The following is a 60,948-nucleotide window of genomic DNA, read 5'->3' on the forward strand; positions in this document are numbered from 1 at the left end:
CGTTATTCATAATGTGAAACCGGAGCCAAAAGAGCTAGTACTGGAGCAAGTTTCAAATGCATTCCTGAAGGTATTTGTGAGCGCTATCCAAATACGGGAAGGGAACGAACCCACAGGACAAAGCGTTTGCTTACAACAGCCGTATATTACTATTCTTTAGGTACATTAGATCAGCTCCCCTTAACACCCCTGAAGGCGAGCTGATGCATTGCTTACGTGGAGGAACGTGCATTGCGAAAGCTTCGATAATTTCTCGTTCCCGTCTGTTTCATGCCCGGCCTATTACCTTGGTGTATTTTACCAGTGGTGCGCATTTCCAGTCTGCGTTATTACGGGCCATATTCGCGAATTTTGGAAGTTTTATTCATGATCATTCGTGTTCTCTATAGCGTTCCGCTCAGCTGCCAACGAACCTACATAGGGCAAAAGGGCAGGTGCCTTAATAAAAGGCTTAGAGAACACGAAAGAGCATGTGAACAACTTGCAAAATCCAGAAATTTCGCACCTGATTGCGCAAACTGTAAATGCACACCACTGCTAAAATACACCAAGGCAATAGGTCGGGCTGGAAAAAGACGGGAACGAGAAATTATCGAAGATTTCTCAATGCACGTCTCCAAATAAGCAATGCGTCCGCTCGCTTTCGATGACGTTAGGAGAACTGAATTAACCTACCTCAAGAATAGTAATCGTTGGCTGTTGTAGGCAAGCGCTTCGACTTGTGTGTTCGTGTCTTTTCCGTATTTTGACAGCGCGCACCAATACGTTCAAGAAATCTGTGCGCAGCTCATCAGCTGTTTCAGCTTTCCAGTAGATTGAGGCAAAGAATTCGAGCAAGACATGTACGCACATTTACAGATAACTTGTTATTTTTCACACATGTTCCTTCTCCAAGAAACACTCCACTAATAGTTCTTGATTGTCATGAAAGAAGCTTTCTGGACGGAGAAATAGATGGATATATGCTCGACTTGCCGCAGCAATGCCTGGTTCTCAATGACGAGGTGTGCGCAAGTATTTCGCAAGGTTGTCACACCTGTGGGAGCCGTTATTATCGAGAGGAACGGGAAGTTCTCCCGCATAAGTGTTAAGAAATTCTCGGTTGTTTTTATATCTACATTAAAGTCACCATCCACCCTGCCACAGTGGTAGGTGGCAGCGTTTCTGGCAAAACGTTGTCAATACCAAAGCATGCAGCGCACATTTGTCCCTACCACCCCGTTGCTTAAAGCACTATAGAGGTGTCTATTTTTCCAAGAGGGCAGTTATGCGTCTTCCCTCTGGTTCAGGTGTCCACAGAGATGTGTGAGACAGATACTGCGCATTTCCTTTCCCAAAAAACAATTTAGAAATTTTACCCTCTTCTTTTTCGAGCCCCCTCTCTATTGGTTTCGCAGCCGGGGGTGACAGTTTCTGCGCATTTCCTTTCCTCAAACAAATACCGAAGTGGTATCATTAGAAGCGATCCCTGATGAGCAAAGGGTCGCGCAGAATGTGAAAAAGGTCACGATGAGACTTGGAGTGCCGGTCGTGTTTTCTGCTCCACTAAAGCTTGCCCAGCTATGCGCGCGCATTGCGAGCGATGAAAAGAAGAGCTCTTGCAACAAAGAGAATGGTAAGCAGTACGTGAACTGCTGGACATGTGTGGTATAGGAGATACCACTGACCTGAGATACCACGCGCTGCTGAGCATGCATGATCGCTAAAAAATCTAGGAGGTTGACATCTTTCGCATCACTGTGCACAATGCTTCACATGTAATCGAGCGGCAGAACATGGACCGCGGGTAAAAAGATGCAAGGAATGCAAGAAGTGTGAGCCACGGCTTCAGGAGATGAAGATCCTTGGCCGGAGTGGAGATATGAAGGCACCGTCAGATTCGGAAGCATTCCACGTAAAAAAAAACGGTGCAGAGGGTTTTTTATTTATCCATAAAAGGGGACTAACGCTAGCAGTTCGGTAATTAAAGCACCCTTTAAAGTGACCGTATATTTCTTTACCTAGCCTATAAATTTTCTCGCGCCATTCCATCCACTCTATGTATTTAAAGTAATACCATGGACCGAGAACCACCCCCTGATCTCGTGAGTGCTCCTGCCATTGTCCCTTAATGGTAGTCTTCGCAGGACGACGGCGCGGAATATGGTTGTTCACAAAACCGTTAGTTTATTCTGTCAACTATACGGCTCCCGAAAGACATCGCTCACATTCCGAGCACTGTGTGGCGGCCACCTGAAAGGTGACCACCGGCACCCTTGGACAGCCAACAGGTACCGGTACTCTACCGAGTGATGAACTTCTACCGAGGATTATGAACTACTGCCACTCTTCTTCTGTAGCGAGAGCTACACTATGCCGTCCGCTTCGCGAGGTCATCGTGGCTGCGCACTGAGCCGTGGCAGCACGCTCCGGCAGCTGTGTGCATGCGTGGAGTGACGTCAGGGCACGCAGCTGGTGTGCGCGCCTCACCGCGTTGGAAGAAGTCAGTTCCGAGGGTGATATATCTTCTCCCTGTAATACAATGGGTTCCCTGGCGCCGTCGAGGCGCCGAAGCGCAGCTGGTCCGAGCGCGAAGCTGCGTCTCTAGCGGCGTTCGTGATCGGTGGCTGCTGCGTTGCGAGGCTTAGTCCCTCAGCGCAGCGCTGTGAGGAAAAGATGTGAACTTGCATCTTGATGTAGTAGTCCAAAGTAGGAAAGGTTGGTATCAGCAGGTTCTTGGCGAGAAGCGGAGGCTGATAATACTGAATTAGTGAGTGGATACGACGCTTTATGAAAAAGTCTCCAGAAGCAAAGGAAAGAATTCATAAATAACAGATAGCATGCGTGTTTCTAATAGATGCATTTACTAAATTTGCTTTCAGCGACAAAACAAGAAATGCATTTGCAGCTCAGCACACAGTCGCGTCAAAACACATTTCATCTCAATTCACACACAAAAAAAACGAAAAAATATATTTATTCTATCATTGACATAGTTCTCGGAGGCAGAGGCTGTTAAAACGAACACGTAATGGACGGCAACGCTCCAACGGTTGCGACACCAATCATATCATCATCAAGAAGCAAAGACTTCGACGATAGATCGTCGATTTGTTTTACAAATGCACTCATACAGGCTAATTCTAAACTAGGATCCAATATTTCCCTTCGGCCAGTTCGTAAAGCAGATGAAGCTGGTAACACGGAGCAATAGACTCCTACTGCGATAGGTTTCATATTCTGTTGTAGGTGGCAATTGCGCACAAAAGAGACACACAGGAAAAACATATTCCATTCCAAAAACATATTCATATTCCAATAGGCGGCAGCGCGACTGTTCTCGACAGTCATATTCGCGTGTGCAGTTCTTTAAACTTAATGCATCAATGAACAGGAGCAACATTACGCATTTCGGTAGCAAAACTGACGCTATATTCAGAATACAAATATTAACTGAACGTACTTTGGAAATTAATGGAACGAAGAGAAAATATAATGCATCCAATACTTACGAAGATTTTAACGCCTCCTCGAAGTGCTGTGGCTCTACTCAGCTGCTGCTTACGCCGTGCAGTGATCTCAAAAGATGGCTCAGGGTCTGGTCAGCTGCAATTCTTACGGTACAATACAGTCGTTTTTTTTCCCGTGAATGGATCCTTCCCAGCGACCAACAATTTACCTTCAGATAATGCTATGATGATGATAAAGAATGAATGAGGAGGGCTTCGCTCAGCTTCTTGGCAGTTCCTGTATTATTCCTACAGCTCTAAATCAAGACATAAAATACGAGTGTGGCGTAGGCTCGCGGGCTGCCCATCTTTCATGTTTTTTGACACCTGCACTAAATCAGCTTCCCGTGGCTATCGAAAAGAGAAAAACCACAGGTAGAGCGGTAACTCTGGATTCTGACTATTCGAGAAGAAACGTAATAAAAAAGGCATAGTCGTAAAATAGAAAAATATCTTTTGAAAATTTCCGACCGCTGAAATTCAACTATGAACACTGTAATCGAAAAGCCAGCCATGATCCACGGATGGAAGGGAATGGTGGAGAAACCAATCTCTCCTCCTTTCCTGGCAGTAAGAACAAGGCTTTTTTCAGCAGAATCGGAAAAGCCGCCAAGACCGAAATGCGTCCATGATTACCTACTGGAAGGCACTTATCCTAGTTAGAAGAACCTAGACAGAAGCAGGCCCTGACAAAATTAAAATTGACCATGTATTAAACACGCTCGAGGGTGATAATGTTCTCCCATGGAAGTCTCAGCTTCGAACAAACCATGAATCTACTCGAGCTGCACTTGTTTTAAAGCTCGGCATTGGTACCTCCAAAAAAGTTTTGCGCTCAGTCCTGTTGGACTCTGCAGCACGCCTTGGGCTGCCTAACCGATGGAACTGAAGGGTGCACCCTTCCGCCACCACTCACTTCGCCTCGGTCAAGTGGAGCGCTCGTTTTATTAATGCTAAGCATTATATTGTTCATGAGGCGGCAAATCGGGAGTTGTTGTCCACGCCAGGCAGCCGGAAAACGCATGTGACCTCATCGCTCAAGAAATGAAAGTACGTGTTTTAAGAAATAAAACTTCTCCCCAAGTGGTTTCGAACCCAGGGCTGGCTCAAATAGGTCAATTTGACAGGCTACTTGCTCAAACCACTCAACTATCAACGAAGCATTACGTTATCATCATCATCAGCAGCAGCAGCAGAAGCAGCAGGTTGACTACATCCAATGCAGGGCAAAGGCCTCTTCCATCCCTCTCCAGTTTACCCTCTACTTTGCCTGCTGCGGCCACCGTATCTTCGCAAATTTCTTCATTTTTCCCCCTCCACCTAACTTGACGCCGCAACCTGCTACGCTTGGCCTCTCTTGGAATCCAATCCTCAAACCTTAAAGACAACGGGTTATCTTTCCTTCGCATTGCATGTCCTGTCCAAGCCCACTTCTTACTTTTGATTTCGATTGAAATATATTAACCAGCTTTAGCTCCTTTACCGTTTGTGCCCACTTACGGTCCTTTCACGATACACCTGTCGTTTTTCTTTTTATAGCCACCTGCGTTGTCCTTAAAATAATCGGAACCCTTTTCGTTAACTTCCACGGAACCCTTTTCGTTAACTTCCACTCATGTGAGTACCGATAAAAAAACAGATATTGCATAATTTTATCTTGAAGGATATTCGTAAGCTGCCATTCATGATCTCAGTGAACCTCCCATATGTGCTCAATTCAAATGTTATCCCTCTAGTTATTTCCCTCTCATGATCTGGATCAGATACCACTACCTGCCCTAAGTAGGCGTATTCCCTTGCCACTTCCAGCACCTCGCTAGCAATGGTGAACTCCTGTCCTCTTGCGAGCCTGTTGAACATTAGTTTGGATTCTTGCATGTCAGTTTTCATACCTTCCGCTCTGGTATGCCTGTCTAACTGATTGCTGATTAACTCATTGTTTAAAGAGTCAGACTCGAGCTGGATATGGGTATCGCCGTTTGCAACAACTACCGTTCAGGTGGCTTGAACAGATCAGCTTCGCATGCCACTACATTAGAGCAGTACGCTATTGCTGGTGCTCACCACCCGCCTGCATGCTTCCTTATCCATGCAGGTAGGACTCATGAGTGTCCTCCGGATTTATTTATTCACCCACACCGTACAGTGTCTTCTCAGTGGGGGAGGTTATACAAAACGAAAACACGTTACGTAAGCAGTGACAGTCTCATTAAAAATGAGCGTTGGATCCCGAAGCAGTAAAAAAAAGAAAAAGACAAAAATGCTCCGAGCACCCCGAAACTGAAATGGTCAATGTAACATAGAAACGAAAACATCATTGAGGGTATGCAAGATGCGTTTGAAGGCCCTTTATTCCAATAGTTTGTTGCTTCGGGTAAAAAAGTTCATCTTTGTATACCTCAAGATAAGGTTGGTGAAGGAATTACTTCTGGCAGTCTGGAAAGTGCGCGAACGCAATATGGTGAAAATCCTAGGTCATCATTGTGAGTCATCGGCGTGCGGATCCTGCACCCTTCACCTAAGCCTTCCTCTTAGACGGAGTTAAAGCATGCGCGCTACAAAAAAGCAGCAGGGTAATCAAATGCCTGCCTGGTTTTCCTAAAACAGTCCACTGAAACTGATGATCGATTTGTTTTTTTAGGCTATATTCTTGGTTCATATTGCAGTAAAGAAGTACAAACACACAGAGGAAGAACACGCCAAAAACACGGTCGAACGCTGCACTCACAACTGGTTTACTGCGAAAAGATTTCGACCTTAAAAAGGCTCACGCATCTGCGCACCACAGAAAGAAAACCATAACAACCACATGCCAAGGAACATCAGAAACATCTTATCATATTGCGGCAAAAAGGTTGAATTCCGAAGGGTAAAAAAAAATCGAAGCATTAGTAAAGCAACAATCTGCTCTTTTGTTTATGTGAAGGGCCTCCAGGAGTTTACGTGCCGTTTGATACTTGCTGCTGCCTAGGATTCGAACACTATCGAATCGTGGCGAACATGTCAACCATGACTGGCAGTGATTTACCAAGTGCACATTCTCTTTGTTCTTTGGTTCGGAGGAGAGAACCGGAGGGATCTCTCCATGATTTTTTTCTTTTTTTAGATAATCTATTGTCATATCCAAAGCAAATACAATATTGCCACGTATCATTGTAGTGTTCGTTCACGCTCAAGGCTGCAGGAAAGGGTTGTTATCACTTTTGTTGGTGACGCGAGAAGCGACCAGACTAATCTCGATTGATCGCAGCCATGAAAGGCTGCATCTAGGTTTTTCCAGATTACTATAGATGATCTTGTCCTGTATCTGGAAGTTTCCTTGCCGCCTTTAAAGTGAGCGATGCCATGAGCGGCGGACATTCGTAGTTCGACGACCGACGAGCTCGTTTGTTGCTTACGCCGCCGCCGAGTGATTCAGTTATTTTGCGGGCGCAAGTCAGCCCAAATAAAGAGCTTCGTTTGCAAGTATTTCTGGTGTCTTCCTGACCGCTGGACTGCCGCCACTACAACGTGAGATCTGGTGGAGGTGCTGGGTAGCCTTCCATGTTCCGGACACCCCCTACAAGTCGTGACGCCAGCCCTCTGAGTCATCTACCGCAGGACTTGAGTCCAGTCCACCGCGCAAGCCGACGCCTGCAAGGGGACGCACCTGAGTTCGGGATTCTGCCGGACCCTACCAGGAAGCGAAAGCGAGCAGAAACGCCTACCATGAGCTTGCCCCAGGCGACGACTCCAATCATTCTTCAGCAGCCCCGAGTGCCACCAACCTTCGACGCTTCGCCTGGCGCCGACCCCGAAAAATGGCTAGAGCAGTTCGACCGTGTGGCTATCATCAACAACTGGGACGATGCCACGAAACTTAGGTACGTCTTCTTCGCCCTGGAGGGACCAGCAAGAGTCTGGTTCGAGAATGAGGAAGCCAGCCTTGCCAACTGGGAAACCTTCAAGGAACAGCTTCTGAAGACCTTCACAAACGTCGTGCGAAAGGAGAGAGCCCAGCAGCTGCTACAGTCTCGCGTACAACACCCAAACGAGACCGTTGCAGTGTATACTGAGAAGATGAAGCGTCTCTTCCGGCGTGCCGACATGAACATGAAGGAAGAAGAGAAGGGGAAGTTGCTTATGCGAGGAGTCAAAGAGCAACTCTTTGCTGGCCTCGTCCGGAACCCACCGAAAACCGTCGCGGAATTTGTAGAAGAGGCATCGACAATTGAAAAAACTCTTGATGCCCGAGCCCGCCAGTATGACCGCCAGCAGCGCGTTTTCTCAGCAAGCTGCCTGGACACCGCTAACAGCAATGACCTGCGGGAGGTTATACGTGAAGTTGTGCAAGAGGAGCTCCGACGATTACTGCCAACGGGAACGCAGCCGCAACTTTCATCGCTCACTGAAGTCATCCGGGACGAGGTTCAACAGGCCTTGGATGTGACGCCGACACCCACGCAGCCTCTACAGCCCCCAACCATGACTTAAGCCGCAGTTGTGCGCCGTTCTGCACGTCGACGACGGGACCCAAGCCCCTATCGCCCTCAGCCAGCTGCGTTGGACCGCCGCCCTCTCGCCCCAACCCGCCCGTCCTGCGAGCGTCGCGCGCAGCCGAGGAAATGCGACGAGTGGAGAACTCCCGACCAGCGCCGCCCACTATGCTTCAACTGTGGCGAAGCCCGTCACGTCCTCCGGCACTGCCCATACAGAAGACTGGGCATCCGAGGGTTCTCTCACGACACTCCACGACCCCGACCCGGCCAGCGACCAGTCGAAATCGAGGAGTTTTTGCGTCGGGAAGAATGCTCACCGCCCAGCCGCCTATCACGTTCCCCGTCGCCTTCGTCTCCGCGCTTTGTATCTCCTAGCCGAGACTACGTAGTGCGCGGACGCTCCCCCAGCCCCCGAAGGTTAAACTGAATAAAGCAGCCTCTGGAGGTGAGGTTGCTTCCGAGCGCAAGTACAAAGATCCTCCATCGACGAAAACCCAAGTCCATGCCTCAACTACGACGACAACACCGACGACAGCACCGACAACGACGACGACGACGCGGCCAGACTTGAAACTTTTACCGCTGCCAAGTGAAATAACGTCGGAGTACGCCCACCGCAGCCTCACTACTCGACGAAGCCGAGATCGGACACCGAAGACAACCTACAATACGAGAACGCGAACAAGTGACCTTGAAGTTACGGTCGACGGTCACGCGGTTACTGCCTTGGTCGACACTGGAGCTGACTACTCTGTCATGAGTGGCCCACTCGCTCTCCGGCTCAGGAAGGTAACAACAACTTGGGATGGCCCGCTGATCCGCACCGCAGGTGGTAACCTGATTACGCCGTCAGGAAGCTGTACCGCGAAAGTTACTGTAGATGGGAGAACCTATGCGACAACCTTCCTGATACTACAGCAATGCTCGCGAGACGTGATTTTGCGAATGGACTTCCTGAATGAACATCGAGCGATCATCGACCTTCGATCTAAGTCGAACAAGCTTTCCACGGACAAAGCCATACCTGTTGCGACGAGCGCGACTCATAGCGTTGCCTTAAACGTCCTCGACGAAGCATTGAGCGTGCCGCCCCGATCAAGTGTAGTCGCCTACATAGGTACTGGAGACATCGAAAATGCCGAAGGCGTCATCGAGGGGAACACCCAGTTGCTCCTGGATCAAGGATTGGTCGTCGCAAGGGGAGTCGCTGAAATCCGAAATGGCCAAGCCCAGGTGCTGCTAACCAACTTCACCGAAGAATACCGGCATCTGAATAAAGGTACGACGATTTCCTTTCTCGACGAGCTGCCGGACATCAGAGACATATTTGCCCTCCCCGACCAACCCACAGAACCATCTGACCAAGGCCATCAACCCACGTTCAACATCAACCCGGCATTACCCCGGAGCAGACAAGACTAAATACGCAGTCTTCTTCACAGGTACAGCGATTGCTTTTCATCAGCATCGAATGTGCGACAAACCCGGCTTGCCAAGCACCGCATTGCAACAGACGAACACGCCCGACCACTGCGTCAGAGCCCCTCCCGCGTGTCGCCGATAGAACGGCAAGCTATCCGCAAGCAAGTAGAGGAAATGCTACGTGATGACGTCATCCAGCCATCAAGAAGCCCCTGGGCAGCACTAGCTGTCCCAGTGAAAAAGAAAGACGGCACCCTTCGCTTCTGCGTCGATTACCGCCGCCTGAACAGCATTACGAAGAAGGATGTCTACCCCCTCCCCCGCATCGAGGACACATTGGATCGGCTATGCAACGCTAAATACTTCTCATCGATGGACCTGAAGGCGGCTACTGGCAAATTGAAGTCGACGAAAGAGATCGCGAGAAGACTGCGTTCATCACACCAGACGGACTCTTCGAGTTCAAGGTGATGCCATTCGGCCTCTGCTCTGCCCCAGCGACGTTCCAGCGAGTAATGGATACGGTGCTCGCAGGCTTGAAGTGGCCAATTTGTGTAGTCTACTTAGATGACGTTGTTGTCTTCTCCTCAAGCTTTGGAGACCATCTCAGAAGGCTTCAGATAGTGCTGGAAACAATCAAGTCTTCAGGACTAACACTGAAACCAGAGAAGTGCCACTTTGCCTACGAGGAGCTGCTGGTCCTTGGTCACGTCGTAAGCAAGGATGGAGTTCGCCCAGACCCTCAGAAGACGGCTGCGATCGCAGTTTCCACAGCCTAATGACAAGAGAGCTATACGCAGATTCCTTGGATTGTGCGCTTATTACCGGCGATTCGTAAAGCACTTTTCGCGCATCGCTGAACCTTTGACCCAACTTACCAAGGCTGACGTGCCTTTTAAATGGGAAAGGCCGCAAGAGGAAGCTTTCAAAGAGCTGAAGCGCCGCTTACAGTCCCCTCCTGTGCTCGGGCATTTTGATGAAAACGCCGAAACTGAAATCCATACCGATGCAAGCAGTGTGGGCTTAGGAGCGGTCCTCGTTCAGAAAAATGGAAGACAGGAGAAAGTTATCGCGTACGCTGGCCGTTCACTGTCGAAAGCCGAGGCCAACTATTCGACCACCGAAAAAGAATGTCTCGCCATTACTTGGGCCACGTCGAAATTTCGCCCCTACCTGTACGGACGACCATTCAAGGTTGTGAGCGATCACCATGCTCTGTGCTGGCTAGCCAATTTGAAAGATCCCTGCGGCCGCCTTGCTCGTTGTAGCCTGCGCCTTCAAGAATTCGACATAACTGTAGTCTACAAATCTGGCCGCAAGCATTCCGACGCAGACTGCTTGTCGCGAGCCCCCGTCGACGCAGCACCGGAAGAGGAAGACGGCGACGCTTTCTTAGGACCGGTAAACGCCAGCAGTTTCGCGCAGCAGCAGCGCTCGGATCCTGAGTTGCAAAGCCTAGTTGATTACCTGCAAGGCAAGACCGCATCGGCTCCCCGAGGTTTCAAGCGCCAACTGTCGTCCTTCGTCTTTCACAATAATATCCTCCTGAAGAAGGACATCGCGCCCAACATGACTGTGCATCTTCTTGTCATGCCAAAAAATCTCAGGCAAGAAATTATGCAGGCATGTTGAACCGACTATGGGGCACCTCGGGATTGCTCGCACGTTGCACCGCATCCAGGAGAAGTACTATTGGCCGCGGCTAGCTACCGACGTATCCCATTACGTGAAAACGTGCCGTGAGTGTCAGCGACGCAAAACGCCTCCGATTAGACCAGCCGGACTTCTGAACCCCATACCACCGCCAACTAAGCCCTTTCAGCAAATGGAGATGGACCTCCTCGGCCCCTTTCCGACTTCGTCATCAGGTAACAAGTGGATCATCGTGGCCACCGACTACATGACCCGCTACGCCGAAGCAAAAGCGTTGCCTAGTGGTACCGCAAAAGAAGTTGCAAAATTTTATCTCGAACCAATTCTCCTGCGACACGGCGCCCCCGAAGTGCTCATTACAGACACAGGAACGGCATTTACAGCGGAGCTGACGCAAGCCATTTTAAACTACAGGCAGACAAGCCATCGGAGAACAACTGCCTATCATCCACAAACCAACGGACTCACAGAGCGTCTGAACAAGTCCATCGCAGACATGCTCTCCATGTACATCGACGCCGAACACAAGACGTGGAACTCCATTCTGCCCTACGTGATCTTTGCCTATAATACTGCCGCCCAGGAGACAACCAGGTTTACCCTATTCTATCCGGTATACGGCAGGAAGCCCACGACAACACTCGACGCAATGCTCCCGCACGTTTCCGACGAAGACAACCTCGACGTCGCCGCCTACCTTCATCGCGCCGAGGAAGCCCGAAGACTTGCGCGGCTTCGCATTCAAGACCAGCAGCACACCGACGCCCGACGCTACGATCTGCGCCGACGAGACACGCATTACAAGCCAGGTGATCGTGTTTGAATATGGACGCCAGTTCGCCGCCGTGGATTGAGTGAAAAGTTGCTGCGACGCTACATTGGCCCGTACAGGGTTGTCCGTCGCATCAGTGACCTCGACTATGAAGTCATCCCCGACGGCACGACAGCATCTCAGCGACGCCGCACACGCCCGGAAGTCGTACATGTCGTACGCCTGAAGCCATATTATGAACGCTCAAGGACTCGAAGTTTTCATTCTCCGTGTTTATTTTCAGTTTAAAGCATCGAGACGATGCTTCTTTGGAAGGGGGGTAATGCCACGTATCATTGTAGTGTTTGTTCGTTCACGCTCAAGGCTGCAGGAAAGGGTTCTTATCACTTTTGTTCGTGACGCGAGAAGCGACCAGACTAATCTCGATTGATCGCAGCCATGAAAGGCTGCATCTAGGTTTTTCTAGATTGCTGTAGATGATCTTGTCCTGTTATCTGGAAGTTTCCTTGCCGCCTTTGAATTGAGCGATGCCGCGAGCGGCGGCCATTCGTAGTTCGACGACCGACGAGCACGTTTGTTGCTTACGCCGCCGCCGAGTGATTCAGTTATTTTGCGGGTGCAAGTCAGCCCAAATAAAGAGCTTCGTTTCCAAGACTGGCTTGTGCCTTTCTGACCACTGGTGTGCCGTCACTACAACGTGAAAATATGATACTTGCCGATGATTTTAATGTTGATATTGCCACCTAGTCTTTCCAGGTGGCGCATACGAAGTAGGGCGACGACGACGAAGTAGGGTTCGCGCCGTGTGGAGTCTGTCGCTGTTGTTGCCCCAGCTTGCCTGGCCTTCCCTTTCGTGCCTGCTAATAAAGCCCCCCTTCGTCAGCAAGGACGTTACAGTCTGGTGGAGTGTGCCGGGTACCCGTGAGCCCATGCAAGAGACCCCTCCAGGCAGCCGTCGAGCCAGCCCTGTACCGCTTGACACCCCGGTACATCGCTTCAGCCGGAGGATCCAGGGACTGCCATCGTAGGTTGGACCAATAGAGAGCGGCGCCATGGCGACAGCCGCTCTTCCTCCTCTGCAAACCGCTGCTGCCGCGCCATCCCACTACACCTTGCAGACTCCGCGGATTCCCAAGACGTTCCGTGGGGAACTTTTTGAGGATGTGGAGGACTGGCTCCTTCACTTTGAACGCGTAGCTGCGTTTAACCAATGGGACCACGCAGCCAAACTCCGGAACGTTTACTTCAGCCTCAAGGATAGAGCTCGCACCTGGTTTGAGAACCGAGAGGACGTTCGAATCTCGTGGCATGAGTTCCGTCGTCGGCTGCTGGAGGCCTGCACAAGCGCTGATCGTCGCGAACGAGCTGAGCGTGCGCTACAATCCCGCATCCAGCTGCCGAACGAAAGCGTTCAGATGTACGTCGAGGACATGACGCGCCTCTTTAGAAGAGCTGATCCGGCCATGCCAGAAGAAAAGAAAGTCCGGCATTTGATGCGTGGCGTCAAAGAACAGCTCTTTGCAGGCCTCGTGCGCAGCCCGCCATCGACCGTCGCAGCATTCCTGGCCGAGGCCGCGACGATGGAAAAGGTTCTTCAACAACGTTCTGCGACTTACAACCGGCCCGTGCATGCTGCTGCAGTCACCGAATCGTTTGCCACCGCCGGGAGCCACCCTGACGATTTGCGCGAACTGATTCGCACCATCGTGCGTGAAGAGGTCCTCAAGTTTTGCAGCCCTTCGCAGTCTGCACTTGACTCGATTTCTGCTCTTGTTCGCGAGCAGGTGCAACAGGCGTTCAGGGGTCCTACCGTCGAAACACCACCTCTGCCGGGAGACTACAGCCGCCCCACCTATGCCGAAGTTGCGAGACGCCCGGCTGCAGCTTCGCCACCGCCGATTCCAGTAACGCCTCCTGCACCGCTGTCCCCAGTTCCACCAGTCCCGTATTTCGACGATCGCCGAGCGCACTTGCGGAAGGCCGATGTCTGGCGCACATCTGACAACCGGCCACTCTGTTTTCACTGCGGAGAACCAGGCCATCTCTACCGGAATTGCTCTTATCGACGCCTCGGTCTGCAGGGATTTCGAGCCGATTCGCCCAGACCCCGGTTTGGCCACCGGCCTCCAGCCATTGAAGACTTCCTCGCGGAACAGCGACTTTCGGCCCGTGCGCCGCATCAGCCGCGCTCATCTTCTCCGAGACGCTCTTCCCGGAACCCGCACAGCTCCTCGCGAGCAGTACAGGGTCGCTCGCCGAGCCCTCGCCGGGAAAACTGAGACCAGCGACCTTCGGGGGCGAGGTCGCTGGGAGTCGCTGCGCTGAAGACCTCCCGCCGCCGCCGCTACGCTCCGACCGTGAACAGATAGCACCGTCATCTGACCGAGACAGCTGCGTTTCCTTGGACATACCTGTTCTTCTCGACGGTCACACAGTCAGTGCATTAGTGGACACCGGGGCCGACTATTCAATTATGAGTGATAAATTGGCGACTCTTCTAAAAAAAAGTGCTTATGCCTTGTTCTGTAGTGCATCTCCGTACTGCCGGTGGTCATCTCGTTACTCCAAAGGGTATTTGCACGGCTCGCGTTCAGATTCAGGGATCTACGTTCGTCGTCAGTTGTGTAGTTCTGTGCAATTGCTCGCGCGATCTCATTATCGGCATTGACTTTCTGCGGGAGTATGGTGCTGTCATCGACCTCCGCCAACGAATCATCACCTTTTCGACCAGTAAAGCGACCCTCCTCGCCGAAACTTGCCACCGCAGTGCCGCCCTTCGTGTTTCTGCAGACAGTGTCACGTTGCCGCCACGGAGCAGTGTTTTGGTTGAAGTCACTTGCAACGACTTGCATGACCCAGAAGCAGTCGCCGAGGCTAACCGTTTACTCCTGCTTACTCAAGGCATCTGCGCCGCTCGCAGTCTACTGACGCTTCGTGGTGGCCGGTCTGCGGTCCTGGTCACTAATTTTTCTAATGAGTACCGGCACCTTTTTGCAGGTACTGCTATCGCTTCTGCCGAACCTGTTACCGATATTCCCGTTTGTTTTGCGTCCGCGGCAGCCGGCACTGACGAACCTTCCCTTGAAAACGTCGACATAAACTACCACCTGTCTCGGGAGCAACGCCTGGCTTTGGAACAGCTGCTGAAGGAATACAAGTCGTGCTTCGCTTCCTCCTCGAAGGTTCGTCAAACACCCATCACACAGCACTGCATCATCACCTATGACGACGGTCGCCCTATACGACAGCAGCCTTATCGTGTTTCTGCTAAAGAACGGGCGGTTATCCAAACTCAGGTTCAGGAAATGCTTGACGATGGCGTTGTTCAACCTTCCCAAAGCCCGTGGTCTTCACCTGTAGTCCTTGTTAAGAAGAAGGACGGCACTCTCCGGTTTTGTGTCGACTATCGCAAACTGAACAGTGTGACTAAAAAGGACGTCTACCCGTTGCCGCGCATTGACGACTCGCTGGATAGATTACGGCGCGCTAAGTACTTCTAATCCATTGAATTAAAGAGCGGCTATTGGCAAATTGAAGTAGACGAACGGGACCGCGAAAAAACCGCCTTTGTGACTCCAGATGGCCTCTATGAATTTAAAATGCTTCCTTTCGGTTTGTGCTCCGCCCCGGCTACGTTCCAACGGATGATGGACACCGTCCTCATAGGCCTCAAGTGGCAAAGCTGTCTTGTTTACTTGGACGACGTCGTAGTTTTTTCGGAAACATTTGACTAACATCTCCAGCGCCTGCGGGCTGTCCTCGAAGCCCTCCGCTCGGCAGACCTTACCCTGAAGCCCCAGAAGAGTCATTTCGGTTAAGAAGAGCTCAAATTTCTTGGTCACGTTGTGAGCGCTGAGGGAGTGCGGCCGGACCCCGAAAAGACTGCCGCCGTTGCACGTTTTCCCGTTCCGACCGACAAGAAAGCTGTCCAGCGCTTCCTGGGTCTCTGTGCGTATTATCGGCGCTTTATTGCGGACTTTTCCACGATTGCTGAGCCGTTGACGCGCCTCACCAGGAATACCACCTCCTTTGTCTGGACCACTGAGCAACAGACCGCTTTCTCTGCGTTCCGCCACCGACTTCAAACACCTCCCGTTCTTGCGCACTTCGACGAAGATGCCGATACCGAGGTCCACACCGACGCCAGTAACATCGGTCTTGGCGCGGTCCTTGTTCAACACCAAGAGGGCCTTGAGAGGGTTATCGCCTATGCTAGCCGTACTCTCTCCCGCGCCGAGAGCAATTACTCCACGTCTGAAAAAGAATGTCTTGCGGTCGTGTGGGCCACCATGAAGTTTCGCCCTTATCTTTACGGCCGCCCATTCAAAGTGGTCACCGATCGCCACTGCCTATGCTGGCTGGCAAATTTGCGAGACCCATCTGGACGCCTGGCACGCTGGAGCTTACGGCTTTAGGAGTTTGACATTACTATTGTCTACAAGTCCGGCCGCAGACACGAAGACGCCGACACACTGTCGCGTGCACCAGTTGATGCTGCCGACGCAGCGCCCGATGACGACAGCGGCTTCCTTGGTACTCTCACCGCCTCCGACCTACTGACTCGGCAGAGGGCGGACTCGGACCTTCGCCCTTTCATTGACGCCCTTGAAGGCTATACGGCTATACCTCGCCACTTCTCTCGACGTCTTGGCTCCTTCTGTTTGCGGCAAGGTCTCTTGTACAAGAAGAACTCGAGAGGCAACGATAGACCTTGCCTTCACGTCATTCCAGCCGACCTCCGGTCTGACGTTCTTTTCGCCTGCCACGATGAGCCCACGTCTGGCCACTTGGGCTTTTCACGCACGCTCGCCAGAGTGCGGAACATGTATTACTGGCCTGGACTTTCTGCTGATGTCAAACGATACGTTAAAAGCTGCCGAGAATGCCAGCGCCGGAAAACGCCCCCACTTAAGCCGGCGGGTTTTTTCAAGCCCGTTACTGCCCCTCGCGCTCCATTCGACCAGATCGGCATGGACCTCCTCGGCCCTTTGCCCTTGTCGCAGGGCGGCAATAAGTGGATCATAGTTGCTACCGACTATTTGACTCGCTACGCCGAGACCAAGGCGATCCCTCGTGGCACAGCTTCAGAAGTCGCAGAGTTTTTCATGCACAACATCGTCCTGCGACATGGCGCTCCTTCGCACGTGATTACAGACAGAGGGAACGGCGTTTACAGCGCAACTAATCGACCACATCTTTCGGCTGAGCTGCACAACACACCGCAAGACCACGGCCTACCATCCGCAGAGCAATGGCTTGACCGAACGATTAAACAGGACCCTTGCGGACATGTTGTCCATGTACGTAGATGTCCAACACAAAACTTGGGATGAGGTCCTGCCGTATGTCACCTTTGCCTACAACACCGCCCTGCAGGAAACTACGCGCTTCTCCCCGTTTCGCCTTGTGTACGGACGCGAAGTCCAGAGCATGCTTGATGCCATGCTCCCGTGCCCAGAGGATGACCAACTCGCCCCAGATGCCCAACAGTTTGCCCAACGTGCTGAAGAAGCCCGTCAGCTGGCCCGCGTGCACATCGGGCAACAGCAGAGCTCGGATGCGCGCCGTTACAACCTTCGCCACCGACAGGTTGACTACAAACCCGGTGACCAAGTCTGGGTGTGGACTCCTGTTCGTCGCCAAGGCTTGTGTGAGAAACTGCTCTCCCGCTATTTTGGCCCTTACAGAGCGGTACGGCGTGTGAGTGAGGTTAACTATGAAGTGGTTCCGGACGGTGCTGCGCAACCGCGACGCCGACAGCCCGACTCTGACATTGTGCACGTTGTGCGGCTTAAGCCGTACTATTCACGGTGACGCAACCGTGCTGATGTTTTCGCGCGCTTCAGTTGCGGCAGTTTGCTTGTTTTTTTTTGTTTTTTTTGTTTCATCCTTACGTCGATAGCGACAGCGCTCTTTTTTTTTCTTCATAAGGGGGGAATAATGCCACCTAGTCTTCCCAGGTGGCGCATACGAAGTAGGACGACGACGACGAAGTAGGGCTCGCGCCGTGTGGAGTCTGTCGCTGTTGTTGCCCCAGCTTGCCTGGTCTTCCCTTTCGTGCCTGCTAATAAAGCCCCCCTTCGTCAGCAAGTACGTTACAATATGAGTAGCAATTGTACAAATAAAACAGATTTTGAAAATGTATTGCTATTTAATGGCCGTATAAACCATATTGTTTCTCCCACACGTCTAACGACGTCCACGCAAACAATTATAGATTTAGTAATAACAAATTATGATGCTAACGTGCTCAGTTCCGGTGTTCTCACTTACCCTATTAGTGATCACTTGCCTGTGTTTTGTAGCATAAAATTTAGTACTCGGGGAAACTTCCACCATAAAGTGTCTAATCTTTTTCAGCCTGTTACACCTATCCCTCTTAGAAGCTTTTTATCATGATTTGGAAACAGTTTGCTGGGACAACGTCCTTCAGGAAACAAATGCGAACGTAGCTTATGACGCCTTTTTGAGTCTGTTTCTTTCGGTATACCAACGTCACTTCGTTATCAAACGGCACACGGGTAATAAGAGATGTCGAAAACCGTGGGTGACAAAGTACCTATTGAAGAAGATTGAAAAGAAAGAACGCCTGTTTAAAATATTTATGCAAACTCGTACAGCATCTGATCTCGCTACGTTAAAAAATTGCGTAATGACTTGACTAAGCAGCTAAGAAAAGCAAGAGAACTGTACTATCAGAACATGTTCGGTTCCAACGTAAAGCGGACTGACTTAGTGTGGAATAACTTAAATGCACTGATGGGTCGGAGCGAGAAACAACAGATAGTTGAAAAAATTTTTTAGGAAGGACAGATATTAAAAACAGAAGAAATGGCACATATTTTTAATGACTACTTTGTTAACAGAGATTTTACTAAAAATCCGACAACATCATACAAAACTTCAGGGCAGAAAAACTCTAGCACAATATTTTTTAACCAACAGATGCAAATGAAGTGTGTTCTCTGTTTTTGAGTTTAAATAATTCTCATAGTGTTGATGCTTATGGTATACAAATAAGACCCGTGAAGTATGTAATACGTATAATCAGCCCCATTCTAGCGCACATTTTTAATCTCTGCATTTCTACCGCTGTTTTTCCAACAAAAATGCAACTCACCCGTGTGATAGCCTTATATAAGAAAGGTGATAAAAATGATGTATCTAACTACAGACCGGTGTCAATTCTTCCTGCGTTTTCGAAAGGTCTCGAGAAAATCATCCTAGATAGAATATCGCGCTTCTGCAGCAAGCATAATATAATAACTACTTCGCAATATGGTTTTAGAAGGGACACGTCTACAGAGCTGGCGCTGTTGGACCATAAGGAGTATATTCTAAAACAGTTTGAAGAGAAATGTATTTTTATGAATATTTTGGTTGATTTTAGCCAAGCCTTCGAATATATTAGTCATACTATCCTTTTTGAAAAATTGAATCATTATGGTATATGGGGACATGTTTTGCCTCTGCTCCAAAGTTACCTATCAAATAGATTTCAATATGTTGACATAAATGGTTTCACTTCTCACAGCAAAAAAATAATTTCAGGAGTCCAACAGGGTAGCATTTTAGACCCTGTGCTATTTAATTTGTACATTAATGATATTGTACACATCTGCTCAGATACCAAGTTCGTTATATATGCCGACGATACGAGTGCTTTGGTGCCATCATGTTCTGAAGCTGAACGAATTACTAAAGCAAATAATTTTCTGCGCAAATTGGTCTCGTGGACTTCCAGCAATCATTTAAAACTTAACGCAAACAAAACAAAGGTGGTAATATTTTGACCAAAAAGTAAACAAATTTCGTCACAAGGAACCGTAATGTTTAGATCCGCAGCCATTGATGTGGTAGATACTGTCAAGGTGTTGGGGGTATATTTTAATTCATCTTTACAATGGAATGATCATGTAAATAGTATAATCAGCAAACTGAGCTACATAACTGGGATTTTAAATCGCAATCTCTATACTCTTCCAAAAAAAGTTAAACTAATGACCTATAACGCTCTCTTTGTCTCCCACCTAAACTACTCTCATTTAGTCTGGGGAACAGCAACAAAAACTAATCTGGTGAAGCTTGAAAGGCTACAGAAAAAAAATAGTACGAATAATTGAAAGCGTTGAATACACAGCACCTTCTGCACATATCTTTGCTTTGCTTAATTTATTAAAAGTAAGAAATATATACGAATACAAATTATGCAGGCAGTACCGTTTAAACGTCCAACGAAAGAGTACAGTTTTTACTGAAATGAGACAAAATTATCCCACCTACAGCCCCAGAACTCCAGAACGATGGAAAATTCCAAAATGTCGCACTGCCTATGGACAACAAACACTCCGGTATAATCTTCCGCGATTATTGAATGCTGCAGAAAAAGAAGCCGCTGATGTATCCAGTATGTCTCTTCCAAATATGTACAAATATTTTGCTACCCCTACTTTTTTTTTCTTGTGAATGAACGCACAGGTCTATACTTATGTTCAATTACATTGCGTTGTTTACGTTTAAAAAAAATTTTTCTCTCTTTTTCTCTTTGCAACAAAAATGCGACTGTTTGTTGCCCCACTCTGCTGCTGTATACACTGTAAGGGGGCGGAGGATATTTCAAGCCGCAAATGTACGGCTTTTCCCTCTGCCTCCTTCCACTTCATTGTGGAGAATAAAACTTGTATGTATGTATGTATGTATGTATGTATGTATGTATGTATGTATGTATGTATGTATGTATGTATGTATGTATGTATGTATGTATGTATGTATGTATGTATGTATGTATGTATGTATGTATGTATGTATGTATGTATGTATGTATGTATGTATGTATGTATGCATGTATGGTTTATGGTTTATGGGGTTTAACGTCCCAAAGCAACTAAGGCTGTGAGAGACGCCGTAGTGAAGGGCTCCGGAAATTTCGACCACCTGGGGTTCTTTAACGTGCACTGACATCGCACAGTACACGGGCCTCGAATTTCTCCTCCAAAGAAATTCAACCGCCGCGGCCGGGATCGAACCCGCGTCTTTCGGGACAGCAGCCGAGCACCATAGCCACTGAGCCACCGCGGCGGCTTGTATGTATGTATGTATGTATGTATGTATGTATGTATGTATGTATGTATGTATGTATGTATGTATGTATGTATGTATGTATGTATGTATGTATGTATGTATGTATGTATGTATGTATGTATGTATGTGTATGTATGTATGTATGTGTATGCATGTATGCATGTATGTATGTATGTATGTATGTATGTATGTATGTATGTATGTATGTATGTATGTATGCATGTATGTATGTATGTATGTATGTATGTATGTATGTATGTATGTATGTATGTATGTATGTATGTATGTATGTATGTATGTATGTAAATTCCTTCCGCGCTCCCCTAGCCGCTCGTTTGACCGATAAACACTTTTCCACATGAGTTGCAGCTCGTATACCACCTAAGATGCGCATTGCACATAGGGCGTAGAGTTCTTTTTACCACACCCACTTAACCCTGTTTCGCTTCCGGAAATACGAGGGCACAGCTTTGAAAGCTTCACCGTACCCGGAAAAACACCCCATACCTGTTCTCAACCTTCTTCATGTTATGCAACACCTTGTGTAGGTAGAGGGCAACTTCCGGTAGCAGGTTCCTGTTCCTCCCTTTCGTCTTGGAGTTCGCTGTGCATGCCTTCATTTTTTTTTCAGGCAAGCTTCTCCTACAGAAGTCACGACCGACAAGTGGTAGCCCGCTGACAAAATTCTAGCTAATTGTTTCTCAAAGCTATACTGCATCTCATGGACGAACGATTTCCCTTTCCAAAATTCGGCTGCCATATCTGTAGACAAGTTGTTTACTCTTTTCGAATTTTACCTTAAAGGTACATTTATCGCTTTTGATAATCATCTCTATTTACAGACGAAAGGCATTTGCATTGGATCTTCGTTGCACCCATTTTAAGCGCCATTTTTTAGCCAGCATTGTCCAGGTTTTAAGCACTGTTTTTAACTTGTACTACGTCATCAAAGAGTACCGATATGTTGATGGTTCCTTAATTTTTTTGGACAAGCTGAGCCCTTTACACTACTGCGCTATTGTTAACAAGATTTTAGATGCTTTTAGAAAGAATGGAAAGGGCCTAACGTTTGAGACAACGGATAACGACGAACTTGAGTTTTTATATATTCGGGTGAAGTTGGGCAGGGATTATACTTTTTGGATGTATGCCCCTCGTGTTCAGAAAAAACTCCTGCCTTACGACTCTACTCATTCGTAGGTGGTAAGAAGAGGCATAGTTGGTTTGTGTCTGGATTCGGCGCTTGTAGAATCGTGCGTCCATGAGATGCAGTCTACCTTTGAGAAGATATTGGCTAGAATTTTGTCAGCGGGCTACCTTTTATCAGTCGTGACTTCTGTTGCAGAAGCTTGCCCGAAAACAGTGAAGGCACGCACAGCGAACTCCGAGACCAAAGAAAGGAACAGGAACCTGCGACCGGAAGTTGTCCCCTACCTACACAAGGTGTCGCATAACATGACGAAGGAATTGCGAAGAGGTACGGGGTGCCGCTCATTTTTTCAGCTCTGGTGAAGCTTTCAAAGCTGTGCCCTCGTATTTCCGGAAGCGAAACAAGGAGAAGCGGGTTTGGTAAAAAGCACACTACGCCCCATGTGCAATGTGCTCCAGAGGTGGTATACGAGCTGCCACTTTCATGTGGAAAAGTGTACATCGGTCAAACGGGGCGATGTATTAACGACGGGTTAGGGGAGCACGAAACGAATTTAAAGAGCAATGAGAATTTGCAGTTGGTTAAGCACTGCCAGTCATGCGTGACATGTTCACCACGTTTCGATAGTGTTCAAATCCTAGGCAGCAGCAAGCGTAAAACGGCACGTGAATTCCTGGAGGCCTTTCACATAAAGAAAAGAGCAGATTGTTGCATTAGTGATGCTTCCGTTTTTTGTAAACTTTGGAATTCAACCGTTTTTGCGGCAATATGATAAGAAGTTTCTGATGTTCCTTGGCACGTGGTTGTCATGGTTTTCTTTCTGTAGTGTGCAGATGCGTGAGCCTTTTTAAGCTCGAAATCTTTGTCAGTAAACCAGCTGTGAGTACAGCGTTCGTGCATGTTTTTGCGTGTTCCTTCTCTGTGTGTTTGTGCTTCTTCACTGCAAAATGAATCAAGAATGCTATCAACTTGTCCAAAAACGTGTTTTACTCAAAGCTATATTCGACCTGAGTGCGCCAGCAGTTCGGTTCGTACTTCAGTTCTGATGTTCAGATCCATTGTTCGCGGATGGCAGTTGTACAGATAGCCATAAGGGGTTGATGTCCTTGTACCAAATGAAATCAAATGAAGTTTATTTTCCAGCAACTGGGTGGACGCCTGGGCTAAGAGCTCTACAAACAGCTTGACAAAGGCCCTGGAAATCACTACCCAACATAGCTGGTGCGAACAGCAAATTCCACAATTTCATTAGCATGGCATCCAAAAGGGTTATACAATGCACACGTCACTGTAGCAAGATATGAAAACAAACAAAAAAGTTGATGAACAATAAAATCAATGGAAAACGCTGAACAGGGCGGAAAGTTTGTAAATGTGGGTATAATATTTAAAGTAAGAAGACATGTATGCATACCTTATATTTGCAGGAAGTAGGTCCTCAACTCCTTAGGAGTAAAACTAACCGTGTGGTTATATTTGTTGAGAAAAACGAGAAGATTATGAGCCAAGAATTGTAAGTTGTAGTCTCTTGTAAGCTGTGGTAGGGACAAGATTACCTAAACAGTTAACGTTAAGGAGAAGTTTTTTCCTTACCTGGAAAAAACCACGGTATTTTCTAAGGACAAAACAAAAACCGCGAGAGAAGTTATCGAGGCTTATTTCATCTTCTAAAGGGGCGATATGTACGTTAGCGCGCCTTCTATGTCTCTTTCAAGGCAAGAGATCGATTTCTTAGACGAGCACATCCGAGCTTTCCATGGGTCGTAACCACACGTGGCCTTGTTGACACTGTCTTGCAGCGCTCATGTTGCTTTTTCTTCTTGTCTCCTTGTTTGCCTATGATAGCCTTTATAAGCACCCTGCTTTCGCTAAATAAAGCCAGTTCGACGTCTGCTCTTTATGTGTGTGTACTCGTGACTTCTTTTGTCCAGTCGTCTTCGCGCCGTTCTATTTTGCTCTAAGCATGAAACGACAAGCCCAACTTCATGTCTTACTTTAAATTGAATATCGTCAGCATCTAATTACCCACTGTTATTTAGACACATGAATGTGCTGTATATTTCGTTTTCATTTCACGATTCCAGACTATCCTCGGTGGTGGACTGAACAATTAGCGACTCCTTGCGTTCCCTTGTTCTTTTGGAATTAGTCTGATAGGTCATAAATACAGGGTAATGGTCACTTATATCAGTAACAGTAACAGAGCTATAAACTACAGTATTATAAATTTTTAAAATGAAGTCGAGCAACGATTTAGTACTGACAGTGATTCGTGTGGTGGTTGTTAATAAGTTCAGGAAACCAGAAGGATGCAACACGCTCCTAAAGTCCCGAGAAGCTTTAGTGTCATCAAGCACAGTTTTGTTAAAATCACCACTGCAGGCAAGACGGGAGTTGTTGCTGCACACGTGTTCCAGCAAGAGCCCGAAAGACAGCATCAAAGAATTGATGTTACCTCCTTGTGGACGATATACAACTAGGATGGTTTCATTTTTGCTCTGGAAGGTTATTATCTCATAGTGGGACGTTACTTTAGAAAATTCAGCTACAAATTCACAGCTCTTAGTCATTGCAACATAATCCGTGACAACGCCCCATCTGCTTGTAGTATTTAGAAAGAAATAATTATAATCTTTTAATTTTAACATTTTGCGGCCATCATAGTGCCATGTTGTGATAACATCACAATGCTAAATTTAAAATTAAAATCATCGAGAAATAAAATCACAGACTGTGCATTGGTACCCAGAACTGATTGATACCCAGAACTGATTCTGAAGTTTCCAAATTTTTGGGAAAAATGAATTCTTCTTAATTCATAGCAGAATCCAAGATAAGATTGTCAATTATGCATTTTTATCAGCACAGCGGGCCTTATTCCGATTGAGAAAATATATCATCTAGACTAGTTTCACGTGGTATCAACACGGTTGGTGGTGGTGGTTGAAACATTTATTGCCAAGCAATGCAGGGGGGCAAACCCTGCCTCCCCTTACGTGGCACGAGGGAACCCTGAGGGGGTTGCCCTTAAAGGGCAAAGGACAGTCCTTGGAGGGCTATCCGCTTCAAGGCGTCGGTAATTTTTCGGCGCTGGTCAGCAGCAGCGGAGCTGGCCAGGAGAGTCTCCCAGTATGACTCAGCCTTGGTTGGGGATGGGGGGTGTGGGAAGGTGGGGCATGTGAGAAGGATATGAATTAAGTCTCCCGGTTTCCCGCAGAGCTTACAGGAGGAAAGGAACTGATCGGGGTAGCGGACATGAAGAACAATAGGGTAAGGAGCAGTACGGGTCTGGATTCGTTGCCAGTGGGAGGCCTGGGTTAGGGTTAGAGAGGGACCCGGTGGTGCGTAAACGCGGCGCGTATGGACGATGGATGGATGAACGGTGAGGTAGGAAGGGGATATATGAGAGGAGAGCTTAAGGGTGGAGAGAAGTGCGCGACCCGTGCGGGTGCGAAAGAGACGGAGGACCTCCACGGAACGAAGGGCCTCCGAAAGGAAGACACAAGGAAGTAAATAGATCAAGCGGCTTAGAGCAAACCCTGGACCAAGCGGCGGAGGTCGCGTTCGCCCATGCCGTGGTGGCGGGTGGTCTGGTGTACAGCGTTCGTGAGTAGACTGATGAGGGTGGTGTGATTGCCATTAGACTGATGAAATAGTCCTAGGATGTGGAGGGTAGAGACAAGAGGAATGAGTATGCCGTCCAGGGGGACAGTGAGAGGAGATTGCGATATAGGGGCCGCTACTCGAGGCAGAAAGAGCAAAAGCTCTGATCTGGTCGGGAAGCAGCTCAACCCGATAGCCCGAGCGTGAGCAACCACCGCATCCACGCCCGCCTGGTGAGTACCCTCCATATCGGCAAGGTTGCCGGTGGTCACCCCGAGGGGATGTCATCGGCGTAGAAAGCATGAGGTAGGGCTGCAATAGTATGCAGAGGAAGCGCCCGCGGGAACAGGGTTATGTTGAAAAGAAGCGGGGAACAGACCGAACCTTGAGGGGAACCTTTGTTGCAAGAGGGAGAAGGAAGGAGAACAAAGAGGGCCGTATCAGATTTAGGCTGTGCGGCACGCGAGAAAACCAGTGATGTAAGCATAGACATGGGGTCCAACATGGAGGGAGGAGATAGCGTCCAAAATGGCAATGTGGTGTACACTGTTTGGTAAGGTCCAGCGCCATGACAGCTCGAGTGCGTTTGTGGTGGGAGGGTTGTAGGACATCCTCGAAACGCTGGGGTATGACATTCTGGGTGGATCACCGGGGACGAAAGCCGAATGTGGAGTGCGGATACATGTCGTGGTCATCCAGATAAGTCTGCAGGCGATGAGAGAGATGGGGTGGAAGTGTTCTAGGGCAATAGACGTGCGGATTTGGGGATGAAAGAGACACGTGCATGGGTACACGAGGAGGGAAGAGTGCCAGTCTGCCAATGTTTATTGATTAGGTTAGTAAGGGCTTCTAGGGACAGCTTTGATAGTGATGCGGTCAGCTCCTGAGACCGAGGTGGTGTGGTGCTTGAGTAGCGCCTCACGAACCTCACCCATGGAGATGACCGCATCAAGATCGGGGTTGGCGGAGCCGGAGTCGATGGGAAGAGTAGTAGAGGGCGGTGCAGAGGTAGTGGTTCCCGAGGGCCGCCGGAAAGTCAGTATAGGAGAGTGGGGAGGAGTGAAGGAGGTGGGAGATGTCCTTGCGCTGGGAGGCTTTGGTGTGCATGGGGTCTAGCAGTACCTTTAGAAGCGACCACGTGTGGCTGAGGGCCAGGTTGCCAGCCATGACAGAAGCAGGCTGGGCCAAACCGAGGCGCAAGCGGTGAGTGTGTTTCTGGGCCTGCCAGAGGCGGTGGAGAGCGTGATAAGCCTCCCAAAGGTGCAGCAGACGGCTGTCTGCGTACTGGATTGTGGCGCTGCAGGGAGTGTACACGTGGCAGTGTGGACGTCCGAAAACAGGGTCTCAGTCCAGGCCGAGAGATCGGTGATAGGAGCAGAAGAGGAAGTAGACAGATGAGGGGAGCGGAAACGGTCCCTCGCAACTATCTGGATAAGACGAGCAGAGGTACGAGCAATAGAGGGGAGAAAGTGGTGCAGGGGATTTAGTGATCGCTACAAAGGGAGACGCCTGTGTTAATCCATGTGGGATCGGTAATATTTTTTTCAAGGGCAAGGTCTGGATTGGTGTCCCGTTGGACACTGGATCCAATAGTGGTGGGGCAAGCGAAGTCAATAAGCAGAGAAAGGCATTCGTTCTGAATGAAAGTCAAAAGGGAGTGACCCCTGCGGTCGTTCCGGGAGTCGCCCCAGCTGTTATGGGGTGCATTGATGTCTCCCAAAATGACCAGGTCATTGCAGCCAGCGCAGGTGAGCGCTTTGAGGAGGACGTGGAGGAGAGGAGTTGAAGGGGCTTTGGGAGGGCGCCAAACATTGAGAACGAAGAGGCTTGCCTCAGTGCGACGGCGAGGAAGGATTTCAAGGAGGATATGGGCACATTTCGAAACGTCCAGATGGTGAACCATAGCAGTAGGGTTGCGGTGCATCAGCGTTGTAACGTTTCGTTAAGCCTCCGAAGATTAACTGAAGGAGGCGTAGTCGCGCAGCTTCCCCGGGGCTAGAGGTGCCTGGACTGTTAGGAGACAGGGGCGAGTGTCAGGAGGGATGAACTGGAGGTGGAGCAGCAGGGTGCTCCGTTTGCCGCGGAACCCCCGACAGTTCTACGGCCAGAGATTAAGATGTGTGGGGTGTCTAGCCATACTGAATAGTGAGGTCCTCAGAGGGAGTTAGAATAAGCACACAGATTGGTGGGGCGGGTAATGAGAGGTGTGCGAGGGTGGCCTCAGACGTGCTCTTGCGGGACTCTAAGGTCACAACCGTGGTGTCTGAGGCGTTGAGGTGAGATTAAATGGCAACCACGTGGGTGTCGATACTGGCGACGCGCTCCTCAAGTTGCGCGAAGCGGGCCATGATGCGCTGCTCAAACGCTTTTAACAACGAGGGTGCTTGGCGGGCGACGTCCCGCACGACGGCGTCGGAGGAGAGGGATCGGCATTTGTGCGGTAGGGGGGGGGGGGGACTCGGGGGCAGAAGAGGCACACGATGACGCAGCCGAGGGTGCCGTGTTCATGGCTACTCAGCTGGCGCCGGCGGAGGCGGCGGTTGGAGAGAGGCGGGAGCTGGTGCAGAAGTAGGAGGAGGAGGACCGGGGGAGGACAAACACGCTAGCGCGGCCTGCAGCTGATGCGAGAGCTCCTGAATTTGGATCTGCTGGACAGCGATAGTGGCCTCGATGGCCATGATTTTGAGGTCCGGGTTGGGCTGCGATTTCCAGCTTGCCGGTGATTTGCTGGTGGACGCCTCGGATTTCGGTAGAGGCCGGAAGGAGACGGAGCGGTGGCGGCTGGCAGATCGGGCACTACGGGAGGCAGAGCTTTAGCTGGGGAGGGAAGGCCGTTAGGTCGTGAGGATGGGCTCGGTGGGATCCGTCGTCAGGGCAGGTTGGGGCTTGGAGGTGGCTGCAGGTGACCATGGGCCATTCCGGCCGAAGCGGTGCCTGCACGAGCGCGAGCACGTGATGTGGGCCCTCTTGCAGAAGATGCAACTGGGGACGCAGGTACGGGGTTCAACTGCCTTGTGGGCTTGGCCGGAGCGGTGGCAGAACGCAGACATGTGCTTCGTGCAGACTTTCGCACGGTGGCCTGAAGGCCAGCAGTTCGTGCAGGCATCTGATTTAGGGTGGTGGTGGTGAAAACTTTTATTTTGTGGAATAGAGTTTGGGAGCCACAGAGTGGCCCCGCTACATGGTCGGCGTCCCTAGTCCGGGACACCGCATGACGAGGCCCCGTCTCTCGCCCGTTTCACCAGAACCCTTTGGGACTCAAGCGAGGAGCAGTTGGGGAGGGCAGTCTCCCATGCCTCTCTAGAATGAACAGGGGAAAGGGGAGGTTGGGATTTTGAGTACATGCCCACACCATGTGGAAGATATCACAGGTCTCCCCACAGTGTGGGCATCGCCCATCCGTTCTAGGATCGTAATGTTTTATGATTGCAGGACAGAGTAGAGTACCTGTCTGCAGGCGCCTTAAAGTTCGCTCCTCCGTCTTACTCAGCTCTTTTGCAGGGGCCGGGAAAAGGCCGTGGTTGTCGCTATAATGTGTTGATATCTCCCTGAATCGCAGTGCGGCTGGTTAGTCTCCGAGCCAGAAGAGCTGGGATGAGGAGCCCGGTGAGTAAGCGCTCGGGTAGCCGCGTCAGCGGCCGTAAGCCCTGGTGGCCAGGAGCCCAAATGATTCGTTTGGGTGTTGGATCAGTAGCAGTCCGTCATATATTACAAGCAGCTAAGGGGGAGATCTCCCCTTCCAAGGAATTGGGGGTGCTAAACTCCTACCAGGAGCTGCGGGAGGCCCACCTCGTGAACCAATACACGCGGCTCACGCAGACGGCTCCTGGGCGCCGCCTGCTAAACCGCTTACACATCCAACACGACTGCACTCCAGAGGAGGCGGAGCGTATCCCAGTACTATGGCGCCTTATGCTCTGGGTCTTCCCGCTCCCCCGTAACATGTACACCGACATGCATGAAAACAGACGACAAGCACAGGCACGGGCTCTTGAGAGACAGCACGGCTCCCGACCCGGTGTATATTATGTAGACGTAGCAGGGCCATCGCCCACGAGATTTTACTCGGCCGTTGTCGTTCACCAGGAAATGCACGTTGAAGGACTCCCCTTTCGAGCCCCGAATTCAATGCGAGCCGAGGAAGTAGCGATAGCGCTTGCTGCCGCCCACGCCAATTCGAGAATAATCTTCCCGGACTTCTGATTTACGGCGGAACGGGTGGATCGATAGATCTCACAGTTACAGATGATGGTCCTGGGGAGGGTGATGGTACTGACGAAGGTGTTGAGTATAGATTTGGAGCGCCCGACCTGACGCGCGCCGGCGATAGCGCAGGGGGTGTTGATGTTCATCGCTTGGAGGTCTTGGATTAATCCTTCCTGAATTTGAGAGTCCACAGTGTTGTGTAAGACGCCGCGGAGGGTGTTTTCGGGTGCAGCTATGTAGGCACGCAGGGGGTTAGAAAAAGGGCCCAAGCGGAGTTCTGAGACCCGGACGGAGAGACGAGCGCGCGGCGCAGATGGGCTGCTGACAGTGAATTAGTTATTGTATGAATTGATCCGTACACGCTCGGCAGGTTGGGAGGTGACGTAGTTGATGCTTGCAAGGGCACAGAGGACTTGCATCAGGGCTCCGTTGGTGGTAGTGCGGAGATCAAGCACACGTACCCGTCAGAAGACGATTTTGAAGTCCTCCGCCGGAAGGCGAGGAAGGGGAGCATGGCGACATAGAGTGGCAACACTGGAGGTGGTGTTAGACGGTGGAGGAGAGGTCATGGATGCGTTGGAGGCAGGCGGTGGCGAGACGCTGGGCTGGTGTGCAGCGGCTGCACGGTGTGCCTTCACTGCACGCGCTCAGAGTAAATCCGCTGCAAATTCGGCAGGGGTGATGGACACGCCCTCTACTTGGTAGGCCATATTGTGCGTCTGCGAACGGCAGCGGCACAGGCCGCGAAGCCGAGCCGCGATGGCCGCGGTTGTGACGAAGAACCCAGCAGTGCGTCGAAAGGGGACGGAATCGGGCTCCGAAGGTGTCAAACGGATCCTCCCACCTTCACGGATGCGTTGGTGAAGTTTCGCAAACAAGGGGTGAAAAAGTCCGTAGAAATGTAGTCAAAAAGAACGGAGCCCATGTAAGGCACATCCGTTCAGCTCCGCGTCAGAGTAGCGTCGCTCCAATGGTTGATCGAGAGAGTTTCCTCACCCAATGAACGCTGCGGCCTGTTGCTGCAGTTCCGAGTGTCTGCTGCGACGCTGTCAGCGCTCACGGATCTAGCGCACACCTCCCTGTACTCCACGTACCTCAAAGCGTGATTCAGGCGTCCACTGATCCAGGGAGCCTGCTTTGCGCCCTTCCTTTCAATAAAACTATAAACAATGTTTACTACAATCGAATCGGCGCGAGAGCACGGTTATGGGCTGAGGATAAGACGACGGTGAGCAGGCAGTACCGCGGGACGGACCAGATGGAATTTGATGAAGACGACGCTCTTAACACGAGTATCTTAACCCCCGTCGTGGGTATGTGCCATTCATCCTGAGGACATCATCATCATCAACACGAGGCGTGTTGGCTGCGGCGATAGCCTAGCCTCGCCTATCCTAGCCTGAGCCTAGGCGATAGCCTAGCCTAGATAGTGGACGAAAGACGAAGGCATCGTTCCTAACGGTCGCGTTATTGATGTTCTCCGCTGGGATGGATAAATTGGCCCTTTACCGAGGTACTGTTGCGGCGTCTGCCGCCAGTAATACCTCTTATCACACAGTTCTGCCACGTCTACTTACTGGTAGGCTACTTTTCAATACAGTTTTTCATCGGTTGACCTTGCTGGACCTCCCTATCATGCCCAGGACTTCAAAGAGGCCTTACGTTCTGTTGTAGTTTTAAGTGAAGTCAGTTCCGTCGGACAGTTCCAGATGTCACAGGTGTGGATGATAACTTGCAAGACAGCCCTACAGCCAAAGCTAAGCATGTGAACACCGGAGAGTTACTAGTGAAAAACCGTCGTTGTCTGCTCATTGACCCAGAGCCGCAGACCGTCAAGCTAAACCTTCTTTGGCTCACAGAACACGCAGCATATGTCTAGCCTCCGAGCTTGCGGGAAAGTTACATCCATCACTTTGGAGCACTGTAGAGTTTCGGAAAAGGATGCGATGCGCAGTTTGAATAGAGACATCGCACTGACTGTGGCTCGTAGCGCAACTGTCAACGACGTACCTCATCTCTTGACAGTTTGCGGTCTACAGAGCCTGGTTTTAATTCCAGGCAGGCCCCCTTTGCGTCTCCGTTGCCACATGGTTGGGCAAATACGCCGCCACTGTCGTACTCTCCGGTGTAATGATTGTCGCCGATTTGGCGATACTTCAGAGGCCTTATTTGTGTCGTAAGCCGATAAGCTCTGCAATGGCACCCGTGCCATGGATGACACTCTCCAGGAGCATTTGATGGAAGCGAGAGAAGATTTGGATTCGCCTGGTTGCATGTCAGGCGTTACACGCACTTAATCACCATTTTATCGCCCGGTGTCTGATGCAGGTCCTGATATGCAGCGTTGGCCTTCCACGGCTCCCTGGGCGGTGCAACTGTCTGCAGATGTGGATCGAAAGTGCCTGGCTGAGAACTCAGCGGAAATGCACTCGGTCAGTGATGAAGCTCTTTGTGCACGTTCCTGCCCTGTGCATGAGATGGAGAAATAAAAGGGCGGTGGTGTGGCTGCGGCGCCAAGGACCTGCACTGATGGGATTCCTGATGCCTCTGTTGGGTGTGACAATTAGGTGGCTAATTGCCAGTCTGTCAGCTCACTCCCTGACTGCAAGTGGGGGCTTCGTGTGCCAAGTTCAACTGTGTACTGAAATTGTGGCGTGTTACCGAGTTCTCCCTCCTCTCAGGAGGACGCCGCTCCTGCATCGAAGCACAGGTGCCACCGTCGAAAGTCAAAGACCAAAAAATCTTGCGCTCCAGATCGAGGAGAAAAGGTTCCAGCCCTAGGGTGGTCTCACCTTCCGGACTGGAGCCAGACATCGCGGATGATCGACTTATGGGCACGTTTGTCACCATGGTGAACGTCCACATTGTCGGCACGCTCAGCATCTGTGGGCTCCGGTCCACGCAGAGACAGGCGCCGTTGCTCCGATTGTTTAAGTGCACTCGGTTAGACATTGTCGCTCATCAAGAGACTAAGAAAGTGAATTGAATGCAGAGGTGGCCCTGCGGCACTTAAGAAATTACAATGTGTGTGTGTCGCACTCGATACGCCTTTCGACAGGCTGCTTTCTGTTCTTCATAAAGAGTATATCTCTTGTTGCCAAAGCAACACTACGCTAATCGCCGGGCCACTTCGTGGGGCTCTGGAAAGGCCAAGCTGCGCATGCGCGCACAGCTGGCGCGCCGGTGCCGCCGACGGAGCCGCCGCCGCCGTGCGCTCTCCATCGCCTCGCCGACAGTCTCACCCTATCGCTCTCTCTTTCTCTCTCTCTCTTTCTCTCTCCCTCTCTGATGCGCAGTTGTGATTGAGCATCGACATCTGCGTCGTTTGTGGTGTATGTAAGATTGGCATTGGCTTCGCTCAGCTACGCCAGGATATACCTGCCCTGGGAGAGGGCGAGGTGTCCACATATCGGTGGATACCTGAACCAAAGGAAAGGCGCATAACTGCCCTGTTGAAGCAGCGGACTTTTTCAACCATGCTTTAAACTAAGCGGTGGTAGTGACAGGTGTACGCTGCATGCGTTCGCTGCATGCGCTGGCGTTGACAACGTTGTGCCAGAAACGCGACGCTGAAGCAATAGGCCGTGGACGTTCGTCATTGGCACTCGCGTTCACCACGTTTTACACTGCGATCATTTCAAGGATAGGAAGCGCCGATATTGGGTCCCTGGGTCAGTTCACGTCTCAATCGTGCTTATAGGTACATGGCGTGAAGAGAGATGTGACCTGAGCCATTGACAAGGTTGTGCCAGAAACGCGGCGCTAAACCCATAGGCCATCGGTGTTCATTGTGTTATTGGCGTTGGCGTTGTCAATGTTTTACACTCCGCTCATTTTAAGGAAAGTAAGGCGAGCATGCGCCACGAGTCACGCCAGATGTGCGCATTGACGTCACTTGGTGACGGCGAGACTGTGGGCAATGTTGCTCACGGAACAATATATGGCTTCACGCAACAATGTATGGCTACGGGCGATGTTGCTTTCGCCATTCTCCAGGTTTAACCAGAGCTAAACTACAGCCAATTTTTTCTGACTTTAAGTACCAGGTTGACACAGAAGGACGCGTGATATGTTGTGACTTTCGGCTACATGGTGAATCGTGAAGGTACGTTAACGTGTATGCTTCAAAAAATCGGGTGCAAAGAGCGGTTTTCTTTGAGTTTATGGACTCTTCTAGACGGTGACTGGCATGTTGTACTTATGGGCGATTTTAATTGCCTCTGTGCCCCAAGTGACCCTAAGAACGCTGCAATTTTATCGGCTACCACAGAAAATGCAGTAATATTTAATGTCGGATTGTCATCCGACTTCGCATTTACTAGAAGAACCTCGCATTCACGCCTAGATCGGATTTACGTTTTAGCAGGTCTACTTAAAAGGCGTATTTCGTGAGACGTCAGCCATGTTTCTTTCACTGATCATGCCGTGGTAATTACACCAATTGAAGGATGTGCCCGCCCTAAATTTAAGCCACAGCGGTAACTGTGGAAGCTTAACTCTTCGTTGTTAAATGAGGACTTCAAGCGGCGAGTGGGGACCACTTTGGAACTTTAGAATCTAGCTTAACCATGAGAGTCCCGTTACTTGTAGCTTGGGAGCTGTTTAAGCAGGAAGCTCTTGGAATAGCTATTGAGATCGGCTGCATAAGGTCCTACTTTAAGCATGGTAACGAGAAACGGCTGCTTCAACGCCTTCATAATTTGCGCGAACTTGAATGCGAGGGTACAGGGTTGTACGCAGAAGAAATTGCAACTGTAAAGTGTCACCTTCAAAGGTTCGATGCAGAATGCTTTCGACCGTCCAGTGTATGATCCCGCAGTAATCGTGCTTTGCACTGTGTGGAGCCAACTAGACGGGCCTTGCTTGATGAGCATCGGCACGGGAGTACCAAGCGCATCTGTTGCTCTACTTTGGGGGCACCCTGGTCAGAAGTGCAGAGGAAATAGCAACGGAGTTTCGAAAAAATTTACGAGGAACTTTAGCGGCTAAAGTGGTGAAAGGCGAAAGCCTGAGTGCTGCATTCTGCTACACGATTCTTCACTGCACATTTTGTTGGTGCATTAATTAGTTGCCAATTAATGACGCTTAAGCTTGTCCTTTAGGAGTGGAACGCGACAAAGTGTTGTAGCACGGCCACGGAGTCCAAGGAACGCCACCACCCGTTCGGCGCGATGCGTTGCCCTTTGAACGCAACGCTTTTTGAGGAAAGGAAATGGGGCTGTATTTCTCTGTCATCTCGGTGGACACCTGAGCCGCACCGTACAGGAAGGGAGGAAGTGTGAGTGAAAGAAGAAAGAGGGGCCGTAATGAAGAAAATGAAAATTGTATTTGAGGAAAGGAAATTACGCATTAACTGTCTCACACATCTCAGTAGACACTAGTCGAAATTGTATTTGAGGAAAGGAAGTTGCGCAGCAACTGTTTCACATATTTCGGTGGACACCCGTCAAAATTCGCGCGCGGTGACGTCACGACAATTTGGACCAATCTGAAACGCGGACAAATACGCCTTGCGCGTCGGTAAATTGCTTTTTGAGGAAAGGAAATGCATCTGTCTCTCATATCTCGGTGGACACCTAAACCTCGCCGTAACGGGAAGGGAGGAAGAGGGGAGTGAACGAAGACACCGTATTCACTAGACGCACCTTTGTTCAGTCCAAACCATCGAGCTGGCATGGCGGAATGGTAGCGTGCTTGACTCGCACTCCGGAGACCGGGGTTCGATTCCCAAGTTCGGCCAATTTCTTATCGGTTTTATTTGTTAATCTGGTCTGACTAGAAAGGTTAATTAGACTAATTGGTTAAGTAAGCAATTAACTAAATTTAAAGCGTCACTATACGATCCCCTTAATTGGTTGCATGGTTAGTAACCAAAGTACAATTGGCCCCGATTGAAATTCGCGCACTGTGACGTCACGACCGTTTCAACCAATTGAAAAGCGTGACATTTCTGTCGACAGCTCCTGCGTACAACAATGAGGCATTAAAGGCTTCCGCCTTAATACTGCACCTCCCTTTTTGCAACCGCTTCAAGCACTGCTGTCGATGTTCGTGTAGCGCGCTGGGTGTCTGTGGTTTCCCCGCCTTCTGAGAATAAGTGCGAGGTAATAAGTGGCCCTATAACTGTGGGGAATTAGAAGATGAAATTGACAGATTAACGCTTTCGAAAGCCCCACGTCCTGATGGCCTCTGAGGGGAATTTTATTGCGAAAGCAATACTACTTGCACTTTCACGCCTTTGCCGTGCCGCGGCCGGTGACCACCATCGTGTCGCGGCGGTGACCACCATTGACCTTTAGTTCACCTTGATTGCATTACATTGGATTAGCTTGGATTAGGTTGGATTGGATTAAATTAGATCACGTTACATTACATTACGTTAGATTACATTGCATTCGATTGGATTGGAGTGGATTGGATTGCAGTGGATTGGATTGGAGTGGATTGCATTAGATTAAGTTAGATCACATTAGATTACATTACATTACATTGGATTGTATTGCAGTTGATTGGATTGGATTGGATTGCAGTGGATTGGATCGGAGTGGATTGCATTCGTTTGCATTGGATTGGATTGGATGGCATTGGATTGAAATCGATTGCATTGCATTGGATTGCACTGGATTGGATTGGAGTGCATTGGGTTGGAGTGGATTGCATTGCAGTGCATCGCATTTCATTAAATTACATCACATTAGATTACATTACATTAGATTATATTGGATTGGATTGGAGTGGATTGGAGTGTATTTCATTGCAGTGGATCAGATTGGAGTGGATTGCACTGGATTACATTGGATTAGATTGGATTGGAGTGGATTGGATTGAATTGCATTGAATTCCATTGCATTGGATTGCATTGGAATGGATTGCATTTGATTTGATTTCAGTGGATTGGATTGCATTGGATTCCATTGCATTTGATGGCATTGGATTGGATTGCATTGCATTGGAGTGGATTGCATTGGATTGCATTGCATTTGATTTGATTTCAGTGGATTTGATTGCGTTGCATTGCAGTGCATTATATTACATTTCATGACCTCACATTAGATTACATTAGATTAGATTAGATTGTGTTGGATTGGAGTGGATTGGATGGGATTAGATTGGATTCGCTCAAGCTAGGAAACGACGGCGGGCTGAAGAAACGGATGAAGTTGCTTTCGCAATTTCCGGGCTTAACCAAGCTGAGCCTCTGCCAATTTTTTTTAAGACCTTTAAATCTCTGTTATCCTTTGTCCTACTACAAATCTTTGAGCAGAGTATTGATTCGTTCCTTCGAGTGCCCATAAGCACAGTGCACACTACTGGAAAGACCACGTGCCAACTCTTCAGCGCTATGCTGAGACTTCTGTGCCCCATGGTCTCTCGATTTGTGCCAGGGCGACAGCATGCAGTCTGTTCCTCGCCAAAAAAAATTATTAAGGCGGAAGCCTTTAATGCCTCATCGTTGTAAGCAGGAGCTGTCGACAAGAAATATCACGCTTTTCAGTTGGTCGAAACGGTCGTAACGTCACAGTGCGCGAATTTCAAACGGGGCCAATTGTACTTTGGCTACTAACCATGCAACCAATTAAAGGGATCGTATAGTGATGCTCCAAGTAAGTTTGAGTTTAGTTAATTGCTTACTTAACCAATTAGTCCAATTAACCTTTCTAGTCAGACCAGATAAATAAATAAAACCGTGTAAGAAATTTGCCACGCTTGGGAATCGAACCCCGGTCTCCGGAGTGCGCGTCGAGCTCGCTACCACTCCGCCATGCCAGCTTTTTTTTCTTCAGCATGGTATTTATTACAGTGGTGTAATATTCTATGTACATGAACTATATACAAGCCATTATGAAAACAGTGGTAATCAATACATATTCAAAAGACATACACTAGAAAAGGGGCAATGCAGAGCACATCACTAATAGTGAGTGCCACTCCGGTTCGTACTCAGTCTGGGCATACACGTCTCTTAAATGAACAACCATTCGACTGAAGAGATCCTTTGTAGACACAACAGGTTCACAGTGTCTGTCCATCATGCGGGTTTTCCAGAGGCTGTGTAGTCCAATCAGAAAGAACATGTCCAGGGGTTCATCAACAAATGGCAGCGCAGTGAGATAGCGAACAGAATGTGGAGTCAGATGAATTCTTTTTTTAAATGTGCGTTGCGGGATATCCCAGAAGAGTACTGCATCTTTGCAACCTATGAAACAATTCTCAATTGTTTCTGGTTCATCACAAAGGCGGCAATTAACGGTAGACACAAAAATACCCTTTTTATCTAACCATGTTCTAACGGGCAACGTACCGGTGTGTAACTTAAAGAAAAAGGTCTTTGTACACGGCGAGACTGGCATCTTACGTACTCTTTTGAGTACGTCATGCCCCGGTAAACCAACATACAAAGAGCGGTACATGGGCGGAGGGAAGAGCATACTAATCAAATCCTTATACAACTTTTTCGTCGACACTAAAAAAAGGAACTCAGGAGAAAAACGAAAAAGTAGGAAACGGACAGCCAAATACACCTCTTGCATTATGCCCCACAAACACGGACGGTCACAAACATTGGAAGACACAATGAGGTTGGGCAAAACATGAACTAAATTTGTTTGCAGGAATGAACGTACTATTGGGTGTGTAGTGTCACGGAAAAACATGAAACCTGACACTATCTGTCGGACATACAGGTTAACTAGACCAAGGCCGCCAGCGCTTACAGGCCGAAAAAGGTTATCACGTCTCATGGATTCAAAAGACGAATCCCACACAAAAGTAGCGAAAAGCCTGTGAAAACGCTGGATAGGAAGTCTTGCGCAATGAATAATTTGCAGTGCATAATATATTTTAGTGGCGAGAAACAGATTACAGGCGGTCGCCCTGCCAAAAATTGAGAGGCCATGGGGGACAAACGTTTGAGCATAGCGCTGAAGACTTGACACGCGGTCTTTCCAATAATGTGCGCTATGCTTATAGGCACTCAGAGGGACGCTAAGGTACTTCGGTGGCCTGCATGTCCATGTTATACCAGCATATTCAGCAGGTGTCGAACCGCAGCTACCAAACCAAAGACCGCAACTCTTAGAGCGATTAATCTGACTTCCTGACACCGAACCAAAGTCCTCCGTTAAACGAATAACCTCATCGATGCTTGGCTTATCAGCACAAGAAAACCATATTGTCATATTAGTCAGATTTTCTTTATACAAAAAAACCATATTGTCATATTAGTCATATTGTCTTTATACCAAAAACCGAGGATAAGGAAAAACTTCGATTTGTAGATGGCTACAGACCAATCACGCTTTCTAATGTAGATTATAAGATGTTTGCTAAAGTACTGTCAAATCGGCTGCAGCTTGCAATGTCTACTTTGATTGGGCCTCATCAAACATGTGGCTTGCGGGACGATCAATACAATCTAACCTACATGTAGCGCGTACGGTGTTGCAGTATTGCAGTGACGCTCAAGAACAAGTAGCAATGCTGCAAATTGACTTGGCAAAGGCATTTGATCGAGTGTGCCATTCATTTCTTTTTGCACTTTTAAATCACGTCAGTCTCGGTTAAATACTTTCTACTGGCATACGCCTTTGTTACAAATCCTGTACCACGCGCTTGATTGTTAATGGCTGTCTCTCGCAACCAGTCCCAATTCAGTCTTCGGTGAAACAAGGGTGCCCACTGTCTCCGCTCCTGTTCGCATTATACTTGGAGCCACTTTGCATAAGTGGTGGTGGTGGTGGTGGAACTTTATTTCCAGCGGATATAGAGGAGCGACCCGAAGTCGCCCCCCGCTTAAACGGCGGCCGCTATCCCTTGGGCAGCGGCGGCGTCTTCAGCCAGCTGGAGGAGCTTGATCTGTGTCCCCGGGTCGGGGCTGAGCAATAGAGCCTCCCAATGATCAGAGTCAGTAATGAAGCGACTCGCGGGTAGGGACTGCGGGCAGTTCCAGATCATATGATTTAGATCGGCTTTGGCATCACAATTTTTGCATTTGTCTGAGTAGAGTCCATCCGAATAGAAGCTACACAATTGGGGATTTGGATAGGTTTTAGTTTGAAGTTTACGCCAGGCTTTGGCCTGTTGCTTGGAAAGCGTTTTATCTGCTGAGGGAAATCTGAGTCTTGCAAGCCTGTAGTGCTGCAGGATTTCTCTGTAAGAAAACAACCTGTCCTTGCCGGAGTATAGGGCGGGTGGACTGCACGACCCAGCTCGGCGGGACAGTTCTCGAGCTAGGTTATGAGCCGCCTCATTACCAGCAAGGGAGGCATGAGCAGGCGTCCAGATTAGGCGAATGCGCCGCGTGGGCTGATAATTTAGCAGAATCCGTGCTGCTTGTGGAGAGATTCTTCCAAACGTGTAGTTACGTATTGCCAATTTTGAGTCGCTGACATTGGTTTCTGCCGAGGATCCCGCAATGGCTAGAGCAATGGCTGTTTCTTCACCAACATGTGTGTGCTGAGTGCGTATAGTGCCCCCAGTTATGAATGTACCACATTCCGTGGTGACCACAGCTACCATCCTGTCAGCCGAAGAATCTGCTGCGTCAACATATACCACAGAGGTATCATTAAGGAAACGTTTGACTAATGATTTGGCTCTCTCTGCACGACTTTCAGCGTGGAAATCGGGGTGCATGTTCCGAGGTAGTGGAGGAATGACCAGAAGCTGGCGTATATGCTTGGGAAGGTCAGTGGTTGGTCCGCCTTGTCGTTCGTATGTTATGCCACTTTGCATAAGTGTTATAAACAGTAGAGCTGTCAATGGTTTCCGAATAATGGGCCACGAACTGAAGGTATTGGCTTATGCAGATGATCTTGCGTTTTTTTTCCGCCATGCCAGCTCGATGGTTTGGAATGAACAAAGGTGCGTCTAGTGAATACGGTGTCTTCGTTCACTCCCATCTTCCTCCCTTCCCGTTACGGCGAGGTTCAGGAGTGCACCGAGATATGCGAGACAGATACATTTCCTTTCCTCAAAAACCAATTTACTGACGAGCAAGGCGTCTTTGTCCGCGTTTCAGATTGCTGTCACCACGCGTGAATTTTGACGTGTGAGGCCTGGGCCTTCACAACACGATCGGGGAACTGGTGGATGCCCACCGACAGGCCCAATACATCAGGCTCACAAAAACTTCCACAGGTCGGTATATCCTGGACTCCCTGGGAATCAAAATACCGGCCAACGACCCAACCCTCCTCGCCATCCCACGATCCCTTCACCGACAGCTTCTCATCAGGCCGCTCCCGAGGAATATGCACCCGTCCCACCATGAGCAGCGCCGCAGAGCCCGTGCGAAGGCACTCCATCGAGCGTACGGCCCCCAGTCGGACGCCGTATGGGTGGACGCTGCCTGCACGGGTGATGAAGCGACAGCGGCTGCGGTGGACTCCTCTTCATCCACCCTCCTCACACTACCTCTCCCTCCAGACACGTCCCCGGGAGCCTTGGAGACATGGAGGACCGCCTTCAGCAGGCTGCTTCCATAGTCGATGCGTATGCTAATGACTGTGGGCTCCAATGTGCTCCAGCGAAATCAGAGCTTCTGCATGTCAGAGCGAACCCAAAGGATAGGACAGCAATACACATCTCTCTGTCAGGAGGTCCTATTAGAGAGGTGGAGGAGCTCCGTATTCTGGGCCTTTTCATTCACCAGAGACTCAGACCGGACTCCACTATTGCGAAACTCAAGAGAGTAGGCGAACAGGTAGGGCGCATGATCCGCCGCGTTTCCAACAAGCGGGGTGGTCTGCGGGGCAGGGACGCGCTTCGGCTCGTCTATGCCTTCGTGACTAGCCGGATCCTCTACGCCGTGCCATATCTCCGCACTACTAAGCAAGACGAGGCGCGAATAGACGCCATCATCCGCAAGGCAACTAAGCGAGCCCTGGATCTCCCGGTGGCTACCTCTAATGCCAAACTCAAGGCATTGGGGGTGCTAAACTCCTACCAGGAGCTGCGGGAGGCCCACCTCGTGAACCAATACACGCGGCTCACGCAGACGGCTCCTGGGCGCCGTCTGCTAAACCGCTTACACATCCAACACGACTGCACTCCAGAGGAGGCGGAGCGTATCCCAGTACTATGGCGCCATATGCTCTGGGTCTCCCCGCTCCCCCGTAACATGGACACCGACATGCATGAAAACAGACGACAAGCGCGGGCTCGGGCTCTTGAGAGACAACACGGCTCCCGACCCGGTGTATATTATGTAGACGTAGCAGGGCCATCGCCCACGGGATTTTACTCGGCCGCTGTCGTTCACCAGGAATTGCACGTTGATGGACTCTCCTTTCGAGCCCCGAATTCAATGCGGGCCGAGGAAGTAGCGATAGCGCTTGCTGCCGCCCACGCCAATTCGAGAATAATCATCACGGACTCCCGAAAAGCATGTGAACATTACTTGGCAGGGGAGATCTCCCCCTTAGCTGCTTGTATTCTACGACGGACTGCCACTGATCCAACACCCAAACGAATCATTTGGGCTCCTGGCCACCAGGGCTTACGAGGTAATGAGGCCGCTGACGCGGCTGCCCGAGCGCTTACTCACCGGGCTCCTCATCCCAGCTCTTCTGGCTCGGAGACTAACCAGCCGCTGCTGCGATTCAGGGAAATATTAACACATTATAGCGACAACCACCGCCTTTTCCCGGCCCCTGCAAAAGGGCTGAGTAAGACGGAGGAGCGAACTTTAAGGCGCCTGCAGACAGGTACTCTACTCTGTCCTGCAATAATAAAACATTACGATCCTAACACGGATGGGCGATGCCCACACTGTGGGGAGACCTGTGATATCTTCCACATGGTGTGGGCATGTACTCAAAATCCCCACCTCCCCCCTTCCCGTACCCCTTCCAGAGAGGCATGGGAGACTGCCCTCCTCAACTGCTCCTCGCTTGAGTCCCAAAGGGCTCTGGTGAAACGGGCGATGGTGGTGGTGAAAAACATTTATGATGCAATAAATATTTACAGAGAGGTGATTGGGGTAGGCCCTATTGGCCCTTTCCCCTAACAATACTAGGTGGAGCCCCTATTCCGGGGCCCCATTGGCAAGCAACGCCGCCCGCGTCCGGTGAACCAAGGCCTTTTGGGTCTTTAGGTCCTGACAGCCGAGCAGGGCCGCCTCCCAGTCCTCTCTGGTGGGGTTGGGGTTGGGGGGGATAGATGGGTTTGACTGACACGCCCAAACCATGTGGAAGGTGTCAGCCACCTCCCCACAGAACTGGCACGCGCCATCAAAGGATGGATTGAAATGTTTAAGCACTGCCGGGCACAGTACAGTGTTGGTAAGAATTTTGATGAGGAGGCGCTCGTCAGCGCGATCCAGACCCTTACAAGGGGCCGGGTAGCGCCGGTGCTCCTCCTTGTAGTAATCGGTGATTTGTTTGAATGTAATGGCCAGATTGTCTGATTGGGAGTACCCTTCCAAGGACAGGGAGATAGCCCGGGGAGAGAGTGCGCGGGCGGCCTGATCGGCCTGTTCGTTTCCCTGGAGTCCCTGGTGACCGGGGGCCCAAATCAGGTTGCGTGGAGTTGGATCTTCAGATCGACAGCTATATTCCAGTATGCGCCAGGCAAGCGGGGGAGCCCAGCCCAACTCGTAGTTCCGACAGGCCCCTCGCGAGTCGGTGATGATGTGTTTCGACTTGGGAGTAGTGAGAGCAAGAGCAATGGCAATCTCCTCCGCGTGTGTTGCGCTGTAGGCTTTGAAAGTGAGCCCGTTGACTGTGTTTGTGTTGTGTACGACTGCGGCCGTGTACCACACCCCGTGGTGTGGGCCGGCAACGTCCACGTAATACACATGTTGTTGGTTACCATAGTATCGCGCCAACGCTTCCGCGCGCGCCTGGCGACGACCGCTATGGTCTTCTCTGGACATGTTGCGGGGAAGGGGTCGGACCCGGAGGGCGCGTCTCCAGGGTGCTGGCACTCTCTCCCTTTCCTCAATATGGTAGTCATGTTTGATGTGTAGCCGGTCCAAGAGGCGGCGACCGGACGTGGTCTGTGCAAGACGCGTGTATTGGTTGACTAAGTGGGCCTCTTGAAGCTCCCGAAATGTGTTCACCACGCCTAAGGCCAGAAGTCGCTGGTTGGACGTGGTGACCGGGAGGTCGAGAGCCCGCTTGATGACTTTCCGGTGGATGACCTCCAGTTGGTCATCATCATGTTTGCGCAGGTGCAAGTAGGGGGTTGAGTAGAGGATTCTACTCGTTACGAAAGCATGGGCAAGCCGCAGTGCATCCTTGCTTCGTAATCCGCCCCGCTTGTTGGAGACCCGGCGGGAGACGGGGCCTCGTCGTGCGGTGTCCCGGACTAGGGACGCCGACCATGTAGCGGGGCCACTCTGTGGCTCCCAAACTCTTTTTTTACAATATAAAAGTTTTCACCACCACCACCACCCAGAGGCTGCAGAGGAAGCCGCCATTGCACTTGCTATAACCCGCACGGAAGCCCGGTATATTTTAACTGACTCTAAAACTGCGATTCTAAATTTTGCTCGAGGCCGAGTTCATGTCCCTGCTTTTGGGATACTGGACTCGCCCGATGCACCCCCGCCCCGCCAAGTGGAGCTGATATGGTTGCCTGCGCACTCCGGGAATCCCGGAAACGAGGCCGCCAACCTTTTAGCCCGAGGTTCTTTAAACCGGGCTCAGGTGGCCTCGGATCGGGGATTCACGAAGGATCGCATGCACTCATTCAGTGAGCTGACCCAGGCATACAGAGCCTCTCGCCAGCTCTACCCCCCGCCCCACCCCTCCCTAGATAACAGACACGCAACACTCTGGCGCAGATTACAAACACATACTCTCCCCTCGCCCCTTACCCTAACCCACTATCATCCCTCCTTCCCCACTCCTGCTTGCGCCCTATGCCCAGAACCCTTCGCTTCTTCCCTCCACATCCTTTCCCTCTGCCCGGCGGACCCTCCCCCGCGGGACCTAGAGAACCTCAAGACCTGGGAGGACTGCGAGACCCTGCTGCGCTCGGAGTACCCGGCCGTGCAGACCATCGCCACCGGCCGTGCTGCCAGTGTTATGGACCTTAGGAACATAAACACTTGAGTGCAGTGGGGTCGTGCGGGGACCCTGGGGCGTGCCCCGAATTCCTTTGTAAATAAAGTTTTCTCTCTCTCTCTCTCTCTCCACCGAAATATGTGAGACAGTTACTGCGCAACTTTCTTTCGTCTAATACAATTTTACTGAGATATGCGAGACAGTTAATGCGTAATTTCCTTTCCTCAAATACAATTTTCGTTTTCTTCATTACGGCCCTCTTTCTTCTTTCACTCCACTTCCTCCCTTCCTGTACAGTGCGGCTCAGGTATCACCGAGATGACAGAGAATTACTGCGCCATTTACTTTCCTTAAAAAGCGTTGCGTTCAACGGGCAAGGCGTCGCGCCGAACGGGTGGTGGCGTTCAATGGACTCCGTGGCAGCGCTACAACACGCTGTCGCGTTCCACTCCTAAAGGTGAAGCTTAAGCGTCATTAATTGGCAGTTAATTAATGCACCAACAAAATGTGAAGTGAACAATCGCGTAGCAGAATGCAGCACTCAGGTTTTCGCCTTTCAGCACTTTAGCCGCTAAAGTTCCTCGTAATTTTTTATATACTGCAAGTTATTCATTGCACAAGACTTTACGTCCAACGTTCCAACAGAGTTTTCACAACTTTTTAGTGAGGTTCGTTTTTTGAAACAACGAGGCGTGACAACTTTTTCCGGCCTTTTGCTGCCTCGGCTTAGTCCACGTGTATGTCTGACAGGTGGTTTCACCTATCATGTTTTCCCGGGACACTACACACCAAATAATGCCAGCATTGCTGCAAGTAAATTTAGCGCATGCTTAACCGAGCATCATTGTGTATTCTAATGCTCCTGATCGCCCGTGTTTGTTGGGATTCATGCATGAGGAGTATTTTTCTGTTCGTTTCCAGCTATTTAGTTTGGTTTTCACCCGACTTCCTTTTTTCAATGTCGAGGAAACGGTTGTACAAGGACTTAATCTGTTTGCTCTTTCCTCCGCCACTATATCCCCTTAGCGAAAAAGAGGATGTGCTAAAAATGCATTTCAAACGTATTGTATTAATTTCATATTTATTTCGCATTTTTCTGTCCCTATGCTTAAACTGCAATACGAATGCTTTCTAAGTATACTAGGAATAATATTTTAAACGTTCTTAAAAATACGTGAAAAGTACATTTTTGCCCGCTTAGCATATTTATAATGCATTAAAAATATATTAAAAATATACGTTAGAAATATACTAAAAATATACATTTAATACATTAAAAATGTGTTTACTCGGGCTTAAAAAAAGTCTACTGGGCGGCTCCATGGAATGACAAGGGTTAATTCTTCAACTGGAGAACAAATCGTACACGGGTATTTATCATTAATCAACAGGAGTCTGATATTGTAAGGTCACGTGATTGAATGGGAACGGCAGATACCTACACACAGCATACCAAGACGACAGTGACACAGCAAACAACAAATCCTACGACAAGCGCTATACTTGGCTTGCCGTATATATACCCAGCGAAAGCGACGCACTATTTTGCGCGGTGAGGCGTTTTTTTGCGCAAATACTGTGGGCTGCCAAATTATCGCTGAAGTACCCTACTGGTCGCGTTTGAATCTGGGGTTAATCGAGAACGGAATTGCTAGTTGAAACTTGCGTCAGGCACGGGTCAGGAGTCGAACTGCCAACCAACAGATACATGGGTGTGTAAGGGAGCCGGTCTGCCCTGCCAGACGGGGTCCTTTCCGCTGGCTTATTCGGACCCAGAAGTACCCAAGGCGCTTTTGCTGGTATAATGCTATCACGATCTCACACGGAAATGTTCGAATGACATTTAGTGGAATGAAATTCGAGAATAGGAATGACATTCGGACTCGACGGACTGCCGCGGTGCTGCACGACACTTTCGAAACGTATTCGAAAGCCTCAGCTCGTTTTCAGTGTACAGCGACGACGACGACGGCGGTCACACTAGTCCGACAATGACAGTATATATCACGCTGAACAACAGCATGTAACTATAGTGAAATATCTAGTTTACTATAATATGATTCTAGAGGGACACGTTTTTCAGGCCAACGACACCGACGAATCCGGTCGGCGGACGGTCAGCCTTGTCGGCGGCTGAGCGAGAGCACGGTGATGAGGCGGCGGTGTGTATATGCTCGCGCTTCTAAATGAGTGAAACGAACGGCTATATTTCACGTGTGCACACCTGAACACTCACCAGCGATAAGCGCTTGCCAAATAAATTTCAATCGACGACGGCTCTGTTCCCTTCCGCGACGACTAGGCCCAGCGAGTTCGCAGGGTTGGATCTGTGATTTCGGCGGTTCCCAGGTGAAAATGTCTTAATGGGATTGCTTCTGGTTTCAAGTGGGGCCTTATGGTTTTTAATGGTCCCAGAAGGAGCCTTACTGGTTCCAGAAGAAGTCCTAATGGTCCCATATGTAGGGCTTCTGGTACCTGATGAGCTCCTTAATGGTCCCTCATCTGGTATTTTAAGGACCCGATGGGCCCCAAATGGTCCATTAAGGGGTGATGCCATTCCCAGATGAAGCTCATCTGGTTCCATAAGGAACACTATTGGTCCCTTAAGGAGCGATGCCATTTCCATTTCAAGCTCATCTGGTTCCAGATGGCAGTGGAGTCCTTCTGGTTTCCGCCTTACTGGTTGCTTATTGGTTCAGGACTTAAATGAATCCTCAGTGGAGAACCTGTTGCTTTACATGCGACTAGGAGTGTGCTAGGCTGGGTCTGGATTAATGATAGCCCAGCAGCACAACTTAGTGCCAAAAAATAGCCTACACTTTGGATGATTGCAGCCATTTAAACCCAAGTGCCGGCCATTTATAGCTTATTAAACTGTGCAGCCATTCTACTGTTATTTACAGTCAACCAACAGCTGTATGCAAATGAATGTCACATTTCCATGTTGGTGCAATTCCATTTCCGTGGACCGGCTTGAACATTGAGACACGGACGTTGAATGACAAACAGGACAGACCATTGACCTTTAGCTTTAATGAAGATAGACCAAGCAGGACATATACACATAATGTAGTGTGGGCAGTTGATAAAGATTGTTACATCCTTTATTGCTGGTGGCAGGGTACAGACTGGCAGGAAAGCCACCAACACGTGACACATGGTAACTCAGGGTTGCTTGGCCCTAAAGATTGTCCCGCTATAACACTCCTCCCCCCTACGTCACGAAGTCCTTCAGATACGCAGGGCGGCTGCGTTAGCACTGTGGTCGCTGGACTTGAAGGGAAGCACTCTCTTAACGGTCCTCACCACAGGAAGCAGATTCAGTACTGGGCGCTGCAGCCTCCTCCAGTCTTTCTCCTTGGTCCCGTCTTCCAGGGTCCTCTGGGCTTGAAGGAATGCCAAGCCCGGAACACCCTGCCGGGGAAGCAACCAGCGGTTCCCCCTGTTCACACATTTCAGAAGTGGAACTGTCCAATGCGTAGCTGGCAGAACGACTTCTGAGTTGGTCAACATGACGTCTCCATCGACGACCGTCCTTGGTGACGACCAAGTACGACACTGGTCGTGTGACAGCATCCACAATGCCCGGCAACCACTTGGGCCCATAGAGATAGTTGCGCACAAACACTCGATCCCCCACATCAAACAGTCGCACTGCCTGGCTATGGCGCTGCATCACCTGCTCTTGTTTCTGCTGCACACCAGACTGCAGGTCAGGATGCAGACGCTCTAACACAGTTGAAAGTTTCCTGCCCATTAGCAATTTGGCCGGGCTCTTGCCTGTTGTAGCATGAGGCAGGATATGCTGGGTCATTAAAAACCTAGCCAGACATGTGTCGATATCGCCTCCAACCATTCGCTTGAGTACTTCCTTGGTTTCGCACACCATGCACTCTGCTTGACCATTCGAAGAAGGGTGATATGGGGCAACGGTCACATGTCGGATTTGATTTCGGCACATGAAGTCTCTGAACTCCTCCGAACAAAAGGCAGTTCCATTATCAGAAACAAGTTTCTGGAATGCCATGAGTAGCAAAAAGGAAACGAAGCTTCGCACAAACTGCAGCTGCCGACATGGAATTCATCCGGCACACTTCCAACCACTTTGAGTGAGAGTCCACCACAATGAGGAAGACTTTGCCTAGGAAGGGCCCAGCAAAATTTATGTGTAGTCTTGTCCAAGGACGCTTGGTGAATTCCCAAGGGTGAATCTTTGCAGCTGCTGGCGCAGACCTGGATTCCTGACAACGTGCACAGTCTCTCACCTTCTGCTCAACATCTCTGTCGATTCCTGGCCACCACACGGCTCCTCTGGCAAGCCCCTTCATCTTGACAATTCCTGGATGAACTGTGTGAAGAATGTCCATGACATACGGTCGAGCTGGCTCTGGAATGATCACACGACTGCCCCACAGCAAACAACCTTGGTACACCGACAGTTCATGCTTGCGGCTCACAAACGCTGCAAACTCTTCTGGCAGCTTGCCCTCTGGCCACCCATGCTGCACCCAATTGCAGACTCTAGCCAACAGCTTATCCCTTGACGTGAATCTTGCCACCTTCCTAGAGCTCCATGCTACTTCCGGCGCCATTTCCAGCATTCCTACTTCCCAAAGACGCTGCTCCTCTTCCTCTGCCCTACTGGCTCTCAGTGGTAAACGACTCAATGCATCAGCATTGGAAAGCTTCTCCGCTGGTCGATACTCAATTTCATAGTCATAAGCCGATAACATGAGAGTCCAACGCAGCATCCGTGGTGATAGCACCTGGGAAATGGGCTTGGCATGGTGCAACAGTCGTAAGAGAGGTTTGTGGTCTGTCACAATTTTGAAATGTCTCCCATATAGAAACTGATGATACTTCTTTATGCCAAAGCCGATGGCGAGCGCTTCTCGGTCTGTCTGGGCATAATTCCGTTCTGCCGCACTCATAGTTCTCGACGCATATGCAACCGGTCTCTCGCTGCCATCATCGCACACAAGACTCAACACAGCACCCAGTCCGTACGGGGATGCGTCACAGGCCAGCACTAGGGGCTTGTTGACATCATAGTGCACCAGAACATGTGATGACTGCAGCAGATCTTTCGCCTGGCGAAATGCTTCTGCCTCAGCTTCCATCCAACGCCACTCGCGAGCCTTGTCCAACAGCCGGTACAGTGGCTTCAAGGCATGAGCTGCTCCTTTAAGAAACTTGTTGTAAAAGTTCAGAGCTCCTAAAAAGGTTTGAAGTTCCTTTTTGCATGTTGGCTCTGGGGCCTTGTGAATAGCACGCACCTTGTCTTCTGTCGGCTGCACACCTGCAGAGTTCACACGGAATCCCAAGTAACACACTTACTCAACACAAAATTGACATTTGTCAAACTTTAGTCGCAGACAGTCTTCATGAATTCTTTTGAGCACTTCTTGTAAACGAGCATTGTGCTGCGCCTCATCCTTTCCACCGATCAAGATGTCATCCAAGAACACAAGAACACCATCAATTCCATGCAACAGTTCTTCCATGTACCTCTGAAAAATAGCCACTGCCACGCCAAATTGAAGACGGGTTACGAGGAACAGTCCCCGATGTGTTGTAACCGTCAACAAGTCAGCTGTTTCTTCATCAACAGTCTTCTGTTGATACGCCTGTCCGAGGTCTGGCCTTGAAAACTTCGAGCAACCTGCCAGCCTGGCAAACAGCTGCCCTGGTGTCGGCAGGGGATACGTTTCCCACTGCACTACACGATTGACTGTGCTCTTGTAGTCCCCGCAGATCCTTATCAATCCATCTTTTTTGACAACTGGGACGACAGGTGTTGCCCACTTCGAGTGCCGCACAGGCTGGAAAATGCCTTGGCTCACCAACTAGTCCATTGCTTCGTCGACCTTCGGTCTCAATGCAAACGGTACTTGTCGTGGCTTCAGAAATCGCGGCGGAGCTGCCGGGTTCACCTCTATGTGTACAGGAGGCCCTTTACTTGTCCCAAGTCCAGGCTCAAAGACTGAAGAATACTTCTTGAGCAAGGCTGTTGTTCCCCTACTGCCAGTTCGACTCGGCTCGTACACACTGTGAACACCACTCAGACTTATTCCCAAGGACTTGAACCAGTCCCGACCGAGAAGTCCGATACTAGCACCCTTAACGACCACCAATCGCAGGCGATGTTCCTGCCCCTTGAATTCCACCTGGCGGGAAAGCCGCCAACATTTGACACATGGTAACTCAGGGTTGCTTGGCCCTAAAGATTGTCCCGCTATAACAAAGAAGACACACACACACACACACACACACACACACACACACACACACACACACACACACACACACACACACCACACACACACACACACACACACACACACACACACACACACACACACACTGCAGTGTGGGCAGTTGATAAAGATGGTATATATACACACGGTGATGGGGGGCTGTGCACATGACAAAAAATAGAACTGCAATGAAGTATGGACAACTAACTAACAGAAAGAGTTTTTACACACAGCTTTACAAAAAAAACTCTTCCATCAAACTTAATATAAGTGCATGGAGTCACACCATGTAAGAGTTCAATGAAGTGTGTAGACTCTGCCTGGCGAGCTCTCAATATGTGTGCACAATTATATGAGGCACACGTGACAAACTTCTTCGATGAAGCAAACACTCTTGTATTGCCTGCTAGATCCTTGAAGGAAACAATACGCTCTATCTTGAGGCATGTTCCTTGATCTGTAACCAGTGCTGTAGAGTCTGTTTTATTTGCCCTTGAGTACTGCTCACTGTGGAACATGTGCCCAGACACAACAACTCGGTCATGCTCCACAACAGGGCCACTTATAATGTCACCAACATGGTTTTCAACTAAGTCACAAAGCGGCTCAGAGAGAGGTCTAGGCTTGCTAGGCAAGAGAATGCCTTTGTTGTCTGATGGACAAGCTCCTGACAAAAACAGCCGAGTATGAGGACTAGCTAATGCCTTCATGTTTTTGTAGTTGCTTGCCATCATCAGCCTCTCTACAATTTGCACAGGCACTCCTCTGGCCGATGTGACCAGTTCTTTCAAATGACCAATATTGGATTCAAAAGGAAAACAGGAATGTGCCCAGAGTGGACCCTGCTGTGCAGCACTTTTTGGAATGTGCAGCAACTGGTGCACATTGTACGTCATGTACTTTTTTCCATACAAAAACTGCACTCCGACGACAAACTTAACGAGGAACTCCGAACTTCTAGTTACATCTGCTTTGCTGATTTCTTTCCGCAGCAGGAGAGAAATTCCTTCAACAAGCAGTGCGAAATGCTCAAAGTACTCCTTTGGCAAGATCCCTTCCAGACACGGCAATGAGAAATAAAGCAGCCATTGCTGCCACTCTGACGCTTTCCAGTACTTTCGTACAGAAAGTGAACGGGGCAGGCGGCACACAGAAAGATGAGGCCTGATGGCACAGAGGCGTTCGTCTACAGCAGCAAGAACCTGTGGTGAACCGATATAGAATGGTTCTCCCACACACGATAACCAAAGTTCAGTCATCTGACGCGACACACCTAGCAGTACACAATGCATATAGTCTGGGGTGAAACCCCAGATTACATCAAAGTGCTGCAGGTTCATCAATGGTGTTGGGCCTTTCACGCCTTGCACTGCTTCTCCACCATCCGCAGCCGCACGCATCTTCTGCCAAGTGTCTGCTGCATCCCTGTCAGGCACGATATTGTCAACAGGGTACTTGACAGTACCTGTTTGGAATAGTAACACAAAGCAGAAAGTCAATGGCTTTCCACAGAGAGCTCAGAAAGTGACTGCCCTATATTATCAAAGTCCAGACTCGATCAGAAGATAGGAGAAAACGCCTTACTGTAATGATATCAATGATAGCAGTGCAGTAAAATTTGTGCTATTGTAATTGCACAATACTAAAAATAAAGCATCTCAAATATTCGCATTTCAAACATAGCACATCATATATGTGTGAATGCACATCTTAATATATATATTAGTGCTACTTCTTAAGATTTTTGCTTTAACTAATTCACTTACCATCTACACTCTCTCCAGGATGCAAGCACCATCCGCAGCCATAAAAACCATTGAACTGAACGAAGTTCTGCATTGCCGCCCTTGCAGGTGCGTCGGCACAGCAGCTGAGACAAAATACCTGCAATAAATAAAGACAATGATTTTAAGCTTTTCTTTGAGTGAGCTTCTGCAAAAAGCACTAAGCAAAAAGCAATTTGACTGTCCCATATTCTCATGGCAAGCTGCAATGGAGCGCACAATCACTTTCTGCAAATCAGTATTTCCATGTTGCCACAAATTTCACTACATATTGTTTATTGCTGCTGCCTTATCTTTTGACAACCTCATAAGAACAACCCTAACATGCCGAGACAGCACTGATTTATGACGAATTTGGGATAAGCTTTCATTTCATGGGGTTTAACATCCCAAAGCGACTCTAGGCTATGAAGGACCACCTGTGGTTCTTTGACATGCCCTGACATCGCACAGTACACGGGCCTCTAGAATTTCGCCTCCACCAAAAATGCAACTGCTGCGGCTGGGGTCGAACCCACATCTTTTGGTCAGCAGCTGAGCACACATAACCACTGACCCACTGCAGCGCTATTTGGGATAAAAAAAAAGTAAGCAGCAGTAATGTTGCTGCAGGAAAGGCAGTAGAGTGGGTAGACTGCCCAATGAGTGGCAATAGAAGTGCAGCTACTGAGAAATACAAAAGGTGATGTATCTACACTGGCTGCTGCCATTCACAAGCTCTGTGAGTCGTCGATGTTGAAGAAAAAATGGTCGGCAATATTTACTGGGAGCTGGTCTAGCACAATCATTTCTTGATGTCCTGCACTAATGCTAAGCTTTTTGCGCATTGAGCTCACAATAAAAAAATACTGAACTTAATGTCCAGTAATCATTTTAAGCATTAATCTGTTAAATTTCGTAAGTGTGAAAACATGGTTACCTTTGAGAGCATAGCCTCGTGGGAAGCCTTCCATACAATGCCACTTGTTCCTAGGACATCCATCTGTTTGGCAAAGGCGTCCAGGAGCAGTGTCATATTCGGATGGGACTTGCCGTACCATAACGCAGACACGAGCACGTTTTTGTCTCTTATATGAGGCGGCAGTTCATTTAATGTCATTTGCACAGGCCAAATTGAATAGTTCGACGATCTGAACACAGGGCTGCCGTCGGCGTTGATGGTAACAGTCAGGTCGTTTAAGGTCAATTCGCGTCTAAGGCGTTTGTACAATGACCCGTCGGTGATGTCAGTCAGTTTGTCTTCATTTTCGGTCAAGTTACGCGCAATGAACTGCAATCTGTTTTGAAGGGAGTCAGCGACACTTCGTTCCGAAAGCAGCGAACACAGCTGTTCCCTAATGGGCAACGTTACAAAAAACTGTCCATCCGACAGCATCTGCCGGCCGCTGTATGCTCGTGAGCATGTCCTGCAACACCCCTCCACCCGATTTCTATCGCCTAGGTCTCCGGATGTTTCCGCGACCAGTGCCATACAATTTCCGCAATAAAAATGAAATTGTGCTTTCTCAATGCTGGCTCCAACATGTTTCTTGAAGAGAAACTTCGTTGCCGGGATGTCGTGCCTGTTAAGGATATAAATTATGAGCTTCTGGAGCGCTTCAACTCCTTTCCACGGGAGGCCGAACTCAAGAACGAAGTTTACTGCAAGTGCCAGCAAGTCATCTGCGGACAGCTGATCACCACTGTCGGCAGTGTCCTGAGCATTTTCTGTCACGCATGTAACGTCAGGATCATCATCACTATTGTCGAGTGGGCTTGAAGCAGATGTTGCACCTGACGAGGATGCGGCGTCAGCGGGCATTTCAGCAACACTTGCCACCGAGAGGCTCCCAGCTTCACTGTAGCCACTGCCATCCCTGTCCACATAACTGGGGCCGCTGTGCAAATCAAGCGATACTTCGGCCTGCGAGCGCGCAGAGGCTTGAAGATATGACCTGGTTGATTTAGGAAGAGTCTCGATGTTTGAGTCAGGTTCTAAGTACCGTTTTCGAGGCTTCATTCTCGCAACCTGGTTTTTTCACGCCTGTCAAGCAGCAGTTACGTTCACAGGAGATGAAAAAGAAAAACTAATTCACGGATCACGTTGGATACACCAGCGGGAACGGCTCGTGTTGGATTACGGCAGATAGCTGACTTTTTTCTGTTATATTCCAAATAAATATTTATACAAAAATAATCAAAATTGTTAACACTCTAGATATTTAAAAGTAAAGGTTGACGTTATAAAATAATAAAATGTGGAAAAAAAAAAGTGCCAGCTGGCAATACTAACGTTGGGCAATATTGCCTCAGTCCAGTCCCATCGCCATCACCACCACTTTTCGTCGTCGTTTTGCTGCGCTTGGTTGTTCTGTCTTTCTCGTTGTATTTAGTAATTTGTTTCGCGATCACCATCACTTTTCGTCGCCGTTTTCCTGCGCTTGCTTGTTTTAACATTTTTTTTTTGTATTTAACTATTAATAATTTGTTCCGCGATGTTTGCTGTTGTGCGGTTTTTAAATGACCTCGATAAGAGGCTACATACTATTCCAACGAGTGACATCGAGAACTTTTCACCCGATAATGAACAAGATTTTGATAATCGAGCCGTTTATTCGGCATTCTGGAGTGACCCCATTGATGAAGAAGGCTCCGGCATGTACAACGCTCAGGTGCTTATGCTGGGAGGTATGTTTGCCATGATTGCTGCTTGTCTTCTCGCTCACGTGGCCTTTTGAAGCGAAAAGCTTTACTAGGCTAGTCAACGCCGGGTCTGGCGTGCGCCGTGATCAATTTTAGCCACATCTGCGCGTGCGCGAGTTCGCCGCGTCACATCGCTGGCGGAGCCGCGCTCTGCGCGAGTTTAACAGACTGCATCGGCGCGCGCTCGGCTTCCTCGTATGACGCCCACCGAAGCTTTTCGCTGATATCCAGGTTTAACCCAAGCGAAGCCATAGCCAGTTTTTTGTTTTATTTATTATTTCAGAAAGTGAAGAAGAGATAAAAGAAAGGATGGCCACAAAAAGACTTCTGATTCCTAAAATCCAGAGTCCAAATGGGTCATCTGATGAAACTGAGCCGGTCCAAAAAAAGAATGAAAAAAAGGTTGGTGAAAATTGCATCCCTTGCATTTGTAAGCTCCCCCTCCCTCCCCCCTTATAAACGTAGCAAATGACATACTAGCTAGTGCAAGTTGGTTAAATTTTAGAGAAGAAATGGAGTGCATTTCCTTTTATTGCTGAAAATTGCCATCACTCTTCGTCGACCCTTGTTTTTCACAAATTACCTTGCATTTCAGAGACAGAAGCAAAACAGGGTGGCAGCAAAGAAGTCTCAGTATGAAAGCATACTGAGAAAGAACCTGGAGGCAGCGCAGAAAAAAACGGAGGCTGATCTTCCAGGAGGAAACCAGCGCGTAAGGAAAAATAATGGCTACCTTATTTGTCATGATGCAAGCGTGTAACCTTAAATTATTGCTTCCAGTCAAAAAGACAACGTCCACAAATTTCCGAGTCTTCTTCAGACTCTGAGGATTCTTTATGCTCCCGACGGGAATTGTTGGAAGCGATGAAGAAAAAAAATTTTTGGAAAAAAAGGGCTCAAGACCTCGAAAAGGACAAGCTTTTTCTGACCGAGCAAGTTGCCTCCTTGCAGCAATGTTTGAAAAGCAAAATTTTCGAGTGTAAGTTGGGCCTGTACCCATTTCACTATGGTTGTAATTAGTGTAGAATATACTATTTTTGCAAGTGCTCTTTATAAACATTAAGTTTGTATTTTGCATGAAGTGGAAAAGCAGAAGGAGACTGTGCGGGCCAAACAAGTTCCAAGATGCACAGGTCAGTTACTATTTTGGCATCAACTAAACATTAAAGTATAATTTGATGTGTATCTTTGTGTAGGAAGATGACATGTAGCTTGATCCCTAAGTTGCTCAGTTTTCTTCTTTACAGCTGTGCTGCAAGCCAGCTGTCATGCACCGACTGCTGCCACAAGTCATGTTCCTGCTGCTGTTGGAAGTGGAGATGAATGTAATTACTTTGTTACTTGAGTAAAGTGCACCAAGCAGTGTAAATGCATTGCATAATTGATCGGCACTGATATTTCATTTCACTGTAGGGAACTTTGACCATCACGCCAGCACCTCTGCTGAAGAACAAATGCTGTACCGTGAGTTACATTTGCTCTTCATGGTGCTGCTTTCTTGTGTTCAGTTTTTTAAACATGCAAGTGGCAGTTCCTAAGTCTTGGTATTCTTCTCTAGCACCACCATCAGACGACCTCGCTATTCAGCTCGAGGGCACTGGCGAGCAGCAGCTGGCCGGGACTGCCCCAAGTAAGCAGAGTATATTGATATTGTTCACTTTTTGCTCCCATTACATTCGCCTCTTTCTTATAGGTTACCTGAATTGTTTTGGGAAAAAATTTCATGCCCCCAACTGCTAGTAATCCACTCTAGTATGTTTTAGACACATTTCTATGCGGGTGAAATTTGAGAACGCCCACGTGTTGTGCGGCAGCATACGTTAAACAACCCTAGATGCTAAGAATTAAATCAGCGCTCATCTACAGTGTCCTGCATAGCTTATTCCTTGCATAAACTCAGCATAATAATTCATTTAAGATGAGTGTTTAGTGCTGCATACAGCTGTAGTGCAGTTTTCTATGAGGCTTAGCATAGCGTTTCAGAATACTAATGGACAAGGATATAGATTAACCTGGTCACTTGTTCTTAAAAGGGTGTGGGCAGCAAGGTTTTGATTACATTTGTTCCTTTGGAATGGGGCATAAAAAATTGGTTACATACGGGCTCTTCTGGAATTAGCCTATAGCTACAATTTATAACTAGATTATGTTTTTCCTTGTTTTCAACATTGGAACCTGACATGTAGGACGTTTTGGTCTAAGCAATCTTTTGTTCCTGCAGCGTTTTTGTTTAACGCCTAAAATATTCATTATGAAGAGTGTGCACACTCAAGCTGTGAAGCCCCTTTGTTGCACTTGCTGTGATGAGGGGGCCTGCATTCAGTTTGCTTGTCTTTTTCTTTTGCAGCTGTACCAGCTGAGCCTTTCTGCTATTTGGAAGACGGAACTGTGAGTAAAGGCTTCTCGCAACGCTTGGTGCAGCCAGTTTATTAGGCTGTGGCAAGAATGTGGAATGCCTCTGTCCTAAGCTGTACTACCCTTTTACCGCTTTTAAAAAGGTCTCTTGGTGTCTAATAAAACAACAGCCAAATCAAGGGGTTAGTGCCACCAACCACCGGCTGCTGCTTTACCCTCCTCCCAGCCATTTTTTTTTAAAGATATTTACTGATCAATTTCTGGCATGTATTCCTAAGCATCGAAATTGTCATGCAGATATTTGTGTATTGTTACAAACATTTTAGTTATGCATGCACAGTTACAGTATTTTGAATCTACCTTACCCTAGTTAGCCATTTGGGAGGCATTGTGTGTGCACATTATTAATTTCTATGTTGATTCCCACAGTTTCATCTTGTGGATGGCATCAAAATTAAAGGCGTTCAGGCTTCGAAAATACTCCAAAATAAGAAGCCTACGCTTGTTGTAAAGGACACCGCACGTGCAATATGGGGTGACGAGACCCTCGCCACAAGAAGTGTTTGCGGCGTGTTAGCGCCCAAACAAAAAAGTTCAGGGGAGCTGCCAAAGAAGCCCCTCACACCACAAAAATTGAAGGCTGTGTCCGGTAAGTCCACATCCACAATTTTGAAAAGATGTGCTGGGTACTGTAATGGGATACAACTTAAAAAAACGTCAGTTTGTGACAGTATGACATCGTCCGAGACTTCCTGTATTACTCTGCTGACCGGTCACAACAATAAACGAAATGAGCTTTTCAGCATTTGATTATATTAAACAATACAAAGGTATCAAAATTCAAAATTTTCTTTTCTTTTGACTAGCGTCTTGTTCAGGTAACCAGAAGTTTCATCACAACAGATTTTTTTATCTCATCAGGTTTCAAGAAACTTGTGCTCATGGTGTGACAAGCAGTCTGTGCACTGTCTTGCATTTGCACTATTTGCTCGAGCAGCACAATTGGGTGTGCTCCACCCTTCTAGGCTTGGCTCCATTGTCAAGAAAAGTCCCTGACTGTAGTAAAGCAGCTTAAAGGCTTCAGACAATATTTGCCTCGATTTAAAGTGCAGTGTAGTAGAAACGTTGGCTTCTGAAACTGTAACTTTCGGTGAAGTATTTGCTTTTGAACACTTGGGTTTTAGTGTTTCGGTGCGTATCCGCCTAAAGAGTGCTATATACTGCCCTCTACTGACGTATGTACGTTTTGTTATAGGGCTACATTGTTCTTTTTTATTTTTTAAGCTGTTGTCTCTATAGACAAGTTTAATGTTGGGACATGGGTTACAGTCTGTCAAGAAACTAATTGTCACAAGCAGCTTGTTCTTTTAACTTGGTCTACATACCATTTCCTTTTTGCAGAGACCCTGAAACACTGGGGGAAGATGAAGTCCGAGGACGTGGCCCCCACGCTGAAGAACTTCAATAGGATCCTCAGTGAAAAGATCCATGACGCACTTAAGGCCAAGCGGCACAATAAAAGCCAAGCGGCAGTGGCACAATAAAAGGCATCTCGCCTGATATAAAGGAAACATGTTTTCTTTCCTTTTCAGTCCCACACCTAGCTTGGACCAGTCGCTACTGGTCCCACAAGCTACTGGTCCCACAAGCTACTGGTCCCACAAGCTACTGGTCCCACAAGCTACTGGTCCCACAAGCTTATGGGTCCACAAGCTTATGGTCCACATGCTGCTGGTCCCAGCAACTACTGGGAATGGGCCAATAAACCATTTGAGCTGGGACCATTAATATTCCCATAAGAACATTTTCAGCTGGGTTGTAAAGAGCGAATCACAAGCTTAGCGAATGCAAATGGTCACCAGGTGTAGTTTTGGCAACAGTGACCTGAAATCAACTATTGCTTACATCGCAGGGCACGCGTACGATGAACGGGAATCGCCGGTGTGACCCGGACTGCCGAGCCGTGCTTTACGGCCAGGAGCAGTCGTCGCCGACGCTAGTTTGTGGATAACAAGTTAGGCCGTTTCAGTTAAAGCGAATAGTCGCCAGACATACTTCTGGATAAAGTAGTTTAAAAAAAAGTACTGGTCACGTCGGACAAAGCCGGGACAAGAAGCGAGAAGCGCCAGTCCTGCGCGATGCCAACAACCCGGCTTTCTCAGGCGTTCGATCGCATCATTGCTTCCCACATATTGTCGCACTGCGTAAACAAGCACGAGTACAACCAGTAAAAAAGAGAACAGATTGTTTAATAGAACGAAAGCGCAGATTGCGCTTTATGTTATGTAAACAAGCGATGTAAACAACAGTATGAGTGCAGTCGTCCTCATCGGCGCACTCCCGGGGAAATTTCATGCTGACGCGGTTAATATTCATTGGCGTAATATTATCTTCAAGCACTCCCTTAGACAGAACGCGTGTAGCATCGTTAGATGACATTCGGCTGGAAGGCATTCGAAGCGCCCGTGTAGCAGGGGTATAAGTGGTGATCACCTTCCTGCTAGAAGTTACCATAAACGAAAGGATGACAAGAAAGGGAAAGTTTTCACTCTTCGCTGAAACGTCATTTCGAGCCCTAGATTGTTCCACGGTAGCTTGAAGTGCAATGCAAATATGTCTACGCGGACAACCCATTTGTTAGAATTTAAATATACTTCAGACGGATTAATTGCGTATTTACGAAAGTACACTTTAAATAGATGGCCAGCACCAAAATGCGATGTCCCGAAACTCGATTTTGAGCATTAGATTGTTCAACGACAGCTTGTAGCGCGCTGCATACATGCTAATGCGGACTGCCAATTTGCTAGAATTTCAGTGTTCTTTGGACGAATTAATGGCGTATTTACGGAAGTACACTTCAAATACATTGACGACACGCAAATGCCTTTTCCCGAAACGCGATTTCGACCACTGGACAGTTCAACGGCAGATAGAAGTGTGCAAAGACGTTTAAAAGGACTGCCCGTTTGTTAGTATATTTCGGATGAATTAATTTCATATTTA

General features: G+C 48.9%; 2 protein-coding genes across 2 annotated transcripts; one reads left to right on the forward strand and one right to left on the reverse strand.

Moving 5' to 3' along the window:
- Nucleotides 1-28,481: 28,481 nt before the first annotated feature.
- LOC149367378 (uncharacterized) lies at nucleotides 28,482-52,615 on the reverse strand. The gene is made up of 2 exons (XM_089572231.1): nucleotides 51,485-52,615; nucleotides 28,482-28,581 (listed from the first exon to the last, which is right to left on the reverse strand). The coding sequence occupies exons 1-2, from the start codon at nucleotides 52,519-52,521 to the stop codon at nucleotides 28,482-28,484; spliced, it is 1,137 nt and encodes a 378-aa protein (XP_089428357.1). The 5' UTR covers nucleotides 52,522-52,615.
- A 2,631-nt stretch (nucleotides 52,616-55,246) lies between these two features.
- Nucleotides 55,247-59,486, forward strand: LOC149367379 (BEN domain-containing protein 5-like). Its single transcript, XM_089572344.1, has 11 exons — nucleotides 55,247-55,572; nucleotides 55,871-55,989; nucleotides 56,183-56,299; nucleotides 56,368-56,566; nucleotides 56,670-56,720; nucleotides 56,835-56,912; nucleotides 57,001-57,051; nucleotides 57,146-57,217; nucleotides 57,935-57,975; nucleotides 58,372-58,591; nucleotides 59,344-59,486. The coding sequence occupies exons 1-11, from the start codon at nucleotides 55,380-55,382 to the stop codon at nucleotides 59,484-59,486; spliced, it is 1,284 nt and encodes a 427-aa protein (XP_089428470.1). The 5' UTR covers nucleotides 55,247-55,379.
- The last annotated feature ends 1,462 nt before the right edge of the window (nucleotides 59,487-60,948 follow it).

This window comes from Amblyomma mixtum, chromosome 1 (genome assembly GCF_055824585.1).
Source record: "Amblyomma mixtum isolate Tamu chromosome 1, ASM5582458v1, whole genome shotgun sequence".
Classification (NCBI taxonomy): domain Eukaryota; kingdom Metazoa; phylum Arthropoda; class Arachnida; order Ixodida; family Ixodidae; genus Amblyomma; species Amblyomma mixtum.

What these genes read in the sequence shown, in the direction of transcription:
- LOC149367378 (XM_089572231.1), bottom strand. Translation starts at nt 52,521, where the DNA reads ATGCGTGCGGCTGCGGATGGTGGAGAAGCAGTGCAAGGCGTGAAAGGC. An exon ending in TCATCGAAGAAGTTTGTCAC is followed by an intron (nt 28,582 to 51,484) that starts GTGTGCCTCATA and finishes GCGCTCGTGCAG; the next exon opens with GCACCGCTTCGGCCGGAATG.
- LOC149367379 (XM_089572344.1), top strand. Translation starts at nt 55,380, where the DNA reads ATGTTTGCTGTTGTGCGGTTTTTAAATGACCTCGATAAGAGGCTACAT. An exon ending in TGAAGAACAAATGCTGTACC is followed by an intron (nt 57,052 to 57,145) that starts GTGAGTTACATT and finishes ATTCTTCTCTAG; the next exon opens with CACCACCATCAGACGACCTC. An exon ending in GCTATTTGGAAGACGGAACT is followed by an intron (nt 57,976 to 58,371) that starts GTGAGTAAAGGC and finishes TGATTCCCACAG; the next exon opens with TTTCATCTTGTGGATGGCAT.